A 72089-nucleotide genomic window follows, 5' to 3' on the forward strand; every position below is an offset into this window, starting at 1 on the left:
CAACGGGATGTCTAATAGATCACACACACACACACACACCGAAAATCACAAGCATTTCATTTTGAAACAAAGCTTGCCTTTACTGCTTATCTTCTCAAACATGTCCAGTAATGGATACTGGACATTCAGTTAATGGATATTGGAGTAGATTAATTCATTGAATTTCACACTATAATGCCCCACGCACCCCCCCCACAATTAATGACTGTGAAAGGACATAATGATGGAGGAAGGGGCTTCAAGCACCTACAGTGCTGCACATGCCTCTGATTAACAGGGCCATTTGCACCCCTCTTCAAATAAGCTAAATGTGCTCTATGGCGCTGACACACAGAAGTAGCAGGATTTTGCAAGCCAAAGACTGTGACTTAAATATGCACTTCACGTCAAACATTTGCTGCACTTTTGGACGTCTGAGCTTTAAATGTACGTTGAGTTCTTTGACTCTATGCGCTTTGGTATGCATGCGTTCTGTTTCTTCTGTCTTGATATTGACTTTCAGAAAGTGTCTAAAAAAGGGAAATGATACAAATGCATGTACAGAATGCAGTTCCATATCAACGTCCAGTAAACAGACCAAACCAAAGTAGGATCATTTGAAATAATACTTTATTAGTTTGCATTCTTTGTGCGTATCCCTATATCAAAGTATAAAAGTCACCTTTTGTGCAAGCTGCTTTTACCCTGTAAATCTCTTTGACAGTCTTTTCCAGTGCAACGTTTTCAAGACCACTATAGACATGAAAAAAGGCTAAATTTGGAATGGCTTTTCTAATGATAAAATGGCATGTTATTGTCTAATTAAAGGCTAATCTTTTATAATCCAAAAATTGTGAAGGGGGATTTTGAAAGAACTACACTTCATGACATTTGTTTGGTCTTTTGCACATTATGCTCTTAAATTTGCAAATGAAGTTAGATTTAAACTGGCAATGAGAAAAAAACATCCCATTAAGTTCCATTCAATAAAAGAGTCCTCTCTTGCTCTGAACCAAGATGAATTCCAGGACGGGACCTATGCAAAATGAAAAGAAAAAAAATGTTCTCAGCATATTGGGACACTACAAAGACAAAGAGGCAATATAAGCACACTTTTCTCATAATTGGGCATATTATTTTGCATAAACCAAAAAATAAATTGTATTACACTGTGGAAACTGGCTGTAAAAACAAATATATTTGTCTGATTCATGTGGGAAACCCAGAAAAGAGCACTGCTGTAGAGAAGGTGGCTATGTGGCAGCTTCAGAGGACTCTGGAAGAAGTGGATTATCTGGACCAGTGATGGGTTGCCCCCGGTTCGCACCTGTTCTATAGAACTGGTAGTAAAACTGGTGGGAGGGCCAGCCCACCAACCCCGATGTCATCAAAATGCTTCTGCGCATGCACAGAAGAGTGTGCGTGCAAGCAAAGCAAGTGCACATGCGCGGCCCCGGACTGAGTGGCTCTGGGTTTTTGGACCTCCTCCTTAGGACCCGTTCATATTTGGCTTTGTATGAGGTGGTACCTCAAACCTGTGCATAATCTGGAGGTCTTCCTGGATTTGCAGCTCTGCTCCAAGAGCAGGTGGCAGGTGTGGCTAGGAAAGACCTTTGCACAACTTCGGGTTGTGCATCAATTGCACCCGTTCATGGACTGAGGGGCCCTATTCACAGCCACTCATGTCTTTGTGATCTCCAGATTGACTATTGCAAATAGCTTTATATGGGACTGTCCTTGAAGAGTATTTGGAAACTTCAACTGGTGCAGAGAGAGGTGGCATGGGCAGTTATTGGTGCCAGTTAGTTAGCACATCTAACACCATTGCTTTGGGAGCTGCAATGGCTTCTGGTGTGCCAATTAATTCAGGAAAAACACAGAAGATCTAACAAAAATTAGCATTATTTTTTTTTGTTATCTAAGTGAGAATCAATAACGAAGCAGTCTCCTCCTTTCATCAAATTTTAAGAAAAAGTATAAAATTTCACTGTACCTCTTCCTTTGTATGGCTTCATAGGTATAATAAATTGCAGTTGCTAGTCCCTTCAGAGAAAGCAATTATTAGTATATTTGTGACATTTAGATGTAATAAAAGAATGAATAAACCATGTTAGTGTACATACACTTAACAATGTAAATCCTCCTTGTATGGCTGCAGACCATTCAAAACCCAGTTTCTCGTTTAAGAAGCCACCTAAAGTTGGACCTACAAAAGACCTGCAAACAAACAAACAAAGAAAACCATACATACCAAATTTATCATAGATCTAAAAATATGTAAGATCGGGAAATGTTGATTGAGGTAATCAACATCTACACAAACTGCCTTATGGGAATTCCACGCTCCCAATCATGGGTATGGCTATTCCACAGGTAAAACAAATCCATTGTCAAACCCAAAATTGACTTATGTGTAGCCATTTTAGTTAGCTTTATATTATACTCATTTATTTCTTCTCTCTCTCTCTGTTTTGTAAGGGAGTTTTTCAGGCTCGCCACATCCTTAAGATGGGAGGAGGGAATAGATGGACTTTGCCTATTTCTTTTTTTGAGTGGGTTTCATCACTTGGAAACCTGACATCCTTTTTGGCAGGTAGCTATTCTGCCATCATCTGTTCTGCTACCCTCTTCTGAAACCTAGACCTTTGAACCTTCCCCAGAAATAAGCTTTTAAATAAATGGCTCCAGTTTTGCCCTTTGAACCAAGGTTACCCGAATAGTTTCAGACTGCAGGTTGCTAAGGACAAACTTCATCCAAATTCCATTAGGTGCAGTGGTTAGAATGCAGTATTGCATGCTAAATCAGCTCACTGCCAGGAGTTCAACCCTGACTGGCTCAAGGTTGACTCAGCCTTCCATCCTTCCGAGGTCATTAAAATGAGGACCCAGATTGTTGGGGGCAATATGCTGACTCTGTAAATGGCTTAGCGAGGGCTATAAAGCGCTATGAAGTCTAAGTGCTGTTGCTAGTGCTATTGCTATCCTGGAATGAAAAAGAATAAATGCTTTTATCTTAAGAAAGATAGCAAAATACTTGAGATGCAACATTTATGTGAGGTTGATACAGTACGTAGCAAAGGTAACCATCATTAATCTGTAAACAGCCTGAACAGACTAAGAGATAGGCCAAGAATGCACATACAGTTAATCCAAATTAAGTAAACCACATTGAAAAGAAAAGAAAAAAAAAATCTGACCTGGCAACTTTAATTTGCTTGTTCCAAATCTCAGGGAATACCTGAATTCCTAGGCTCAATCAGATAAAATCTGTTCCTTTAAGGTTCTTGCTTCTCCCTAAGGCCATTAGCCAAGACTCTACAGAAATAGATTCCTAATTTTGTTTCCCTTGAGAATCCCATCCCCTGCCTCTTACTTGAGAAAGATAGTAGGTGTGTTTGTAGATTACTCAGGATTCCCAAGAGACCCCTCCTGGCCAGGTTCCTAGTTCCACTACAAAGTACAAAACAACTATACAAGATGTACCAAACGCCAGGCCCCACAGACTTTTTATTGTATACGTTACATTAAAAATCTGAATTAGTTGCCAGTTATTTCTAAACAATTCCTTGCTCAATTGATAGTTTGAATGTTTTAAATTACAATAACATTTTCTTTAAAGAAAAATAATGGAACATATTATAATTGATTTTTAGTACACTGTGTATATCAAGCTCAATATCCAAAATAAGTGCATGTAATTGGCATTAAGAAACATTGAAGCCAAATTTAACCACCCCAACCGACAGAAGCAACTGTCAAGCCACATGCTGTTTTTCTAGAGAAACATAACAAAAAGTACTTTCTTCTGTATCTATACATAAAGACTAGGCAACCTGTATCTGTTGGGTTATCATTTCATATATATTTCCTTACTTAACTCACCCCACTCACACACTTGCTGCACCTTCTCCATACCCTTCCAGACACACTTGAATCCTCCCCAACCTGCACAGCACCTCTTGTGCCCCCCACCCCGCCTGCATTCTCCACCAGGTGTCTCTTGTGCACCCATGTGCACCCTCATATCAATAGCACTTAAATTTATATACCACTTCACAGTGCTTTACAGCCCTAAGTGGTTTGCAGAGTCAGCGTATTTCCCCCAACAATCTGTGTCATCATTTTACCAACCTCAGAAAGATGGAAGGCTGAGTCAACCTTGAGCTGGTCAGGATCGAACAGTTGGCAGTCGGCAGAGTTAGCCTGCTGTACTGCATTCTAACCACTGTGCCACCAAGGCTTATGCTGTCTCCTGACCCTCATGGTGATTCTTGCACACCCGCTCACACCCCACTTACCCTCCTGACCCGTGTGTGGCCCTCTTGCACATTGTCATGCATCATCCCCAGCATAAATGGGGATGCACGCAAGGGCGTGCAGCAGTTTCATAGAAATGCGCAAGATGTGCAAGAGGTACTGTGCAGGTCAGGGTAGTGCGGGGTACACACGGGAATCAGGGAGGGCACATAGGGATGTGGCACCTATCAGGAAAGGGTGCGTGAGATGTGTGACTTCACAAGTGACAGTTTTTTAATAGTCCTGACTTACCACTTGTTTCAATGGGCCATTTTGCCCCATTTCACAAATAAGCAGTTGAGGTGTGCTTGATCCATCTGATCCTACTTGACTTTTCCCACCAATAGGAATAGCTTCAGGAATTCTTCAGGAAGAAAACTCTTAATTATTATTGATACCGATTATAGATGTGTTGCTCTCCAATAAAGCAGAAATAGACAACTCCAAACTATGGTTTCAGACTCCGATTTATTGGAAACAACAGACCAAAACTTCCAACTTTATGTACATGTAACTCTGAACCAGGGGTGTCAAACTCAAGGCCCGGGGGCCAGATCTAGCCCGCAGGGCTACCCTGAAAACAGTGAAGGACTGGCCTGCGGTCCCTCTGCCAGCAAAAATGGAGCTTGGGAGGATTGTAGATGACCGTCCCAAGCTCTGTTTTTATTGGCAGAGGGTTGCAGGATGCTGTTGCAGCCGAAAACAGACCTTGGGAGCCTGTTTTCTCTTGGTAGAGCACTCGGGCCACCATAGGCATCCCCGACACGAGTGATGTTGAGCTGGCCAACATCTGGCCCCCTGAAGTCAAACACAACCCTGATGCGGCCCTCAATGAAATTGAGTTTGACACTCCTGCTCTAAACCTTTTCCTCTGGTTTTCTTTTTTCCCTGATTCCTGAAGCTTCTCCAACTGGTAGAAAAACCAGTATGTATTTGTCAGTATATTGTTTCTGATTTGATAAACCATGATTCTGTAACATGTGCTAGCTTTATAAACTGTATATCCAAATGCACCTTTAACATTCTCTCTCTGGTTCTCTATTGGTGCCCTTCTTCTTTCTTTCCTTCTCATCTTTGGTTCTTTCTCAGTAACCATTGCTGGACATAGATTCTTTAATACACTGATTAGAAATGAATGAGGCATAAAGTACAATATTTATTAGAGCTATCTGAACTTCAGCAACGATTAACCATAATGGGAAATCCTATTATGTAGGACATGTCAGAATTCTATCGGTCTCTGTTGCCTAACAGTAAATAATTTAGGTACATTAAATTAAGGTAAGCTATTAAATTGCTGCATGCTTTAAAAATGGTTTGGAGGAAGTCCTTTGAACCTGCCTACGTAGAGTATTTCTCTTATTCATTATAGCGCATCTTTGTTGAGGCTTCCTGAAACAGAGATTGCTGCTGTTTTAATGAATCAAATAATTACATGCAACTTTTAAGGCTGCTAAACCTTTTCTCAGCATCATATAGAAACTTGGAAAAAGATATCTGTGCTTTAAGAAAAGACAGAGAGGGGCTGGATTTATGAACATACCCTTAAGAGCCATTATGTGTAGCTAGCTCTCCCATATATGCCAATTTGGCACAGGAGCTTAAAGTGCTAGCCTAAAAACCAGGAGACTGTAAATTTTAGTCCTGCCTCAAAGCTGAAAGTCGGCTGGGTGACTTTGGGTCCAGTCACTCACTGTCTCACAGACCAACCCACCTCACAAATAAGAGAATGAAAAAGTATTACGGACGTTTGCTGCCTTGAGTTACTTATAAAATAATAAAGGTGGGGTAAAAACCAAATAAACAAATAAATCCCAAATCTTCCAGGCAATTAAGAAATAGAAGCTTTGGACTAAAATTAGAATACAGTTAGAAGAGATAACCAGACAGCGTATAGAGATGAAGCCAGAAATATTTTTATTAGGAATACTTCCAGGGACTTATGATAAAAAAATACAGTATTTAATTATACATATTACAACAGCGGCAAGAATAATATATGCACAAAATTGGAAAAATAATAATATGCTAACAGAAGCAAATTTGATTAGAAAAGTTTTGGAGTGTGCAGAGATGGACAAACTTACAAAAGAAATACAACAAAAGGAGGAAACAGAATATTATATGGTGTGGGAGAAATGATATGAATGGTTAGAGGAGAGGGATAAAAGGCAAGGAAAGAGTAAATGAGGAAGATATAGGAGTTGAAATGCAGTAACATGCGTGTGGAAATGGAATGGACACAGAATGTATGATCGCTATTGAGTACACTGTTATCTTTATGTATATAAATCAATATAAGAACTATATGTATAAATGGCAAATTGAAGTAAGGGAGAAAAATGGATATGTAAGAAATGTTTACTGATGCGAAATTGTTGAAAAGAAGAAAATTGTAAAAATTTCTTTTTTGTTTTTTAAAAAAACTGTTTAATAATTTTTTTAAAAAAAGAAAGAAATAGAAGCTTTGAGATGTGCTCATGACTGAATGAATCATTCTCAATGTCCATTTCTAGGAGGAAGAAATTTTTGGCAGCTGTAAAATATGTTCAGTGCATATGACTTTCTAAACATTTTTTTTAAAAGCCTTCTTTATCTGTTCACATAACTTTATTATTCTTGTCTTTTTTTTCCATTGGGAATAAAAATGACATTAAACCATTAATCTTAATAATTGCAGCTAGCATTAATAATTACTGTATATTAGTTTGCTGCCTATTAGTTTGCTTTTAAATGTTATGTTTGTTTTCAAGAGGGAACAGCTAGTTTTATTTTTTGCGTTAGGACAACAAATCCCAAATCAATAATCAGAAAACTTTCAATTTGTATTACTTTTCTTCCCATCACATAGAAAATACTGGCTTCTGAAGGAAACACTGTGATTGATATCTGTTCTTTAGCAAAGCCTATAACCAGCTTTCAGTGCAAAAGTAGGGCCTGCTTAATAATACAATGAGATCCAAAAGAGAGCAAAATGACCACGATTGTGATCTATAGATCCAAGAAAATCAGCTGCCCCTTAGAACCAGTGTATAGTGCTTTGGCGTCTTTGTGCAGTTCAACCTTCTATACTTCTGGAAAAATCCTGCATGGATCACTCAACACTTATGGAGGATACAGATATTGGGAGACATCATATGTTGGAAAATTTAAGGCGCAATGTTTCAGAGTCATCTCTCGTTAATATCCATGATTGTTATGCCAAAGATTGCATACAATGTGCCTGAGCAAGCATCACAGGCTAGTAGCTAACAAAAGTAGTATCATTGCTTGAAGCAATAATAATTTTCTGTGCCATTTTGTAAACCTCAAGTATCATGTTTTAATAGATGAAGGCCGACTACACATTCTATTGCTCATAAAGCACCAATATAGCATCTTGATGATAGAATGATAGTAGCACTATCATGGTGCAGACAGATTATGGGTAGAGTTTGATTTGGGTGCTGCATTTATCAGTGTGAAATCCCCCCACCACCACTGATTGGCTCTTCTCCCCAGATGCTATTGTCCTATTTCCTGAAGCGTTATTGGCTTTTATGTATTTCTCCCCAACTCTTAAGAAGTTATTTTGTACTTGATAATGCTGTTCAAAAGTCTACATAATGTTTAGGCAACAGTTGTATTTCTGATCATGAATTGTATAGGTTTTTTATGAATGGTTACATACCCAAGTGCCCATAATGCACCGAAGAGTCCAGACACCAGTCCTAATAAGCTTAATCCTTCCTCAAATCCATTCTCACTGCAGAAGGAAAGGCAGAAACCCAGAATTATTTCCAGCGATGATATTTTCATTTACAACTACAAAACATTTTAAAAGGTAATCATCACAAAAATAATTATATAGTCCCAGAGCAGCAACATCTGTAACAGAATGGTTTGTCCTTAAATGTAGAAAAGAAGAATATCAAGGGTTATCTTTCTCTTCAGTATAATATATTCAGCATTTAAAATCTTTTCAGTGATTTGGCTCACACACTGAACTCTGCCATGGTTTGCTTAGAATAGAATAACAGAGTTGCAAGGGATGTTGGAGGTCTTCTAGTCCAATCCCCTGCTCATCAGGAAACTCTTTACCATTTCAGACAAACGGTTGTCCAATTTCTTCTTAAAAACTTCCAGTGGAGCATTCACAACTTCTGGAGGCAAATCGTTCCACTGATTAATTGTTCTAACTGTCAGGAAATTTCTTATTAGTTCTAGGCTGCTTCTCTCCTTGATTAGTTTCTTGTCCTGCCCTCAGGTGCTTCAGAGAATAGCTTAACTCCCTCTTCTTTTGGCAGCCCCTGAAATATTGGAACACTGCTATCATGTCACCCCTAGTCAGTGGTGGGATTCAAATAATTTAACAACCGGTTCTCTTTTCATTAAACTAGACATACCCAATTCCAGCAACCGTCCTTTATATGTTTTAGTCTCCAGTGCCCTAATCATCCTTGTTGCTCTTCTCTGCACTCTTTCTAGAATCTCAACATCTTTTTTACATCATGGTGACCAAAACTGGATGCAGTATTCCAAGTGTGACCTTACCAAGGCATTATAAAGTGGTATTAACACTTCACGTGATCTTGATTCTATCCCTCTGTTAATGCAGCCTAGGACTGTGTTGGCTTAATCATGATTATTTCTGGGTTTGGCCAAGGGCCACACTTAATCTTCTTAATGATAGTCAAGGATTGTTTCAGATATATGGGATGGCAGTTTGTGAAGATGGGGGATATACTTTGTTTAGATTGATGTGGCTTTTTTTACATTACTTTTTTTTAAAAATTTGACTTATATGCCGCCCGACTCCGAAGACTCAGGGCGGCTTACAATGCGTTAAGCAATAGCCTTCATACTTTTGTATATTTTATACAAAGTCAGCTTATTGCCCCCAGAATCTGGGCCCTCATGTTTTCATGTGTTTACCAATTCAAACATCATGAAACTGCCATTAGGTTTCAGCTATCATAAATGGGGTCACCAAGCGAGAAAGAGAGACAGAAACAGAGCACTCGGGGGCCACATGTGGCCATAGATTGGGATCAGTGATGGGTTGCTACCAGTTCACCCCGGATTGGGCGAACCGGTAGCGGCAGCAGCGGGAGGTTCTGCCCACCTGCCCAGACGTCTCTGCGCAGAAGCTTCTGTGCATCTGCAGAAGTGGCGCACACACAAGCGCGCTCACACCCACGAGCAAACCAGTAGCAATGGGATTTGAATACTGATTGGGATGTTTATTCCAGTTTATTGAATAAATGGGGATTAACCAAATATGTACAACACACTGGTCCACGGATCAATGGTATGCAGACATTTCCTTATATTATTGCTGAGCAGCATGATGTTGTCTTGTGCTAGTATGTTAAATGGAAGCCATGGATTTACCTTTAATAAGCAAGGCAGGTCATTATCCAGGGCAGGGGGAAAGAGAGAGAGAGAGAAAGAGAGAGAGAAGAAAAGGTTTTTCTAAACAGAGGCAGAAGCCAAACCATAATTTGGTTTAATAACTATCTCTGTCTTTAAAGAAATCCTAGCAATTTGATGTAGTTGTTAAGGCATCAGGTTTGAAACTGGGAGACTGGAGTTCTAATCCCAATCTGAGGCAAAAAGCCAGCTAGGTGATCTTGGGCTAGTCACTTTCTCTCAGCTTTTGTTGTGGTCCACAACAAAATCCTCTGTTGAGGAGCTGGCAGCAAAGTCAGACAGTGAGGAGGTTGGGGAGGAACATGGGCCAGTCCTGGAGTCTGGGGAAGGCTTGGACAAGGTCTCTACTTCAGAGGCAGAGAAGGGGCCAGGGCCATCTAGGAGTTATGGGCTGCCTCCGGAGCCTCTAGAGTTGGACATCAGCGAGGCAGAGGAACAGGGGGAGCCTGTTCCCAGTGCGTGCATGCGAAGGCAAGAACAGTTAAGACAAAAGAGACGACTCGGGAGTAGGGCTTGGAGATGATTGGCCCCTCCCATAAGATATAAAGGAGGAGCAAAGGCACGTGAGCCTTTGCAGGAAACAACTTTCTTCGTTTTGGTTGGTTTAAATTCTGAAGCTCCATTTTGACTCTGTGCTCTGTGTGGCCTTGCAAAGCTAATTGCCAATTAGGTCTTTGGCAGCGTGTCAATGGAGATAAAGGTGGGTGCTTATCAGCCTTATCCTGAAGGACTGTGGCAGAGTTCTGTCGGACTCTTTACAAACTAATTGTGACTCATTACGGGCTGTGAATGAACATAATTCACAGCCGTTGAAATTAAAAAAAGGGGTTTTGGGACTAATCATGTGCATAACCCTACATGACTCAGAGCAAGGTTATCTTCGAGACCGCCTCCTACCACATAGCTCCCAGCAACCGGTAAGATCCCACAGAGTTGGTCTCCTGCGGATCCCGTCAGCTAAATAATGCCGGCTGGCGGGCCCGCGGGGAAGGGCCTTCTCTGTGGCTGCCCCAGCTCTCTGGAACCAGTTACCTCCTGAGGTCCGGACCACCCCCACCCTATTGGCCTTCCAAAAAGCAGTGAAGACCTGGCTATTCCGACAGGCTTGGGACCATTGATCTCGCTGTTGTGATCGTGTGAGATCCGGCCATGAATGGTGTGAATGGGTTTTAATGTTTTAATGTTTTTATAATGGTTTTTTAAATGCACTGTAAGCCGCCCTGAGTCTTTGGAGAAAGGTGGCATATAAATTGAATTAATTAAATTAAATTAAATTTTTACTGCCTCAGCACAGCCTTAGGAAGGAAACAACAGCAAACCACTTTTGAAAAACCTTGCCAAGAAAACTGCAAGGACTCGTTCAAGCAGTCTCCAAGAGTCAGGCATGACTGAATGGAAAGTGGGGAGGGAGGGGAGGAAAGAGTGTATACAACTGTAGATAATTATTCTAGTCTTTGAGCATAAATATGAAGAGAAGATCACTTACTATGCACAATTGATTGCTTCAGGGTAGATTGGGATAGCAGTCATTGCAAGAGCAAAACCATTCAGGACCAACATCAGAATGAAAAGCCAAAGCTGACTGCAAAATCAAAAGCACAAACACAATGCTTCATTTCAGCTGTAATTCATGGTATCTCTCTGCCACCTGCCATTAAAAGGCCACCCAACTGACAGTGACCTTAGAGATTTAGAGTCCACCACTTCTTTATCTCTTAAGTGTCATTCTCACTGGCTGCAATAACACTACACATAGCTCCTTTCTGTTAGTCGGGGACTGCTATGTTAAACCATTCAGGTTTCATGATGGCGCTACCAGGATTTTAAGCCATTTTAAAAATATTCTGCCTAAACTCTGGGTCACTTCAGTGAAGATCTGCCAATTAAGGCTTCGATTAAGATTCCCAGCTACAGAACAGAAGCCCTCCATTGAGCAATTCCCTTACTGTTGGTCCCTCCCAATGTTTCATGCCTGGAAAATAATTGACAATTGTATGCACTCATAAGCATATATTTAATTAAAGTTAAGCTAAATACAGCATTAAAGTATCAAAATACACATGCATGCAGATACAACAACCAAGTTTTAAATAAATAAAATAATCCTTTCTTGCATTTTTTCCAGATTTGGATCAATAATGTCTGATGCAGATACTGATAAAAATAGCCTTTCAATAGCATAGTTCTGGCTGACATACAGAAATTCACTGATTCAAAACTTAGAGCAGGCATTTTCTTTTCAGTTATTTTTTTTCTTTTTCTGAGCTACATTTCTTAGTCTTGGGCTTTTTTTAAACAAAGTCACTGGTGCAACTTTTCATTATTTCCCATGTCATCCAAGATGAGAGTTTCATTCCAGTTCCCAAAATACCAGGAACAGAAGGGAAGGGAAGGGACAACTTGCCGCAGCCAACTTGCCATGGCCAATTTGCCCATGGCCAACTCGCTGCAGCTAACTTGCCATGTGATAATTCACCATGGCCAGCCCGCCATGGTACAACGTGCTGCAGGAGAATTCAATAATTCAATTTATTTATTTAACATAAATCATTATTTTAATGGTTATCATTTGATCCTTCCTTTGGCATGATGATGATTCTATTCCACTGTTTCTCTGATATTAGTGTAACTCTTCTCCTAAGGCAAGTTGTCCCATGATGAGTTGGCCATGGGGAGTTGGCCACAGTGAGTTTGCTGCACCAAATTGGACATGGGGAGTTGTTATAAACCAGGGAAGGAAAAGGAAGGGAAGGGTGATTTTGCTAAGTTTTAAGCCAGTGACCCTCTGCATGTCAGAAAAATGTCCTGACTCCTAACCAATATGCAACTGGAACATCAGCAATAACAGTAGCCGGAACAGAGCTTAGAGATTAGTGATCCAGATGAGAGGATGTTCTAGTCACTATGCGCTGTAGGGGTAAGGATGAGAAGCAGGAAATGTCTCTAAGCCTTCCCATTCACAGACAAGGAAAAATAGAATTGTACAGCTGTTATTCTATCCACAGGCTGAAGAAAACATTAAAAAGAATACTAAGCTAGGCAGCAGAGTTCATTTATTGGGGTACAAAAATTTGATATTATTAGTTAATACACAGCCGTTTCCTTATTGACTTAATGAAAAGTGGTGGGTTGCTACCGGTTCACCCCAAATCGGGCAAACTGGTAGTGGCAGTGGTGGGAGGCTCCACCCACCCACTTTTGCACATGGGGGCGCATGCCCACAAGAGAACCGTTAGCGACGGGTTTTGAAATCCTACCCCTGCTTCAGACCAGGAAAATTGTCAGTGTAGAAGTTAGTGAAGTATATCTTACCTTTCAATATGCAAGATGGGAGCTGGCCCTAAGAAAATATAGCATAATGTGGTCAGAAAAGCTCCAATGATTAGTAGCCACTTCCTTAACCTCTGTAAGAGATAGACAAAGAATTTGATTCTCATAAAAAAAAAACATATTTGAATCAATTGAATGCATTAATTCAACCAATAGGGAATAAAGTGAAATAACTGAGAAATTTCACATTAGATCATTTCATGTATTCAGTTCAACCAGAACCTAACATTCATCTTCACGTTCTTTTTAGAAGATGTAACCAATCCTATGAAAGAGGTTACTTTTTCAAGAGCAAAGGGTGACTAGGGAACACTTCTTCTCTTTCTCCCAATGAAAGTGTTGCACGAGCAAACTGGTTCTTCCAAAAATTAAGATTCAACTTGTCTGTTTTCAAATAGGAGTCCTCCTGCCTGCTAAAATGTAAAACGTACCACTATGAACATGGATCTACGTGCTATCATGGGCAATGGCTTTCCAAGTTACCGAGAGCCATGCTATTGGTGATCTTTTTGCTCACAAGTTGCTCACAAACACAAGTTTCATCACATCTATCAAATCAGAGATGGGACTCTTTGATTGGATGGCAGTGACAAACCAGCTCTACAGTTCTTCCACACATTATGAATATATTGTATTACTATTTCTTACCATTTCTTGGCTGAGGAAACTCATTAGGCAGAAACACGTCTTCATAGCTGATCTATGGGATTTGGTAAGATCCAATGTCAACACAAGGATTTCTATTATTTGGCTTCTGAAGCATGTCAAACCTAAACACCAATACTGGATAATCACAACTGGCAAATCTAAAGAAGTTTAAAAATTGAAATAAGGATGGGGTAAGATCTTGTACTCACCGGCTTTTTATCACTTAGAAAACCAAGAAGTGGTGAAGATAAGGAATAAGGGAGCGCTAGGGCCAGAAAAACCAATCCTACGTATCCTGCTGGCAATTTAAACTATAGAAAGAAAACCAATATTCTTGTTAGGACATAAAAATAGAATACAATATTAATTCAGTGCAGGTAGTCCTTAACTGACAACAGTTCATTGAGTGACCGTTCAAAGTTACAACGCATTGAAAAAAGTGACTTATGACTGGTTTTCATACTTGGGGGCCTGGGTGGGTGTGGCCAGCTCAGCATCGCTCATATCGGGGGCGCCTGGGATGGCCAGAGTGCTCTGCCAACGAAAACAGGCTCCTAAGCGCTATTTCGGCTGTGATAGACTCCTGCAACTCTCTGCCAGGGAAAATGGAGCTGGGGAATGCCGCCTACAGCCCTTGCAAGCTCTGTTTTCAGCTGTCATGGCCTCCTGCAACCCTCTGCCAGTGAAAAGAGATCTCGGGAGGGCTGCACACAGCTCTCCCGAGCTCCATTTTCGCTGGCAGAGGCACTGTGAGCCGGTACTTCATTGTTTCCAGGACAGCCCCGCGGGCCAGATCTAAACATCCCACAGGCCGGATCCGCCCCCCGGCCTTGACTTTGACACCCCTGCTTCAAAGTGTACACAAATGTAGCACCTGTCTGCAGTTCTTTAAAACAATCCCATCTTTTCCTGAGATCATGTGGCAGCAGGCAATCCTATTGGCAATTTAAACTATAGAAAGAAAACCAATATTCTTGTTAGGGCATAAAAACAGAATACAATATTAATTCAATACACGTAGATCTCAACTGACAACAGTTCATTGAGTGACCATTCAAAGTTACAACGGCATTGAAAAAAGTGACTTATGACTGGTTTTCACACTTACGACCATTTTTCACACTTACAATGATTGCGGCATCCCCACGATCACATGATCAGAATTTAGATGCTTGGCAACTGATTCATATTTAAGACGGTTGCAGTGACTCTGGGCCATCTGACAGCCTTTCGTTTCCTTCTCATAAGCAAAGTCAATGGAGAAACCAGATTCATTAAACAATCGTATTACTAACTTAACAGCTGCAGTGATTCACTTAACAACCATCAGAAGAAGTGTCGTAAAATTAGACTTGGGTCACTTAACAACTGCTTTGCTTAGTAATGGAAATTCTGGTCTCAATTGTGGTCTTAAGTCAAGGACTACCTGCTTTGACCACGTGGCTGAAGATGAATCACATCAGATATATTTCATGTTAGTAATGTTTTCCTTATGTTGTTTTAAAGCAGGGGTGTCAAACCTGATTTCATTAAGGGCCGCATCAAGGTTGTGTTTGACCTTGAGGGACCAGGGTGAGCATGCCAAGGTAGGTATGGTCAGTTCAACGTCACTCGTGTCGGGGTCCCTGTGGTGGCCCGAGTGCTTTGCCAGCAAAACGGGCGCCCAACAGTGGTGGGTTTCAAAAAATTTTACTACCGGTTCTGTGGGTGTGGCTTGGTGGGCGTGGCAGGGGACGGATACTGTAAAATCTCCATTCCCAACCCATTCCAGGGGAAGGTTACTGCAAAATCCCCATTTCCTCCCGATCAGCTGGGATTCGGGAGGCAGAGAATAGATGGGGGCAGGACCGTCAGAATTTTTACTACCGGTTCTCCGAACTACTCAAAATCTCCGCTACCGGTTCTCCAGAACTGGTCAAAACCTACTGAAACCCACCTCTGGCGCCCAAGCTCCATTTTTGGCTGCAACGACCTCCTGAAGCCCTCTGCCAGCGAAAACTACCATTTTTGCTAGCAGAGGCACATGGGTTGGTCTTTCGCTGTTTCTGGGGCAGCCCCGCGGGCCAGATCTAAACACCCCATAGGCCAAATCCAGCCCATGGGCCTTGAGTTTGACAGGTTATAATTTCTGAGGCATGAACTTATTTATATTTTGGAGCCCATATGACCCTTTGGCACTGCTAATTAGAATTACAATGTAGGAAGAGACACCTAGAAATGTAGCAACCATTTGAAAGGTTAAAACAAACAGCTAATATGTGTTATACACCCATGATTTATAAATCTTTGATCAAATCTATTAAGCTTGATGAGTTCTTTCAGAATGGATAGGATGTAGCTAAAAGATTTTTTTTCTTCCAAAATGTACCTACTTTTTCCAAGACAAATAAAGACATTGTAGGATCCAGAAAAGCTATACTTGAACTTAGTCCAAATATATTTAGACAAAGGATTGCAACTTTTGGTAGAACAATAAGCTTCAAGAACGAATCTTTCTTAGGAATTGAATCTGAAATTGGAAAAGCATAGAATATAAAATTAATTATTATAGTAGCTAATCTTTTACACATTAAATATTTTACACATTAAAAGATACTAGTCCTTGCCCTAAGTCTACAGTCCTGAATTCAGATAAAGAAGAAGAAATAGCCTTTCCCTGTTAATATCTAACCAGGCTGACATAGGCTGACACACAAATTGTATTTATCAAGCATTTTCCTTATAAACAAGAATATGAATCATTTAAAATATCAGTTATAAGCAGGATTAATAAGGCAGAAGGTAGCATCCTGTACACCATGTATAAAAAAGCAGCAGTAATGTCTAGCATATGAATGGATATGAATGATAATACAGTTAGAAGTTATCACGCCCAAATACAGTTCTTGCCCTGATATCACCTTCAACCCAGCCCATTTCTATGCATTTTAAATGCTAAAAGAACCTGCCGAACTTGTTCATCAGAAAGGCCAACAGCTTCCATTAGCAATAATGCCGCTACAATTAATTTTCTATAGAAAATTATATTTACTACACGTTCCTGCAGAATACACCCATGTAAAATACCACAATATTTTTTTTTTTATTGTGCTATCATCATCTCTCTTGTTTTTCATTACTTTCTAAGCTTTCCCTGAGGCATATGAGGAGAGATTGCCATTTAAGACAAAAAATATTTTGGCAAATATATACAGCCATTGCAGCAGAGCTCTGGCATGCTTCAGAGTAGATGTGTCAAACTCAATTTCATTGAGCGCTGCATCAAAGTTTGACTGTGGGGAGCCGGGGTGGGTGTGGCCAGCTCTACATCACTCATATCAGGGGCGCCTGTGATGGCCGGAGCACTCTGCCAACGAAAACAGGCTCCTAAGCACTATTTCGGCTGTGACAGACTCCTGCAACCCTCTGCCAGGGAAAATGCGGCTGGGGAGTGCCGCCTGCAGTCCTTGCAAGCTCTGTTTTCAGCTGCGATGGCCTCCTGCAACACTCTGCCAGCGAAAATGGATCTCGGGAGGGCCGTCTTTTCCTGAGTTCATATGGCAGCAGGCAATCCTAAGAGAAGTTGAAACTGCTTTCAAGATTTGCTGAATGACCACAAGATTCACTTAACAACTGCAGCGGTTTGCTTATCGAACGTGGCAAAAAGGTCATAAAATGGGGCAAAACTCACTTAACAACCATCTTGCTTAGTAACAAAAATATTGAGCTCAATTGTGGTAATAAATTGAGGATTACAGGTAGTCCTCGACTTACAACAGTTCACTTAGTGACAGTTCAAAGTTACAACAGCACTGAAAAAAGTGACTTACAACCGTTTTTCACACTTATGACCGTTGCAGCATCCTCACAGTCATGTGATCAAGAGTTGGATGCTTGGCAACTGGTTATGATGGTTGCAGTGTCCCGGGGCCATGTGATCCCCTTTTGTGATCATGTGACAAGCAAAGCCAATGGGGAAAGCAGATTCATTTAACCACCATGTTATTTAATAACTGCAGTGACTCACTTAAGAAATTGGGAAGAAAGGAAGAAAGAAAGGAAAACTGCAGAAAGGAACAAAACTCACTTAACAAATTTCTCACTTTACAACATAAATTTTGGGCTCAATTTCAAAGAAAGAAACTTCATTAATTGAGTTAAACAGCACAAATATTATGTTCCCTTTCCTTTTCCCAGTTGTAATAAGGAAGGCAATAAAACCTCCACCTACTATAATTTGGCAAGATGAACATATTCAGAGGCATCATGAGCAGCATTACACTTCCAAGTGCAATGAAAGGGATTTCATAGCCAAAACTCTGGTACAAAAAGCCACCAATTGGAGGACCCAACACTAATCCCAATCCGGTAAAAATTTCAAGAATGCCCTAAAAAGAAAGAAGAAACAGCAGTGCAGTCAGAAAGGATGGACTTTTGGCACCAGAAGAAACCCACGGGCTGGGTGAATAACTATCATTTATTAACAAGAGTGCTATAAGAGTGGACTGCATGTGGTTTCTTGTATGTAAGAGGTGCACAGAACCCCACTACAAATAATTGCTGGCACGTTTTTAAAAAGCCGGTCATTATTGTGACTGATTAAAATTCCGCAAAACAAAATGGCATCCTGATTCACTGACTTGCTGTGCCATTTTAAAACAACAGCTTCACCAGCCTTCTATGGCTTTTCAGGACACATCACTGAAAACCTTTCCAGTGAAGTAAAGTGAACTGCGTTTTAGTTTAGTCCTGCACCTTAATTAAGCCTGGGATATGCCACTTTGGTCTAGTGATTAAGGCACCAAGCTAGAATTCATGAGACTGTAAATTCTAGTCCCACTTTAAGCACAAAGCCAGCTGGATGACTTTGGGCCAGTCACACTCTCTCAGCCCCAGGAAAGAGTCAACGGCAAATCATTCTGAAACTTTGCCAAAAAAACTGCAGGAACTAGTCCACGCAGTCATTCATTCATTCATTTATTGGTTCAATTTATATGCCGCCCTTCTCCGGAGACTCAGGGCAGCTTACAATGTGTTAAGCAATAGCCTTCATACTTTTCTATATACCTGCTTAGTAGGGCTTTCGGGGGGGCCCTAAGCAGTGTTTTTTTTATATATATACAAAGTCAGCTTATTGCCCCCATAAACTGGGTCCTCATTTTATCTACCTCGAAAGGATGGAAGGCTGAGTCAACCTTGAGCCTGGTGAGATTTGAACTTGCAGTAATTGCAAGCAGCTGGTGCTATTTAACAGCACTTTAGTCTGCTGGGCCACCAAGGCTCTTGCTGACTTGCTGACTTGAAGGGGCAAGAAAGATTATTTAAAAAATTATAGTTCAGTTAACTTTTCTGGCCTCCTAGATTACTTACAGAGATTATTCTGAATTGTTACCTATTAAGGTCATCCAAGAAGCTGGCAAAAGTACAGGATCATTCACTTTAGAGAAATATACATATAATTTAAGGGTTTTTTTTAATCATTTTCAAATAGTGTATTCATTAACAAATCCCTATTTAATTAATAATGAGCTGATTTTTTTCTTCTTCTTCCTCTGCTTGTTGCTTTACATTATGTTACTGATTTTACTCTGAGTGGCTCTCTATTGTCATTTTAAGCTCTAAAATGTTTCTGTTTGTTTAGCACTTAATGCTTAAGTGCAAGTGTTTGATGTATTAAAACATTCTTTCCAGGATCCTTAAAGAGTACTTTTCTGAAGTGTGGAATAAAAATAGAATAAAATAGAAACAATCAGCAAGCAAAGGATCCTTTTGTTACTATTAGTATTACTACTGGTATTATTAAAATCATTATAGCTGCCCACTCTCATAGATTCTGGACTGCTTACAAACACAAAAACATTGCAAGCGTTTAAAAACATACAGCACCACAGGCAGCCTGGACCAAAATAATCATAATGATAACACACTAGACCAGGACTCCCAAAAACACATTAATCTCAGTCCTGACAGCAAAGCCAGGTCTCATGAGCTTTCTGGAACCCCAAGAGAGAAGGTGCTGTTTTATCTCTGAGGGGATGTTGTTCCAGAGCGTGGAGGCTGCCACAGAGAAGACACACTACCTCGAATCCATAAGGTATCAATGTTTAATAAAAGGGATCTGGAATATACATTCTTTGCTGGAACATGATAGGTGGGGAGAAACAGTTGGCAGTCCCACAGGTATCTAGGCTTGATGCCAGAAAGGTCTTTATAGATAACAACTAGCATCTTGAATTGCTCCTGGAAACTGACTAGCAGCCTATGCAGCTCAGTGATATATTGGCATACTACATTTTTTTAGTACTTGGAATACTATATACTGGTCACCACAATATAAAAAAGTTGCTGAAACCCTAGAAAGTGTGCAACAAGGATGATATAGGACCGTGATGGTGAACCTATGGCACATGTGCCACAGGTGGCATGCAGAGCCCTGTCTGCGGGCACGCCAGCCGTTGCCCCAGCCTAGCTCCACCGCGCATGCATGCGCGCCTCACACCAACCAGCTTGTCTTCAGGTCTCTGCCATGCGTGTGCGGGGGGCAGGGCCTTCCCCGATCTCCGCAGGTTCCCTTCCCAGCACACTCTACCTTTCTCCTCCATTTCTGCTGCCCTCACCAACCTGGAAACCAAAATGGGGTTCAGGGACACCACGTAAGGGCCCCCCGCGCCCCGTTTTGGGCCTGTAAAGCCATCTGCACCAACCTGGGAAGCCAAAACAGGGTGCGGGAGGTGCATGCGCAGGGCACATCCATGGGAGTTGCTCACATTGCATTTTGGGGGTTGGGGCACATGCACGTGCATTCGCACGTGCACGCTTGCGCATTGGGCACTCAGCACCAAAAAGGTTAACCATCACTGATATAGGATATGAAGACTAAATTGTATGATGAATGTTTGTGGGAACTAGATATGTCTAGCCTACCAAAGAGAAGAACTGGGAGGACATGATAACTGTCTTCCAATATTTGAGGGATTGTCAAAGAGAAGAGGGGATTGACTTATTCTCGGAAGCACAAGAGGGCAGGACAAGAAGTAATGGGTGGAAGCTTGTCACATCCAACCCAGAAGTAAGAAAAAACTTTCTGACACTGAAAACAATCAATGGAATATCTTGCTTCCTAGAATTGTGGGTGCTCCATCACTCAAGGTTTTCAAAAATAAACTGGACAACCACTTAACCAGGATGGTATAGAGCTCCTGCCTTGGGCAGGCATTGAATAGCCAAGATCCCTATGATTCTATATTCTAAATGCCCATTACTATTTAAGATTGCTGCATTTTGTATTAGCTGTAGGCTCTGGATGATAGGGTTCATTAAAACCATGAAAACAGAAGGAATTTCACCAGAAGCAAGGAAAAATCTATAAAATGAAACAACTACTTGTTATTAAACAAAAGTAAGAATAAGTAAATTTACTGAGGAGTCATCTTGATAACATCTTTTTCAACTAATTGATCGTATTAAAAGGCCTAAGCTTTTGTGAGCTTATCAGATGTCCAGAGAGGTTTCATTGTAGAGGGAGTTTAATTCTTTAGTCTCTTCACCAGCTCCTTGAAACTTGCAATACTCTTATTACTCTTCCTCCCTGTTATTTTGGTAACCAATTTCCTAAACCCTATTGTCTGCTGAATTTCTTGTTACTCCAAAAGTTCGCAATAGTGCATTATCTTAAACAAAAACATATTTTTCTTGGCATAAGTAGTGCTCTTTGTGCTCAAAAAGAATGCATATTATTTCATTCCTTTTGCTGTGATTGAAATTCATCCGCACTCAATTTAAAAGCTAGCTTATAAAAGAACAGAACTGCCCTTTGGTTTAATTAGGTTATCCATAGAAAATCAAAATTGCATAGGCTCATAAATTCATTTTTTCTGGATAAACTTTTTCTCAAGGGAGTTCAGCGTATTACAGCCTTTCTATGAATGCATGACAGAGGTATCAAGTCACAGTTAGATGGCTTCCAGTCTCTCCCCCTCTATATGAGCTTTTATGGCTATGTGAGGCATCTGATTTCTGGCAACCGATGTAGAAAGAGAAAATTCTTCACTGTTGAACCACAAAGCCTAATTTACCCTCTTTCTTAAATGTTTTGTGGGAGAAGCCACAAGTTAATTTCTTTTCAGCAAAGACCTCATACAGTATCTTAGATAGATGAAGGAGGAGAGAATCAATTTCTTTGCATCAAGCCAGAGGTGGGCTTCAAAAATTTTAGCAAGGAGTTCTCTGCCCGGTTGCTGGGTGAGCATGGCCATAGTGGGCATGGCCTAGTTGGCCTCCTGTACCACGGTGACAGGCGGGCGTTTTTGCCCTCCCCGGGCTCTGGAGGCTTTCCTTGAGCTTCCAGGAAGGTGAAAACGGCCTCCCCAGGCTCTGAAGGCCCTCTGGAGGGCTTCTTCCCAAACTTCCAGTAGGCCTGTTTTTTGCTCTCCCTGAGCCTCTGTACGTGCCCTGCACTTACCTGCATCCAAAACAGGCCATGTGGGGACTTCTGGGAGGGGCGGGGCAGGGTGGGCAGGGCCAGCCAGGAGTGGGATTTGGGGGTTCTCCAAACTGCACAGAATCTTAGCTAGAGGTTCTCCCGAACCCCCGCGAACCCTCAGCAGCCCACTCCTGCATCTAGCTATATTAGTCAACAGCCTATTATGACTGCAGGAAATAGGCAAGGGAAGACAGAGTCAATTACCTCAAAATATATGTGTAGATACTATGTTTTTCTTCTCACATTCTACTGGTTAAAGTACGTTACAAAGTTGGAATTAAGCATCCTCTATTTCTTGATTGGGGTGAAATTACAAAATAGGGGTCAGACTGAGGATTAAATAAAAGCACAGGAAAAGGAGAGACAAAAAAGTGAAAGAGTCAGGGTAGCTTTCAAGAAAAGGACTGTGTTCTTTTGTTGTATATTAAGATGGAAATACTATATTTGCTGGGGTGTGGAGCAAGGCTGTCAAACTTGCGGCCCGCAGGCCAGATGCGTCACGTGCTGGCCATGCTCACACCCAGTTTAGCGAAGGGGGAAAAAAGTCACGATACATCATGTGATGCCACCGCGATGACGCAAATTTGTCATCCCTGATGTGGAGCTTTTAGATTTTTTTAGAAAAGAGATGCTCATTCTTATAACAGTCATCCATAGATCCAATCAATCAATTAATCAATCAGATTAGACCTGGAAGGGACCTTGAAGATCTTCTAGTCCAATCCCTTGCTGAAGCAGGAGACCCTATATGATTTCAGATAGCTGGCTGTCCAGTCTTTTCTTAAAACCTCCAGTGATGAAACACCTACAACTTCTGAAGGCAGGCTGCTCCACTGGTTAATTGTCCTCACTGTTATGAAGTTTCTCCTTAATTCCAGGTTGCTTCTCTCCTTAATTAGTTTCCATCTATTGTTTTTTGTCTTGCCTTTTGGTGCTTTAGAAAATAAGTTGACCTCCTCTTCTTTGTGGCAGCCCCTCAAATATTGGAATATTGCTATCATGTTATCCCTAGTCCTTCTTTTCTCTACACTGGCCATACCCAATTCGTACAACCATACTTCATATATTTTTGTCTTCAGGCCCTTAATCATCTTAGTTGCTCTTCTTTGCCAAAGTATATAAGCAAATTATACATTATATTTTAAATGTTATTAGATATACACTACATGGACATTAGTCTTAAATAGCCATTCACCGGCTCTGTTCCCAAAAATGATCCCATGTTACATGGTTTTGATTGGCTTCATACATACCATAACTGTAGCTACATTTTGTGGGAAAGCATTTATGAGAATAGAAAATGAGGCTGTCGCTGCAGCAGCAAAACCAATGGCATCCATTGCTCGGACTAAAAAACACAGCCCTATGAATATTGGCCCATCAGGTGCTTTGTCCAAAAATCTAAAGAGAAAGATATAATGAATCACTCTGTCTCTTAAAGCAGAGAATCCTGCTTTAATAACAGATGTTATTTGGACAGATGTTAAAGTTGCAGTATATGGACTGGTTTAGCAGTATTCTACTGCAGAATAAAATAAAAGTAATTTGTATTTTCAGCAATGTTCCAGATCATAGAAGTATTAACAAACATTTCTTCCTGCTAAATTTATCAGGGTCAAGATAATTGCCTGGGGTTTACAGCCTAATATCAAAAGGAATGGAGAAAAAAAAAACCTAATTTTTTTCAAAGGAATTATAACAATGAACTCCAGAGATTACCCATCCTTTCAATCAGCGAGTCTGGTTAATAAAAGAAAAAAGAAAGTAGATACATATGCTAAAATAAAATACCCACAACAACAAAGTGAAACTTTTAGGAAAAAATGCTGCATAAAACAGATATCTATACTCACCCAAAGAGAATTGTGACACATCCCGAGACAAACATACCAGCAATAAACATGAATTTTGCTCCAATTTGTACAAGCTGTAAATTATTAAAAAATAAATGCTTGTTTTGGAAATTTTCTTATATTTCAAAAACAAATGATATATTGACATAGCTACATAGCTACATTTGTAACATTATACAAATCAACCTAGTTTTATACAGTGATGAAGTAAACTAGTGCAATAAACTGTTCTTTACTAACAGTTCATACATTAATGACATGGAGGAAACCGGAAGTTTCCTCCATGTCGCAGCCATTTCGCAGTGACACTGGCTGGGAAATAGTGAAGCTCTATTGAGCTTCACGAAAACCCAGGCAGACAAACCACTGTCGGGAAGTCTTCGGACCAGAACCGTCTTGTAGGGACGGGGAGAGAAAGAGGTGCCTCAGAAGACCAAAGAGGAACAGACAAGTTCCTCAAACAGTCAGACGCAGCTCTTTGACCCGGTGGTGGGGGAGGCGGCCATTATGGGGTAACCAGACTAAGAGATGTGCAGGAGTGGAGTTCTGAACAGAGCTTTGTTGCCGGGTGAGTAATTGGCCAACTCACAGGTAAAAAGGAAAAAAAACTTTTAATAGCTTAAAGAAATCCCAGCGATAAATTGGCGGCTAATTGGCACAGAGGAACTTAAGTAGAGGGGGGGAAAAAGAGGAACTTTAAAACCAAACCTAAAGCCCTAAAAGAAATCTTCCACCTGGACTTAAAATTGGATTTCGAAAGAAAAAAAATATAAGACAAGGAAAAAGGAGGCAGAAAAGCATTTTTTAAATAACAAAAGGATTTAATTTGGAAAAGAGAAAGTAAGCGTTTTTGTGGATTACAAAATGGATACATTGTTACTAGAAGATTTGTGAATCGGAGAAAGACATCTGCTGGCAGAAAGAGACGTGGGAGTACATATTCATGCAGCTGAACCAAGATTAAACAGACGTGAAGGATAAAGATTGAAATTGTGTTGGCTCAAGTGAATATTTGAATTGGACATTTTAAAAAAAAGGATATTATAGGGACTTTGAAACCTGAAGTATATGTAAATGAAAAGAACAAATTTAAAAATCCTAGCCTTTTAAATTGAAAATATGGACAACTGGGAGGATGAATATGAGATACTGAGGGAGATGTTTCAAAAAACAAGAGACGCATTTAAGGGAAATAAGGAAGCAGAGGATTGGTTAGAATGCAAAAAAAAGAAAGAAAGAGAAAAGATGAATGAGAAGCAAAAGAAACAAGGAGATAATATTGAAAAGGAAACAATTGAAAATAAAGATAAAGATGATTACACTGAGTTTAACAGTGACAGAATAAAAATAGATAAGGGAAACTACATCTCAAATATGAAAAGAAGAGAAATAAATGGGGAAAGATTGAGAAGGAAAATTAACAGAGTTAAAATTAAAGAAAAGAGGCTGAAGGGTAGAAATAAGAAAAGGAAAAAGAAGAAGGTAAGGGAATGGGAGAAAGGGAGGAAAGCATCAAGAAATGGGATTGTGGAGAGTCTAAGAGAAAATGATTAAGAGTCAGTGAAAATGTTAATTTGTTAATAAAGAGAAGGATGTTAGTTGTAGAAATTATATGTGAAAATGTTGTTAAATGGAAAATATACCAGTAGATGCAATGTGAAAGAAAAAATGATATTGGAGGAAGCACTAAGTGGAGAGAAACAAATAGTAACATAAGGATTAATTGAAACTAAAATGGAAAATTGAAATTGAATGTAAAATTGAATGAAATTGAAATGTTAAAAAATGATTTAAATGTCATACTTGTAAGGGAATGGGAGAAAGGGAGAAAAGCATCAAGAAGTGGGATTGTGGAGAGTTTAAAAGAAAATGGTTAAGAGTCAGTGAAAATATTAATATGTTAATGTTAGTTGTAGAAATTATATGTGAAAATACTGTTTAATGTAAAATAGATCAGTAGATGAAATGTGAAAAAAAATGAACTATGTTTTTGATGTTGAAAGAAGCACTAAGTGGAGAGAAATAAAAGCAACAAAAGAATTAATTGAAATCAAGACGGGAATTGAAATTGAAATGTAAAATTGAATGAAAATGAAATGTTAGTAAATGAATCTAATTCTAAATTCACAGCAAGATAAATTGGCCCTGATATTGCTGAAGCACCATCGAAAAATCTTGAAATTTCATAAATGCAGGTCATCTAGTCCAATCCACTGCCAAGCAGGAGACTACACCATTTCTGACAGATGGCAGTCCAGTCTCTTCTTGAAACTTCCAATGATGAAGATCCCACAACTTCTGAAGGCAAGCTATTCCATTGGTTGATTGCTCTCACTGTCAGAAAATTTCTCCTTATTTCTAGGTTGAATCTCTCCTTGATCAGTTTCTATCCATTATTCCTTGTCTGGCCTTCAGGTGCTTTGGAAAATAGCTTGACCCCCCTGAAGGGACAGCCTCTCAAATATTGGAACACTGCTATCATGTCACCCCAGGTTCTTCTCTTCACTAGACTAGCCATGCCTAGTTCCTGCAACCGTTCATTGTATGTTTTAGCCTCCAGTCCCCTAATCATCTTGTTTGTTCCTCTCTGCACTCTTTCTAGCGTCTCAACATCTTTTTTATAGTGGTGACTGAAACTGGATGCAGTATTCTAGGTGTGGTCTTACTAAGGCTTTATAGCTGAAATCAATCTTCAATAAAAATTGATTAGCCCTTGGGCCGTATCAAAGTACAGAATTCCAGAAACAAATTATTACTAAAATTTGATAAATGCAATATAAAATGGAATTGGATAAAATACAATTTTGAAAGAAATTGGAATAAAATACGATTTAAAATGAAATTGGAATAAAATACAATAATTTAAGATATAGATAAAATATGATAAAATTATATTTCAGTGTTACCACTGCAATCTACCCCAATCAGTCCCATATATGCAGATCTCAACTGAACCATTTTGCTTAAGTACTTAAGTGACCAAAACTTGATGCAATATTCCAGATGTGGTCCAAAGGCTTTATAGAGTGATATTAGTACCTCACTTGATCTTGATTGTATCCCTCTGTTAATGCAATTTAGGATTGCATTGGCTTTTTTGGCTGCCACTGGACACTGTTGGCTCATATTTAATTGGTTGTCCACTAAAACTCCAATATCCCTCTCACAGTTATTGCTATTAAGCCTGGTTTCACCCAGTCTATATGTGTACTTTTGGTTTTTCTAGCCTAAGTGTAAGACTTTACTTTTCTTTACACTGAATTTCATTTTGTTAGATAGGGCCCAGTGTTCAAGTCTGTCAAGATCAGTGGTGGGATTCAGCCAGTTCGCACCACTTCGGGAGAACTGGTTGGTAACTTTCTGAGCAGTTTGGCAAACTGGTTGTTGGAAGAAATCATTAGGGCAGAGAACCAGTTGTTAAATTACTTGAATCCCACCACTGATCAAGATCCATTTGGATCTTGAGCCTATCATCTAGGCTGTTGGCTATTCCTGCCAGTTTAGTATCATCTGCAAACAATTGTGAGACTTTGATGATCAAAAAAAGGTATGGTCAATATCATAACATTACTGGGTAGCAGGGCCAAAATTTTCAAAACTTAAAAATTCAGATGTGGGAATATTTTTGTTTTTCTCATGCAAATGAGATAGGTTGGTGCCTAAGGTTGCTTAATTGCTTAACGCATTGTAAGCTGCCCTGAGTCTCCGGAGAAGGGCGGCATATAAATCAAAATTTAAAATTTTTTTTTTAAAAAAAAAAAGGTTATTTCTTGTTTTATATGCCAATTTTATTATATTTCCTTGGTTTCCTCTGTTTTGTAAACTGCCAGAGTTGTATATTGCATTTGTAAACCCAAATATTGCCATAATATGGCAGAAATATAACTTTCAATTAATAGATTTAATTGTTCTTCAGAACTAGCTATGATTTCCAAATAATCTTATAGGTCCATAAATGGGGTCTCTATGATTTCTGGTGGGATCAGGATGGGGTAGTGCAACTCTCTGGATTCTGTTTGACCTCTCACTGGCTTTGATACCATCAATTATACTATCTCACTGAGCTGTCTCTAAAGTTTAAGAGTGAAAAGCCTAGTACTTTTCTTCCTTCCTGAAGGGATGGTCCAAGTCAGTGGTGAAATGTAAAATTTGCTACTACCAGTTCTGTGGGTGTGGCTTGGTGGTGGTGGTGGGTAATATCACTGGGTTGGGCGTGGCCAACTTTTTTTTTTTTACTTTTCAAACCATTTTTTCTACAACCTCTTCAGCTGAAGAGGTTGTAGAAAAAAATGCTTTTAAAAGTCTCTGATGATCCCAGCTGAGTTGCCTGATCAGCAGAGGCTTTTTTTCTTTTAAAAACAGTTTTTCTACAACCTCTTTATCCAAAAAAATGCTTTTAAAAGCCTCTGAGGATCCCAGCTGAACTGCACAATCATCAGAGGCTTTTTTTTTAACTTTTAAAAGCATTTTTTCGGCTGAAGAGGTTATAGAAAAAATGCTTTAAAAAAAAAGCCTCTGATGATTGCGTGGTTCAGCTGGGCAGGGGGGCAGGGGGCTTGCTACCGGTTCTCCGAGCCACCCGCCATCATTGCTACTGGATCGGGCGATCCGGTCCGAACCGGGAGCATTTCACCCCACCATTTCCAAGCCAGTGGAAATGGTGGGGGTCAGTGGAGATTGACACACACACATCCAGGTACCTCCAGTGTGGGGGTTGCTACAAGGCTCATTTTTTTTTTTTAATTTGATTTATATGCCGCCCTTCTCTGGAGACTCAGGGCAGCTTACAATGCACTAAGCAATAGCCTTCATCCTTTTGTATATTTATACAAAGTCAGCTTATTGCCCCCACAACTGGGTCCTCAATTTACCTACCTTAGAAAGGATGGAAGGCTGAGTGAACCTTGAGCCTAGCGAGATTCGAACCTGCAGTAATTGCAGGCAGCTGGTCTTAATAACAGGGTGCTTTAGACCACTGTACTACCAAGGCTTTTGCTTACTCTGATTCAACATCTATATGAAATCATTGGATGAGGTCTATTGACATATAACCACATTTCAACAATAAACTGATGATATCCAATTGTACATCTCAACCTCCAGTTAAAATAAATAATACTGTCAAAGTCCTATGCAGCTGAACAACTGCAGTGAGGTCTACATTAGGTTGCCTTTGAAGAGCATTTGGAAGCTAAACTAATCCAGAAGCTTGAGTAACTAAGGATGCATTTTAAGGCACTCATATAAGATTTCTACTACGGGACCTCTAGCAGATGTTAGTTAACTTCCAGGTACAATTCAGGATTCTGGTTGTCATCTTCAAAGCCCTTCTTAATTTTGGGCTTGGGTAACTTAAACTTCTCTCATTAACATCTGCCTGCCAATAGCAATAACACTTAGACCTATATACTGCTTCACAGTGCTTTACAGCTCTCTCTAACCGGTATACAGAGTCAGCATATTGCCCCCAACAATCTGGGTCCTCATTTTACCTCAGAAGGATGGAAGGCTAAGTCAATCTTGAGTCTGGTGAGATTTGAACTGCCAAATTTCAAGCAGCCAGCATGCAGCTGAAGTAGCCTGCAGTACTGCATTCTAACCACTGCACCACCGCAGCTCATATAAGATCTAACAGGATGGAATCACTAAGTGTCCTACTGATTAGAATTGTCATCTTAAAGTACGTGTTCAGTCACTACCACCATCCTCTGGAATAATATTTCCTCTGATCAATCTCTTCCTTCTAGGATTTTTTTTTTTTTTTAAAGTGTATACTCGGCTATGCTAAGCCTAAGGAATGGGAGCTAGGCTGTTGTGACTGCCCTTCAAATAAATGGATTGGTCTTTATTCTTACCATAAATGTTTTAGTCATAACTCCTGATTGTATAAGAATATAAAATATTGTTTTCAATTTTAATTTTTGGTTGTAATCTGTAATATATATTGTGGAGCTATATTCTACACAAAGATGGTAGATTGGAGCGGTGTAGAAACTGGACAGATGAGATAGATATACAGAGAGAGAGGGAGGGAGGGAGAGAGAGAGATTGAGAGAGAGAGAGAGATTGAGAGAGAGAATTGAAAATTTTGCTTGCTACAGATTTGCATTTGTTTATCTGCTGGGAGAGATTGAACAGTATGCCATTGATATTAATTCATTCTGTTGCCCTTGGTCCATGAATTAAGATTCTCATATAGTCCTAAATTCATTTTTTACTACATAACTTAAATGGTTTTGGATTTCGGAGAAATTGAGAGAATCAATTTTTGCAGAAATCTAAGGGTACATGTTCAATTGACAATGTTTTAGTTAATATGCGCTACCATTTAAAAAGCTGACTTTTCCCAGAAACAGTGATTACAGAGTTTAGAACATTATGATCTATTTCACTGGTGCAATGAATGTTTTATTTATCAGGCAATATGTTATTTTTGCTTAGTCATCATGGTATTTTTGAAGATACTTACATATTTGCCCATTATCAACGATGTCAGGAAGTTGAATAATGCAAAACATCCAAAAATAAATCCAACAATTGTACTACTAACTCCTTTCTTTTCTGCCTTAAAAAAATAAAATACAAAAACTTACAAAACAAAAGCCTGTAGAATGCACAAAATAATTACATAGCTCAAATTTTACCACAATACCATAGGAAAAGAAGTTCTGACTATTATATAATATACATGTCTTTTGCCCGATTTATTTTCTATAATTAGCATTTTTGTGATATGGTTACGTTTACACACTCCCTCTTGGCTGTAAGTCTTACAGTATTGTGAAAAATGATTGCAGCATTTCTCAAGTATAAAATAAGAACAGGAAAAAGTGGTATGTTGGCCTAGTGGTAAAGATGCTCGCCTTCTACTAAGAAGGTTAAGAATTCAGTCCTAGATAGCAGATTTTTTCTCTTAGAGCGGAAGGAAAAAATATCTGCTGCAAACTCCATGTGGTATCAGGAAAGGCCTCTGGCCTGTAAATGCTCAACTCCACTCCATCAGCCCAGCTCTACGGGACTAGAGCAGGGGTTTCAAACTTGCGGCCTGCAGGCTGGATGCATCACGCGGTGGCCACCCCACCCCCATTTTAGCAAAGGGGGAAAAAGTTACGATATGTCACATGACAACGTGTCATTGCAACTTTGACACCCCTGGACTACAGGATTGTAAAAAGCACACACACACACAAAAAAAACCCAAAAACACCAACCCCAAGCAAAAAGAGGAAAAACAAATTTAAATGCATGAATGCCTATGGCATTGGAATGGTGGCAGATATTGAAAAGTGGTATGAATTAAGTCTATTTTTTTGCTGCTTTTGGTACCCATCTCTCTGGGTTCAGTCATTTGTATAATTATTTTTGTCAGCTTAGGTGAATGTTTAGCAAGTGGTAACAATTTGAGAAAAACTGCACATATATACAAATGTATGAGTGATTATATATTGCACACCAAAAAGAACATTGTTACAGTAAATTGAGGTGATGCAATCATTTGTAATGCATATCCACAATTATGCAAGCAGTTTCTGAGTGTGAATGTGAAGTGAATGTTCTGAATTCCCTTTTAAAAACCAAGCAGCACAATGGTGCTCAGTCCTCAAATAATGCAAGTATACAACTTTGTAGAAAACTGCTTTTAAAAGGCTGCTTAAACTCAGTGGAAATCTAATCCAACCGAGAGGCAAGACATCGGAAAAATGGTACATATTTATTTGGTTTTAAAAAATAGCAAATAGACAAAGAAAAAAAGCTAATGATATAATTATTTTAAACTAAGTCGAAACTACTACAACTTTTTAAAATGTTGTAGCTATTATATTGCTCCTACATATGTACTAGATTTGAGGAGGGAGACAAAACACTTTTTGTAGCAGCAAAAGTTTACAAAATGTTAGTTTTTGTATTTCGTGAACTAAAAATTGATACAACAGCAAATGAGTCTTTGTTGAATGCGCTGCTATGTCACAGAGGCCATCATTAAAGAACCTTATTGTAGACTTTTGTTTTAAACATATACATCCATTTACCTCTCTTGGAAAAAATGGTCCCAGAATCGAGTAGCAAACCATTGAACTGAAGTTGAGGGATGCTGTTGAGACCATGATAAACATCTGCTCTCTGCTCAGCCGCTTCGGTTCCTCATTAGCAACCTGCAATCTGTCATTATCTGAGTAGGAAAAATCTCTCTTAGAGTAGAAAAAGGAATGCAGCCTTCAAAACTAATAGAAACAAGTACCTGTTTCTGACACAGATCAGTTAGCAAAAATAAAAATAAAAATGCAGAACCTTATATTTCAATAGGAGCATGCTTTGTTTCATAACTTGTCCCAAATCTATTCACATGACTACAGTTCTGATACAAAGCTGGAGTGAAAACAAGAAAAACATATTTCTAAAACACACTCATTAGATAGTGCATTCTTGAAAGTTTTAGAAATACAGAGATTAATATTCAAAATATGTCTTTCAGTAGGGTTAGGAATATGAGAATTCAGATATACTTTAGCCTCCCCTAATCCAGAGCCCTCCAAATGTGTTGGGTTGCAGTTTCTAGAATTCATATGCTAGCTGAAAACTTGAGAAGATTCAGTCCAAACAGTTGAAGAGCATCAGATTGAGAAAGACTGATTGTGCTGGTATCAGATTTTTGAAACCAAAATATTTGTGTCTTGAAATGCTCCAGACTAAATACTAGATGTGAACTAAGCAATTAGAGAAGAAAAATACCACCAAGATGTTTATCTTTAATTTAATCCTTCTAAGAAATTATTATTTTACATATTTACAATGCAAGTCAGTGCTTCTTTATTCAAATCAAGTATAATGTAATATTGATCTTATCCCTCTTGACTCCTGGCGAATTAATAGACAGGTCCCTGCAGGGTTCTCAACAACATTTTTCAGAAGTGGTTTGCATTTGCCTCTTTCCTACCACTGAGAGAAAGTGACTAACCCAAAGTAACTTAACTGGTTTCAGCCTAAAACAGGACTAATCACTTAATGGTTTTCATTATGATAGAATAGAATAGAATAGAATAGAATAGAATAGAATAGAATAGAATAGAATAGAATAGAATAGAATAGAATAGAATAGAATAGATTTCTTTATTGGCCAAGTGTGATTGGGCACACAAGGAATTTATCTTGGTGCATATGCTCTCAGTGTACATAAAAGAAAACATCCATCCATCAAGAATCGTAAGGTACAACAATGATATTTTCATACTCATCTTTCTTTACTTTCTCTGTATGTATGTATGTATATATATGTATGTGTGTGTGTGTGTGTGTGTGGTTTTTTTTTCTATTGAGACACCTGGTCTACCCCAACATGTGGGAGGAGGCATTCTGCTCCCTTTTGCTTTTCAGCTCCAATCCATCATGACAAACCATTTTATACCAAATTTATACTTTGCTGATAAAGGCAAAAGGCAGACTAGTATAGATCTATTTCAAGCTTTTTAGCTTTCATCAGCTAGGCATACTCTTACTCGGATTCGAACTTGGGCTTCCTGCATGTTAGGCAGTTGAATTAATCTTCTGAGCCATAAATTCTCCTCCTTTCATCAGCTTGAGCCAGGGGAAAGATTAACTGTTTTTCTATCGAGACACAGTCATATTCACAACAAACCAATATACACTTCCAATTTTACGTGGGAGAAGACCCGAATAACCAAAGACCTACATACAAACACCCGCAAAAACTTGAGAAAACAAATATATATATATATATATATTTATATATATATATATATATACACACACACACACACACACACAAATAATATAATATAATATAATATAATATAATATAATATAATATAATATAATATAATATAATATAATATAATATAATATAATATAATATAATATAATATAATATAATATAATCTATATATAATTTTATGAGAGAGGGTGGGAGGAGAGGCCGAGGGAATCTAAATTCCTTCCTGGAAGTGTCCCAGATTCTAACTCAGTTCCTTTAACTCCTAGCTGCCATATACAATTTTTTTTAAAAAAAATATCTTCAGGTTAGTCTCAACACCTGGCAACTGCCTGGACTACTGTAGTGCCTGTAGGCTTTCTTTTTAAAAAAAACAAACAAACAACATTTGGAGGAAATCTTTGGAAGTGGTTAGCCCTTGCTTTCCTCCTAAGATTTTGTGTCTCAGGCAAGAGACACAAAACTAACCATCTCCCAATTTGTTAAAAAAAAAAAAAACCTCAAGCACCCATAGGTAGTAGATATGACCTTCGAAACTGCAGTTTCCAAGGCTAATTTTTGCAAGGATGCCATCTAGAGAGCCAGTTTGATTTAATGGTTAAGGCACTAACCTAGAAAACCAGGCAACGGTGAATACTAGGCACAAAGCCAGCCGGTTGACCTTGGTCCAGTCACTTTGTCAGTCCTGGGAAGGAGGCAATGAAACCTGGTCTTGCCAAGAAAACTGTTAAGTCTTGCCAAGAAAAGTAGAGGACTTGGCAAAAGAAAACTTAGGCGCTCACCAGGAATCAATACGATTGCATAATAATAAGGATAGAGCAGTTAAGATCCACTAGCCTTACATGTGATCGAAGATGTGGAGAGCGCAGGGCTGCTTGTAATTCCTGACTGACCCCAGGAATGCCGACCATAGCTCTGGCCCCTCTCACCTGGACTCTCGCCATCCGGGGGACCCACCGCTTGGTAGCTTTCCATAGCCGCGGAGCTCCTGCTGTAAAGCGGCTTGGAAAGGAGCGGAGGCTGAGCCTCCCTGCCTGTCTTCTCGAGGTCCACCCTCACAGAGGCGATAAAGTTCAGCCGCTGCGGTCAGGAACTTCCTAAACGCCACAAGAGGTCAGGAGCAAGCAATCCCGATTCAGCCGGAAGCCGAAATCTATCCAAGGCTGGGATCCCTCCTTTTAGTTAGCCGCTGCGTTCGGAAATTATCTCATACTTACTCACCTGTCAGCAAGCCAGGTTTATTACTATGACGATGTCCAGGCCACGCTTCAGCGCCCTTTTGAAATAAAAGATGAAAGGGTTCTTTCGAGTTATGCTCTACTCCTGCTGTTTTATTTACAACAGCCGGTATTGCCTTCTTCCGGATTTTAATTCTCCCCCTCCTCCATTTTTTCTTTACTTCCCAGTTTACCTTTAAAATCCCTTGATCTCCCGTTCAAGTATTAAGAGGTCCTGCTTAGCTTTTTGATATCAACCAAAAGTTAAGTAAATGAGAAAGAAACATATGGGATATCCCAACCTTAATTGTATTCTAGAGGTCATTTGGAAAAGCACTTAGTTTTATATATTTACACTATACTGTAATATGGCTTAAGTTAATGTATTGAACTCAAGCCAATGTGGTTAGTAAACCATGATTTATGGCATATTTAAAGTTGTCTAAATTCTTCCATATGCCTTTTAGAGTAAATGATGATTGATTAAGGTGTTTTGGTGGGGGCCTTGTACTTAATGGACACTTTCTGCCATTCATTTTCATAGATGGATTCATGTGTGTCAATTTACGGCTTATTTACCTACAATGCAGGGGTGAAATCCAGCAGGTTCTGACATGTTCTGGAGAACCGGTAGCAGAAATTTTGAGTTGTTCGGAGAACAGGCGAATACCACCTCTGGCTGGCCCCAGATTTTGGTGGGAATGGAGATTTTGCAATATCCTTCCCCCTGGAGTGGGGAGGGAATGGAGATTTTGCAGTATCCTTCCTCTGCCATGCCCACCAAGCCATGCCCACAGAACCGATAGTAAAAAAATTTGGATTTCACCACTGCTACAATGTAGTTAATAAATTACAACTGATTAAAGTCATAATGCCTGATTTACAAGCTACAATGTGCTCATTTAATATTTTAAGTCAGAAACTAAACTAGCCACATTAAGTTCAATGTACCAGCCCAAATGCTGGCTGTTTGCCAGACAGGCTTATGGATAGTTAACAATTATGACTTATTGAAAATAACTAATCTTCTTGGTTCCTATAGTAAACTGCACCATATTAACTGACCACATGGGTTTGCATAATAGATTAAATGTGATTTGCAAGTTTGTGTTTCAGAGAATCATGTAAATTCAGCAAATATGTTGATTTATTAGATTCAAATCCCGATTTTCCTGCAGGAGCACAAGTTGTCCTAGATTGGGGTGTCAAATTCTGACACAGCGGTGTCACATCATGTATTGTGACTTCCCCCCCCTCCTTCACTAAACCGGGTATGGGCATGGCCAGCGTGTGACGCATCCAGCCCGCAGGCCGCAAGTTGGACAGCCATGTTCTAGATAGTGTTGCTTCCTCCATTTTTCCGCAAATGATCCTGTAGGATAGATAAGAGCTGAGAGAATCACCCAGTATCAGTTCTGTATTTTAAACAATGTACCATTGGGACATTTCATGTTATCCCTATATGGAAAATAAGGTGCATAAAATAATCATAATGTTCTCCCAAATCATAAACCTGAGAAGAGTCTAAATATGTTTTAAACTAAATTTGTTCTGTGAAAAAATATATATTTCTGTCTTCAAATCAACAATACTTACCAGTAATAATTATTGGTCTCTAACCTCCCATTTTGGGAGTGAGAAGACATCTTCAAAGTGCCTAACAGAAGCGAATTGTCTAGATTCTTTTCAGTCAGGGTTCAGGCCTGGTCATGGAATGAAAATGGTATTGCTTGTTCTGGATGAAAAATTGTGTGTCAGGACTTAGAAGATAGTAGTGTTCCACTTGTAGTCCTGTTACATTGGTATTTTAATACCATGATACTTTAAGATAATATCCTCCTGAACAATTTAAGAGAGTTACAGAATTTGAGGCACTGTTTTGCAGTGATTCCATTCATTCCATGATAGATGGCTCCAGTTTCTTCCATGGTGCAGTACTTCTTGGTAGGTCACAGCAGGTTGACAAGAAACAAACAAACAAAAAATACAACTTCTTACCAAAGCTGCTAAGTTCCAGACAAAGTCAAAGATACTACTACTACTTCTTTTTTATTTCCTCTTTTATCACTTCCAATGTTGAGGGAGAAATTCTGGTTCTTTCTAGCCAAAGGTATACCCAACCAAAATCTCTCTCCATGTGGTATCCAACCTACCTTTGTCTACCTTCATTGCACTCTGCAAAACTGAAGCTAAAGTTGGACAAAACTTATTAAAATATTTAGAATGATTGTATCTTTAACTTGTGAATATTTATCTCTCTGCTGTTAAAGTCTGTCAGTCTTCTGTAATTGAGTACCCTCTGGATGAAGAAATATATGTATTATTTTGAAATTCAGGCAATCAATGTAAGTAAAAATGCCCTCAAATTCAGAAATGATGCTAAAATTTTTGACTCCTTTACTTTTATAATGTCACACATTTGAGCTTTTTCCAAAACTGCATTGTAGGTTTCCTGCTTTAATGTTGTGTGATCCTATGTGTGATGCTCAGAAATAAACCAAATGCATTTTTCTTGGCCAATATTTTATATAAATTCCACTAAACACAATGAAAAGTCCACAGTGCTAATTTACACAATTGCTATAGAAATCTATCTAAAGTTTTCTTTATAAATTTATAAATCTATATAAATTTTACCCAAGTGGATTTGCACAGGAATAGCCTTAGAAAATAATAGTAACAGTGCTTTGGTAGGGCAACTTTTGAAATAGGATGCATAGGTCTCTACTACTTCTATTAGCATATTAAATTGAAGCCATCACTTTCTACTGAAATGAGTTCTTCATTGAGTTCCAAATTATTACTTCCTCATAAGTCCATAAACACATGGACTTCAAAACTCAACCAGGGTATGTAATTTATATAGACTTCTGTAAAGCCTTCGATTCAGTGGTACATAACAAGCTACTTCTAAAACTAAAATCTTATGGCATTTCCGGATTCCTGCATAAATGGATAGCTGTGTTCCTATCAAAAAGGCAGCAAATAGTCAAAATAAGGAACCCTGCACCTGTTAACAGCTGTGTTCCCCAAGGCAGCATTTTAGGACCCACGCTCTTTATGCTTGATATAAATGACCTTTGCAATCATATTATAAGTAACTGTGTTCTCTTTGCGGATGATGTAAAACTATTCAACACCACTGACAATGCTGCTACTCTACAAAAAGACCTCAACTATGAGTCAGAATGGTCAAACAATTGGCAACTCCAAATCTCAACCAACAAATGCTCTGTCTTACACATTGGCAAAAAAAATCAGAACACAAAATACAAGCTGGACGGATACGACCTAACGGACGACCCTCACTCTGTCAAAGACCTTGGAGTGTTCATCTCAAATGATCTAAGTGCCAGAGCTCACTGTAACAGCATTGCTAAAAAAGCATGAAGAGTTGTTAACCTAATCTTGCATAGTTTCTTCTCTGGTAATATTGAACTGCAAACTAGGGCATACAAAACTTTTGCCAGACCAATTCTTGAATACAGCTCATCTGTTTGGAACCCACAGTGCATATCGGACATTAATACAATCGAACAAGTCCAGAGATATTTCACAAGAAGAGTCCTCCACTCCTCTGCTCGCAACAAACTACCTTATGCCACCAGGCTCTAAATGTTGGGCTTAGACAACTTAGAACTTCACCGTCTTTGGTCTGACCGAAGCATAGTACATAAAATCATCTGCTACAATATCCTACCAGCCAATGAATACTTCAGCTTCAACCAAACATTACAAGAACACACAATAGATACAAACTCATGGTAAACCGATCCAAACTAGAATGCAGAAAATACGACTTCAGTAACAGAGTTGTCAACGCCTGGAATGCACTACCTGACTCTGTGGTTTCTTCCCCAAACCCCCAAAACTTTAACCTTAGACTGTCTACTGTAGACCTCACCCCATTCCTAAGAGGTCTGTAAGGGGCGTGCATAAGAGTACCAGTGTGCCTACCGTCCCTGTCCCAATGTTTTCTTTTATTTGTATAAATAAAATAAAATATAAATAAGTGAGACTTTTAGGGTTAGGGTTAGGGTTAGCCTTTTATTGGAACCTTACATGTTTATGTTTACAAATTCAGTCCTGCCTCCTAGCAAAAGTTGAAACATAATCCCAAATTCAGGCTCCAACTGGCGCAGAGTGCGGCCACGCGGGTGGTAATGGGAGCGACTTGGCGTTCCCATGTAACACCCCCTCCTGCGCGAGCTGCACTGACTCCCAGTGGTCTTTCGGGTGCGCTTCAAGGTTTTGGTTACCACCTTTAAAGCGCTCCATGGCTCAGGACCTGGGTACTTGCGGGACCGCCTACTACCACCAATAGCCTCCCACCAGCCGGTACGCTCCCATAGAGAGGGCTCCTCTGGGTGCCGTTGGCCAAACAATGCCAACTGGCGGCCCCCAGGGGGAGAGCCTTCTCTGTGGGGGCACCTACTATCTGGAATGAGCTCCCCCGGAGATACGGAGGATCCCGGATCTGCGCACCTTCCGCCACGCTCTAAAGACCTTTTTATTTCACCAGGCGGGCCTGGCCTAATTTTCTCTCTCTTTTATAAAAGAATTTTTAATTTTTAATATTTTTTAGTATTTTATATATTCAAACTTTAAAATTGGTTTTAAATTGATTGGGGTTTTAATTTGTCTGGGCCAAAACTATTTAATTTGATTTTAATTCTGCTTTTTAAATTTTGTATGTATGGATTTTATTGTTGGCTGTTCACCGCCCTGAGTCCTTCGGGAGTAGGGCGGTATATAAATCAAATAAAAGTAAAGTAAAGTAAAGTAAATTCACATAAAGTTTCACAATTTGCTGCAACTGGTTCAGGTTGCTACCATGCTAAGAGCGCCTCCTAGTGTCAGGAATCAAAAAGCATTGTCTTTCCGCTTGAGAGGTATTTTTCCTGGGAAGGAAAGACAGAAGAATCAGCGAGAAAAACCGAAGATTTTAAATCCAAGACATCGTGTGGAGTTCCAACAACATTCTGTGAACGTGGATCATATACCAATCACTTTGCTTATTTCAATTTATTCTAAAATTTAGTTAGAAGTGTGTGTCCTATGGCGCACACAGCAGTAACTCAAGTACAGCAGCATTTACTAATTTTAAAAACTAGTTTAGAATTAGGAATGGTGGGTTCGAGCAATCAACAAAATGTATCTATTGCCGAGTAACGTGATTTTTTAAAAAATCGAAGGTCTTTTTTTTTTTTTAAAAAAAGAAGAATTATATTAAAATAAAATTTGACAACTGTTAGATGTTGACCTGCGTGACGACTTGGTTTTATTTACCTCCAAGCACCATGCACCTATTTGCTAGTCCCCGCATTAAGCGAAAGGGGGTAAAGATGAACGCGTTAGAAAGGCACTTCAGTTGCGTGCACGTGTTTTTACGGCAAGTCAAGCAAAAAGTTCATTTCCTCCCACCCAAAAAAAAATAAAAAACCCAAACCCCGATCAGGTGCATTTGGTAAAACAGTAAAGTAACAGAAATGTAACTTGTCCTTGATCATTTATACATTAAACCAGGGGTGGGCAACTATGGCCCTTTTATGACTTGTGGACTTCAACTCCCAGAATTCCTGAGCCAGCCATGTTAGCTCAGGAATTCTGGGAATTGAAGTCCACAAGTCATAAAAGGGCCATAATTGCCCACTTCTGCGTTAAACCATTCCCTTTATTACTCAGCAATCGCTTCTATCGTCCAATCAAAACTCCTGAACAGAAGCCTCCCTCGCGCCTTTGTGGTGTGCTGTGCTAGCCGAAGGAATATCCCTCCGGCAGTTAGCATGGACACCTATTGGCAAAACTCTCAGTGCTTCAAAGATTCCCGCCGCCCGAATAGGCGACCTTCGACTTCGATTATAGGATGGAGTCTAATTCTGTTTAACCTTTGAAATTCCTACAAGTTGTCCACCCCCCCCCCAGAGACCTCCTCTCCCGCTCCCGCCAAAACAGGCAATAGAGTCAGTCACCTATTTTCAGAAGCGGGGCTTGGGTCCTCGTGGGGGTTTAAATAAGAGCCCGGAGGCTCCACCTCTTCCTTTTCATCGGCGACTCGTGGAATTTGTAAGGTGAGCGCGCGCCTTGGTAGGCCTGTAGTACTTTAGATTTAGTTTTTTTTTAAAAAAAAAACGTTATTCGTTTCTTTTCTCTCTTCGGGGCGGGGGGGGGAGAGTGCTGAGAAGGAAAAAGGCGGGAGGAGAAACCACGTGGGGTGCGGGGGGGTTGTGTGCGTGGTCCCGAAGGTTTAACGGGGATTTGTCTTGTTTCCCCCCCCCCCAGGAACTCCGGGTGGGAGCGTTTACCACCAACCATGACCGAGGAAGGGTAAGTGTGCGCGAGACGGAGATACTTAGAACGGTGTCCACGAGGCCACTGGAGGCCGGCCAGCGCGTGCTGCCTTGTCCTCGGCTGGCCTGGTTCTGTGTGCATGGAGCGCTGGGTACTGTCCGCTCGCTTGCATGCATGTTTGCACCACGTGGTGGGACCTAGTTTTGTTCTTAATTTTTTTATTCCCCCCCCCCACAAAAAATAAAATACCCCTCTCTGATTACGGCCAATATTATTAAATATTAAAATAATCGTCTCTTCTGATTTTTGCTCGCCATCGAGTTCTGTAAATCACACGATACACGGTACAGGATAATAAAAACAAGGAAAAATAGGATTTTTTTTTTATTGGCCAAGTGTGATTGGATACACAAGGGATTTTTGTCTTTGGTGCATAGGCTCTCTCTGTACATAAAAGCCTGGACTGAGGGGTTTTTTGATTATTTTAATGGGTTTTAATATATGTTTAAACTACATATTTATACATTTATGTATTTTATGTATGTATACTTATGTATTTTATGTCTTTTATTGGCTTTGTTTTTACTTGTGAGCCGCCCTGAGTCCTATGGAGATAGGGCAGCATACAAATTATATTTAATAAATAAATAAATAAAAGAAATGTTCATCAAGAATCATAAGGTACAACACTTAATGATAGTCATAGGGTACAAATAAGCAATCAGGAAACATCAATATAAATCAGGCTGAATTTATCAATATAAATTCAGATTTATCAATATAAATCAGGCTGTTTTTCAGCCTACAAATAGGCTGAAAAAACAGCTTTGATCCCAGGGCAATAATATGATATAGTGCAATATCGGAATTTCAATTATATAGAACGTAAAGGATGTATGTTTGTGTTTTTATTTTTATAGTTCTAATGTACACTGAAGATGGCATTTAATTTCGTTGTACCATGACAATAAAGTAAACTAAACGATATGTTTATGTATATTCTCAGAATATACACATATTCAGGCAAATCACGTTTTAATGTATGCCAGTGTGTTCACGGAAGAGAGTGATAATAAAGGTTATCTTGTACCTCTCTATAAATTTGTATTTATATAAATGGTACAAACTTGTTTATAAATTTATCATGTAAATATATTTTAAATATATTTACATGATCCATCTGTGCAATGTTCCCGTAACTATTAATTGTCGCAGAATGTGAATTTTTATCTGCTGTGACGTTTAAAAACTGGATGTGAGATTTTATCACTAGTGGGCAAAATAAAATAAAGTGGCTTTGGCTGGTTTTTACATACAGAGAGGATGTGAGTTATTTCAATTCTGCCCTGAACATCTTAAAATCTTGAGGCATTGATGGAAAAGTTGTTATCACTTTTCTGTAGAATTGGGGGTGGCGGAGAGATTCTGCATCATTTAAGGTGGAATAAGGACTGGATAGGAAAGTTTTTCAATACAATTTGTATGGATAGTAGAAGGCTATAATAAAAGAAATAGCCACAGCCAAATTCAGAGCAGTGTTGAGAAAAAAAATAGCATTATAATGTTGGAGTTTCAAGTAATTATAATCAGTTTCTTCTACTTTGCTTTGAAATGCCAAGTCTGTTTTTGGTTTTTTGGTTTTTTTTTTAGGATTTTATCCTACCATTTTTTTTACATATACAGCTCAGAGTGATGAACATACCAATGCTCTATTTTCCCCACAACAACCCTATGAGATGAGTTGGGCTAAGAACAGTTTTTGGCCCAAGTCACCTAGCTGGTTGTTCATGCCCAAGGAACACAACAGATTTTTTTTTACTTTTGTGCCTTTTACTTTAGCACCCTCAGATGATGGTTTTTACATATTTTACAGACTTTGTTTTGTGTTCTGATGGCTAGAAGTGGTATAGACCTGTGTTTTGTGTCCAGCTGCTTGTCTAAATCATTAATGTTTCTCCAAAGTATGGAATTACTTGTTTTCCTAATTTCAAACTTGTTAAGGAGTTCCTTAACAAGTTAGAAATTAAACAAACTTGTTCCTCTGTACTCATAATTCAAATCTGTTTTGAACTTGTACATCCTTTTCATTGTTCAGACCTTTTGCATCCTTGTGCTTCAGGTTACCATTAGAATGGCGATCAAAATTTTAAGGAATTTCTATGTTGCATTCATTAGCTTGCTTATTTTCATATTTTGTTATATAGCATAACTGCTGGAGGCATTATGGATGTCAACACTGCCCTTCAAGAAGTGCTGAAAACAGCACTTATCCACGATGGATTAGCTCGTGGAATTCGTGAAGCTGCCAAAGCCTTGGACAAGTAAGTGGTTAGATTTGCTCCAAATCAAAGTGGGATTGTACAGCCTATTGCTTTAATTTTGTATGCGATTCATGTTTGCATACTGCTTGTCAGAAGAATCGTAAGTTACTTAAGGACATACATATTCTAAATATTAAAGTCTATTCTGCCAAATAGTTCTGTTATCAGCGTGAGGTGAAATTAAATGTGGGACTTAAATTGCAAATTTCCCTCTTCACACTGCAAGGTAATTGCTGGCATGATTGACCCAAATGTGTTGTTAAAGATTAGTGTAAAGTATGTTATGATAGATCAATTCCATGTTTAATACAGTTTCATTTGGGTTCAGTCTTGTGTTCCTGGTATGGAATGAATTGGTGAAGGTCTTACCTTCCTTTTATTTGCTATGTTTTCGTTAGGGTTTATGTCTTTCAAAATATCCCGAAAGATGCTCCAGAATGAAATTTAGGGATCTTTGGCAGTTATTTTGGAAAAGAGAACAAAACATGCTGCTATTACTGCTTCTTCCAGCAGTACAAGTAGTCCTTGACTTAAAACCACAATTTAGCCCAACATTTCTGTTAAATGAAAAATTCATTGATTTTTGTCCCAATTTATAACATTTCTTGCCACAGTTAAGTGAATCACTGAAGTTGTTAAGTTAGTAACATGGTTGTTAAGTGAATCTGGCTTCCCCATTGAATTTGCTTGTCAGAAGGTGATCACGTGACCCTAGAACACTGCAAGCATCTTAAGTATGAATCTGTTTCCAAACATCTGAATCTTGATCACATGATCATGGGGATGCTGCAATGGTCATAAGTGTGAAAAATGAACATAAGTTACTTTTTTCAATCCCATTGTAACTTTGGTCACTAAGTGAACTATTGTAAGTCGAGGACTACCTGTATTCTTCTGTACCTACTAGATTCTAAAAATGTGTAATTGTTTTGAGTCCAGTTTGGAGAGTGCTTGAAGAGGGTGTGTAATATAGAGTAGAGAAGCTATATCTTCCAGGCTTTAGTCACTTCTCCGAAAAATACTGTGTTCAGTAACAAGATGCAATGATAACATCCCATCAGCATCTTCCTTAACACGAAATACATTTTTCTGGGACCAGATACCCTATATTTTAAGGCTCTACTTATATGAAAGCATATGTGTGCCAGTAGATTTGATCCAGAGAGGGATAAAGGGGAAAGGCGAACTAGTAGTATGTGATGATGGTGAAGTAAAGTAGGTCCATTGGATGGATATGTGGAAGTGATAGCAGAAAGATAAAACTGGTCCATCAGGTATAAATTGATTAAATGTAATTGGGAAGATGGGAAAATAGCTAGGTAGGCTGAGCTGGTATAGTTTAATAGTGAGATGCATTTCAGATTTCAGCCAGAGGGCAAAGATGATGTAATGTCATACTAAATTTTTTTAGAAAGTGGCTAAGTGAGCAGCAAATGGTATATTAGATTTGAAGATAAGAGCTACAGTGTTTGAATGATGACTTCATGAAAGTCGGATACCCCTTCACTCTTTTTATGAGTGATAATGATAGTCTGACAAACCTGTAAGAGAAGAGTTTATTTTGTGAGTAAACAAGCCAGTAACAGCATAAACTTTAAAGGTCATTCTTTGAATGACTAAATGGTTATGCTAGTTTTACCGACTTCTAAGTGGTAAACAAGGATTTTGTTAAAAAATGACTTAAAATGCAACAGTTGAATAATAACTCGTTTCAATTTTAGAATTGTATGAAAACTTCCTTTCATTAAGATATTTCTAGTCAGTTACTTAGTATTAAAAATGTCTCTGTGAATTAAACATATAAAGTGTCACAGAAACATTTTAGCTCTACCCTATTCTTTTTCATCTTTTTATACCACATTCCCAAAATATTTCTGTAGGTAAAGCACAACTAGGAAATGATTGAAAATTATGACTAGGGATTTGTGAGTGTAATCTTCTCTGTCTTCATATTTTACAAATAACAATCCAAACAGCTATGCTAAGGAAACAAACAGATTGTCTTACCAATTTTATTTGATAACTTTTCCATTTTAGACGTCAAGCCCATCTTTGCGTTCTTGCATCCAATTGCGATGAACCTATGTATGTAAAGCTGGTTGAAGCTCTTTGTGCTGAACATCAAATCAATCTGATAAAGGTAACAGCTATTTTACTTAGAATTGGTGAGAATTAGAATGTGAGACAATCAAGTAAAATCATGCAACTGTTCGGGAAATCTTGGTTAAAACAAGTTTGTAATGCTGTACGGTGATGATAACTTGGCTCCCTCTACTGAGAATTGTGAGGAAAGCAACCACAAATTGTTACCCTTTTAGTCTGAGTGTACAGCTGCCTTTGATTCTGTCCTTATTGCCTTGTATTGTTAGCACTTCTAACAAAATGCAAATTGCTCTTGACAGGTTGATGATAACAAGAAGCTTGGTGAGTGGGTAGGTCTCTGCAAGATCGACAGAGAAGGAAAACCTCGTAAAGTTGTGGGTTGCAGTTGTGTGGTTGTTAAAGTAAGATAACTTTCTTTTTATTTTAGATTATTTGCATTTGCTCAATTGTATACTTGTACAGGCTGCTTAAAACTGCAAATACTACTACATCATATCCTTTGAGCATTACATTTAAAGTAATGCTTACAATCTTTTTGGACTGTTGCCTTCTGGCAGAAGATACAGAACAATTAAAACTCAGACCACACGTTTTCTGAATAGTTTTTATCCCAGAGCTATAATTGCACTCAACAATGAACTAAAGGGCCACCATCAGTGAGCTGTTGGACAGTATTACTTGGTCTGTTGTGTGGATGTTTGGTTTAGGGGTGGGGAATTGTGGGTGGGTCTGTGGGTTTGGGATTGTTATGTGTGTTGGACCTGATCTTTGGGTGTTAAGTGAATTTCGTTGTACGTGTATACACGTACAATGACAATAAAGTTATTATTTAAAGCCAGTTTCTTTTTGCCAGTTTCTGGCAAAAAAGTAACCATTGAACAGGTTCATTTAAGAGCCATGACAAAACGAAGTATAAAATCAGGCAGTCACAGGGTGACCCAATTAATGACTGCTAGGTTTTAAGACTTAATTTCTAACTTTACGGTCATAAGTTGAGGAGTACTTTTATTTCTGCCATATAGAAGTTGCTGTGTTGCTTATAAATAGTAGAAAAAGGTGGAAAAATCCTTTTTGGGGGATGTTGGTTTGTATAGACAAAACAATAAGAGTGACAGAGATAAGGAAAAGTTTTCTTTTGTAATGTTCTATTGCCATTGCAGTCTTCTATTTATCACAGTTGTTTAGTACACCAAGGGGCTGCCAGTAAGACAAAATCTGCTTAACTTACAAATGTTCTGCAGAAGATCGTTGCTGGCAATAATAATGCCAGGGTACGAGCCTTGAAGACTTTGTAGTCATTGAGGTCCCAATAAAGGCCACATTGATATTCTATGGAAGGCTTTTTCTTTAAACTAAAGGATATGGTTAGCAACTGTTAACTTTATCTAAATTGCCTTTTTTCTTGATTCTGCAATTATAATAGATCACTAAATATTTACTAGTCTGGACATTAATTGTTTAAATCAATAATTTACTGGAATATTAATACATTGTTTTGTTGTAGGACTATGGCAAAGAATCTCAGGCCAAAGATGTCATCGAAGAATACTTCAAGTGCAAGAAATGAACAAATAAAATACATTTGAGCTGACAGTACATTTGTATTTTGCTTGTTTATGATGAGTCTTTCAGTTATTTATATAAGTTTATGATAGGCCTACAAAGTGATTGATGAACAATGAAGAAAAACACAAGAAGTATAAAATTGATCAGTGATACAACTATATAGTCACATGGCGATCTACAAGTGCCTTACAAGTCAAAAGTTTTTTAAAATACAGGTAGCTCTTGCTTACCAACCACTTGCAGTGACTGAAGCTGCAACAGCGTGAACGAATATTTAAAAGGCTGGTCCTTGAACTTCTGGCCGTTGCAGTGTCGTCATAGCCTGCCATGGTTTACTTACAAGCAAACTTAATTTTCCAGAGGTCACAAATGAATACAAAGTTTAAGAATATTTCAAATGGACTGAGCTACAGAGAAGTCCCATGATAATCACTGATGAGTGATTCTCAGTTGCTCAGCCAAAATAGCAATTTTTTTGTGCTGAATTGGAGTAACTTGAATTTGAACTACTCCATATTTTGTTAATATTTTATTTAAAATTGGAAATTTGGAAGTTGTGCAAACCACAATGAACTATAGAACTTTATGTTTGTGTTTTTGCATCTTTCCTGTATTTATTTCTTGGCATGAATTCTGTATAGAAGATTCAGTTCCATAAAAAGAAAATCCTGTTGATTAAAGAGATTTTTGTACAGAAACTAAGCTTGAAAAACATTTTTGGCACTAGAGAGTAGGCACTCAATATCTTAAAATACTATGAATGGAAATTTAATTTGTAAATGAAATAAGGGTGATGCTGCCGTTATGGGTGTTGGGCCTTCTGCCGAAGAATTTTTAAGAGGGAAATAGTATTAAGTTGGAAAAGTAATGTGGAATGGATCATTTGTAAACAATCAAGTTTGTGATATGTGCAATAAGAAATGAGCATAAAGAAGGGTAACATGAGATTTGAGCTAGTCAAAAGATAGGAAACAGACTGCCATTTCCCCCATTCTATTAAGGATAGTTGCTTCAGGGATTCCCCATGCTCCTGCATGCACAATATATTTATAAATTTAATATTAAATTTATGTAGACACCCAATTCAGGTGATTGGATGGATTGCATTATAGACAGACAAATCCTTGTTTTGTAAATTTCTCTGGCAAATCTTTCCACAGCCTTAAAAATTACAAGCTGTTGATTAATGGTAACATTTGCATTAACCTTAAGAACTTAAATTTTATTTTAAGTTCTTAAAATAAAGTTTAAATTGTTTAAGTTTAAATTGTTCAGAAAGGGTACATGGCTGGTGTGATGGTGTAATTAGTTGTTAGATTTTTTTACTGGTAATACGGGAAGCAGTTACGCAGATTCATAACATCCACAACTTTCTGAACTATAAGGAGCAAGGACCCTCTGTAAACTTCAAATCATCATAATAATAAATAATATAATTCAATATCAGGAAATAATATAATTCAATATCCGCTCTAGACAGTATTTAGCTTCGGATTACCTAAGGATTCATTGATGCATGCTACTTGACCAAGTTCATTTAAGATTAAGCCCTGACACAGGACAAAGCAGTCACTTTGACTCAAGCTTTTACAATTTATTTTTAAACTCTTAAAACGTATTCCTCAATTTTAAACAGGTTGAAAAAAAATGTTTATTCACTAAGCATGTTTACAATTTAGCGAAATGGGTTACAAGAATTTATTGAGCAGAATAGCTGGCAAGTTGACGAGATTGCTTGATACTGGGGTAAATAAGACTCCCTCTGTTTTATGGTTGCCTTGAAAATGGGCTGATTCTGGCAATGAAGTACTGTAACAATGTGTTACTACGCTAGCCTACTATAACCTCATGGCTAAGTTTATGAGTCTTTAAAATTGATTGTAGGAATTAAATGGGCTAAATTGTGAGGAATCTGAAAAAGAAATTAGAGGCACTTCAGACAACAGATATGAAAGATTAGTAACTTCATAAGGGGCATTATAGTCTGAACTGGAAAAAGTTGAGAATCGAAACCATAGAGAATCTACCTTCAGGAACTAATAAAAAGTGAAAGTGTATTAATATTTTCCAGGATTCCGTATCTTACCTAATATTTGGTTTAGGTTTAGGTTTATTTGATTTGTATACCGCCCTACTCCCGAAGGACTCAGGGCGGTGAACAGCCAACAATAAAATACATAAATACACAAAATTTAAAAACCCGATAAAATCAAATTAAATTATTTGGCCCAGACAAATTAAAATGCCCCAATAATTTAAAAACAGATTAAAATTTACGTATTTAAAAAGGGAAGAGATCAGGCCAAACCCGCTTGATGGAATAAAAAGGTCTTCACAGCACGGCGGAAGGAGTGCAGATCCGGGATCCTCCGTATCTCCAGGGGGAGCTCATTCCAGATGGTAGGTGCCCCCACAGAGAAGGCTCTCCCCCTAGGGGCCGCCAGTCGACACTGTTTGGCTGACGGCACCCGGAGGAGTCCCTCTATGAGAGCGTACTGGCCGGTGGGAGGCTATTGGTGGTAGTAGGCGGTCCCGTAAATAACCAGGCCCTAAGCCATGGAGCGCTTTAAAGGTGGTAACCAAAACCTTGAAGCGCACCCAGAAGACCACCGGGAGCCAGTGCAGCTCGCGCAGGAGAGGTGTTACATGGGAGCGCCATGTCGCTCCCATTACCACCCGCGCGGCCGCACTCTGCGCCAGTTGGAGCCTCCGGGTGCTCCTCAAGGGAAGCCCTATGTAGAGAGCATTACAATAGTCCGGGCGGGAGGTGACGAGGGCATGAGTGACCGTGCGTAACGAGTCCCAATCCAGAAAGGGACGCAACTGGCGAATCAGGCGGACCTGATAAAAAATCCTCCCGGTCACGGCCGTCAAGTGCTCTTCTAAAGACAGCCGTGAATCCAGGAGGACGCCCAAGTTGCGAGCCCTCTCCGTGGGGGCCAGTGATTCGCCCCCAATAGTCAGTGATGGCGTCAACTGGCTATATCGGGACGTCGGAAACCACAGCCACTTGGTCTTGGATGGGTTGAGCCTGAGCCTGTTCCTCCCCATCCAGATCCGTATGGCCTCCAGGCACCGGGACATCACTTCAAGGGCATCGTTGGGGTGATCCGGGGTGGAGATGTACAGCTGGGTGTCGTCAGCGTACTGATGGTACTCCACCCCGAAACCACGGATGATCTCGCCCAGCGGCTTCACATAAATGTTGAACAGGAGAGGTGAGAGGACCGACCCTTGCGGCATCCCACATATGAGGGGCCTCGGGGTCGACCTCTGTCCCTCTGTCAACACAGACTGCGACCGGTCAGAGAGAAAGGAGGAGAATCACCGCAACACAGTGCCTCCCACCCCTAACTCTTCAAACCGGTGCAGCATGATACCATGGTCGATGGTATCAAAAGCCGCTGAGAGATCTAACAGGACCAGGACAGAGGAGCACCCCCTGTCCCGAGCCCTCCAGAGATCATCAACCAACGCGACCGATGCCGTTTCCGTACTGTACCCGGGCCTGAAGCCCGACTGGAACGGATCCAGATACGTCGTTTCATCCAGGTGCTGGGGGAGCTGTTGCGCAACCACACTCTCAACAACCTTCGCCACAAAACGAAGGTTGGAGACCGGACGATAATTTATCAACATTGCCGGGTCCAGGGAAGGCTTCTTGAGGAGAGGCCTCACCACCGCCTCTTTCAAGGCGGCAGGAAAGACACCCTCACCCAGCGAAGCATTTATAATCCCCTGGAACCAGCCTCGTGTCACCTCCCGAGAAGCCAGCACTAACCAGGAGGGACACGGGTCCAATAAACAAGTGGTCGCGTTCAGTCTACCCAGAATCCTGTCCACGTCCTCAGGGGTCACAGGATCAAACTCATCCCAGATAACATTCTCAAGACCTGCCCCAGTCCCTCCCTAATTTGAATTAAAACTGTGAGATTTCTGGTTCAATAATCATGTAGTATGGGGCTTGACATCAGTGACATTTTTTTTGCTTCGTTCCCTCTGCTGTTAAAATTATACATTGTTCCAGAGTACCAAGAAATGTTGAACTAAAACTAACCAGCATAGTGGTTGATGCATGTATTTGCAAGAGAAACCTAAACCTACAGTGTAAAACAGTTCAATGCCTTTTCTGTAGACCTCCCTACAGCAATACAATAATCTTGAATCATTAGTAATATTCTTAAAATGAATATGCTTTAATACGTTGGGGATTGCATCTGACCATGAAATACATGCATGAGCAAAGTTTATTGAGAGACCACCTTTCCTAATTGCATCAGTCTGTCACTTAGATCTAGCAGAGAAGGTAGTTCCCATTTGCCAGGGACTTAAATTTGATGGTGGTGGGCAATCTTAGCAGTGGCCAGCTGCCTTGTGGGACATTCTCCTGCTGCCCTCCTCCCTATGTTAGGTTGACTCCACCCCTATTGATGTTCAGTAAGTCCCTCAAGACTTGTGATTTTAATATTTAACTTTAACACTGACTTCATGTAGTTATGATTGTTTTTGTATACAGTTTTTGTTGGATTGTTTTTTTATTGGGCTCCCAGGATCATCTTCAATGCAATGGGTGGCCATATAAATTTCATTTAATAATTTCCGCCGTGCTCTTAAGACCCTCCTATTCCAGCAAGCCGGCCTGGCCTAATTTTCTTCCCTGTTTTAGAATTCTTTTAAATCGAAATTTTAATCTGTTTTAAATTATTGGGATTTTTAATTGTCTCGGGCTAAATTATTTAATCTGGTTTTAATTATGTTTCTAACTTTTGTATCTATGTATTTTATTTTGTGCCTATTCACCGCCCTGAGTCCTTCGGGAGTAGGGCGGTATATAAATTTAATAAAAACAAAAACAAAAAACAAAATAAAAATCAATACAATATTGTTATTTTGAGCTGTTTGTGAAACTCAACAGCTCAAAACCTTTAATTTAGAATTTAAATAAAGGCTACATGCTATCTATTGGATAAGATGACAGCACTCCTGTCTAAACAGGATGTTGAACTATTTTGAGGATTTCCTTAGCTCCCTGTTGTGTTACCAGACACACTCCCATTTGTGCTTGGAATGCAATACAGAACTGTAATGAGATGGTGTGCCTAAAGCAGGGGTTTCCAACCTTGGCAACTTTACGACTTGTGGACTTCCAACACCCAGAATTCTGGGAGTTGAAGTCCACAAGTCGTAAAGTTGCCATGGTTGGAGACCCCTGGCCTAAAGCACATAGGATTGTGTTGTTGAAGGGATGGGGATGTTAGATACAACCAAGTCTATTAGGCTCTATGATAAAACTATACACAAGGGGACTTTGTAGATCCTTCAGGTGTTCCTCTATTTTACAATTTTTGTACACCATGAAAAGAAATAGCATTGCTTTTTCCTGTAAATGTCCAGGCAGCCTTTTTAATGTATTCTGTTTTATTTACATACTTCTGTAATAGATGGCATGAAAAGAAATCACCAAAGGCACTTGAGAAAGGATGATTTGAAGGGGGGGGGGAGAGAGAGAGATGAAAGGGTGAAACAGCAGGTGGCAGCATTGATATAGGTCTGCAATAGTTAGTGCCTATGCAGGGTAGAGGAGATGAAATGGGTTGTCTTGAATAGGAGCCCAGCAGGCACTCCAGTGTTCCTTTTAACTGCTTTCTTAGGAAATAAATTAGAATATTGAAGAATTATGTCATGCATTCCTCTAATACATGGTCCATAACCTTGTATTATGTGCTTTACATGAGCATTAAAAATAATGGCATTTTACAAATATACCTTTGAAACATAAAGTTACAGTTTTGATTTTCCTGCGAGCCTGCTTCATCTTTTCCACAACTATAAGGATATGGTGCTAGTGAAGAGGAAGGAAAGCCCCCGTAGCTTTCTCTATATCTGCAGAAAGACACGGAATCTATTTCTAGTCTGGTCATGTTCTAACAGGTATTTGTTACCTCCTTGGACTGGCCGAAGAAGAGAAAAAGATTGGACCAAGGACACTACTCAGTCTTTCAGACCTCCTTCACAGCACTTGGCCTTAAGCTGAACTGGCAGAAGAGTATTGACGTTGGCCACCCAGAAAGTGATGAGTTCATCTGGCAACAAGGGTGGCATGTAGAAGATTATGGCTTGGAATGTAAAAGGAGCAAATGACGAAGAGCATGTTTAATCTTTCATAAGGGTCATCCACTCTTGTGTTCCATCCACATTCTTTCGTGATCTCTCTCTTCTAGACATTCTGCTCACATTGAAAACTTGAGGTTGCTGCTACTGTTTGGAAGAGTGCTGGCTGAGACTTTGCTGCCATTTCAGCAAAAGTGGACCCTCATCTGCCTTTGTCACACACTACCCAGATAGTACTGATTACACAGCCTTCCATGTCAGATATATATTGATGGTCATGCTCATTTGGTTCTATGAGGAAGTTATTTGGTCAATACAGCTTCAGGTTCAAAAAGTTGTTTTATTATTTACAAAATATATACATGCATACAATAATGAACAGGGTGTCCTGTTGCACCTTTTACCCTAACGGTATGACTCAGATGTTGAGAGGAGAGAGAAGTTCACTTGTCTTGCTGAGGGAAATGAGAGAGAAAAAAACGGAAGATGTCCAAGTGGTTTCTGGGTAAGAGTCCAATAAAATAGTTCGTTGGCTGATATAGTCACATGTGATGTCTGTAAAGACTTAACCCCTTCTAGTCTCTGGTACATCATATGTAGGCAATATTCTGACATTCCACTGCTACAAGATGTTGCTTCCATGTGCCTTTGCATTCAGGTAAAGTTTGCACATTCCAGCTGCCACTGAATAATGGCTCCTGTAATCAGCCACCTGTTCACAAGGGTACCCGTAAAGCCAGTAAGATTTTCTAGCCAAGAAACACTAGAAATGAGGGGGAGTTTTCATCCTTTCTTCAGGTAACTTCACAAAGAGAAATTCCAGGATGAAGAGCACTGCTAGCCCACATGAGATGCTCCCCAAGAATAGATTTGAGAACCAACATGAGCTGAGACGAAGTTCCACCATCTGCCAGCCAAGCAGCCCATTTAACATCAAGCTCCAACATCTCATAGACTGATGCTTCTGCTTGACTGAGCAATTGGGATGTAGAGATTTGTTGAATTGCCACATGCTGAAAGATATGGTGATGCAGGAAGACCAATCGCTGCCTGCTTCTCACAGATGAAGATGTGTTTCACATTAAGGTGGTCTGTGATACACCTGTCCAAAACCCACAATACAATCTTTTTATCTGCTGAAGGGGATTCTATGCAATGCAGTGGTGAAATGTAAAATTTGTTACTACCGGTTCTGTGGGCATGGCTTGGTGGGGGGGGGGTGTGTGTAATATGACTGAGTGGGCGTGGCCAACTTTTTTTTTTTTACTTTTAAAACCATTTTAAAACCATTTTTTCTACCATTTCTACCATCTAACCATTTTTCTTTAAAATGCTTTCAAAGCCTCTGACGATCCCAGCTGACTTGCCTGATCGGCAGAGGCTTTTTTTTTCTTTTAAAAACATTTTTTCTATAACCTCTTCGGCCGAAGAGGTTGTAGAAAAAATGCTTTTAAAAACTCTGATGATTCCAGCTGAGCTGCACAATCATCAGAGGCATTTTTTTTTACTTTTAAAAGCATTTTTTCGGACAAAGAGGTTGTAGAAAAAAATGCTTTTAAAAATATAAAAAAGCCTCTGATGATTGCGTGGTTCAGCTGGGCTATGGGGTGGGGGGGCAGGGATTTTTGCTACCGGTTCTCCAAACCACCCGCCTCCATCGCTACCGGATTGGGTGATCTGGTACGAACCGGGAGCATTTCACCCCTGATCCAATGCCTATTTGGGGGACATAAACATGCAGATCCTGCCTCTCTTTCCCTACTATCATTGGCATTATAAGTTGCAGGCTCGGCAGAGGAAGTTCTGCCTCATCTTACCCAGACAGGAATTTCAGTTTGGAGCACAACTTGATTAAACTGCCTTTGAATCAAATCAAATTTGGAAGCGTCACTCAGCCATTGTAAAGAGATCTTCCTGTATTAACCTGCCTGGATACATTATGTCAGTTCAATAAAATTGCAGCACACTTGCAGAGTGCCATGTAGTTGACATTCCTATACTAAATGCTTGTGGTTAAACCCATAATGTACTGCTCGCTGGAGTTTTGCTATATGTAATATAATCTCTACATGCGCATAGGGCATGAAGTATTTTATTTTTTTGCTTAAGCCAGAGAATGTGAAATTAAATTTATCAGTTGAGGAATTTGCACAAGAACTCATAAATAGTTCTCGACTTGCTTCTTGTGCCACAAGGAGAAATGGGGAGAGGGGGCTAAGAATTTATGAGGGAGAAGGATTTTTTAAAAACTTAGTCCACAAATTAGTCCAATCTCATGGCCTTCTACAAACTGACCTTGAAGCAAGTAAAAAGAGACAGATTTTTACAATTCTTTAGGCAAAAATAAAATAAAAAGCTTTTAAGCAGCCAGTACTTATTTCTTTGAAGAAAGCCTTCTAATTCCTTTTTCTGATTGTATCCCCCTGTCAAGCCAACTTGCCTTCATAGCTTTCTAGAATGGCAGATACACCTCAGGCAAAATGCAGCAATTCTGAATCCACATCATTCAGAAGGACAGAATCCTGGTAGCTCAGATACATAGTCAGTTCTCAACATCCCTTCCCTTTCTGATGAGAGAAAAGCAATCTTAAAATCAGATTAGAAATCTGGTTGAAATGCTGGAGATCAACGGGCTTTATCATCTCCCCTTAGCCTCAGATTTAACTTGGGATTTGCAGAAACAGGATTTCCAAGTAACGGAATGTGGCACTAAAGTAATGTCTTCTCTAAGGGTTGTCCATTTTCCAGAGGAATTTCTTTTTCTACAGAGGATTTCAAATATTTTTCTTTTATTTAGGATTTGTAGAATGGAGTGTAGTTATGGACTTGTCTCTAGCTGTGTGCCTAGATGCTTTCTCATAGTTCATGTTCAGTAAACCATGTTTACTATTTTATGCAGTTTGGAATCTCTTTACAGCAATGGCCTTCTAAATTAGGGATAAAACTATAACTTCTCTCTACCCAGAACCTTTAAACACGGTGTGATCCAAAATGCATTAGCATGGATTATAGCAAAAGCAATAGCACTTAGCAATAGCATGTAGACTTATTTACTGCTTCACAGTGCTTTACATCCCTCTCAAAGTGGTTTACAGAGTCAGCACATTGCCCTCCAACAATCTGAGTTCTCATTTTACCAACCTCAGAAGGATGGAAGGCTGAGTCAACCTTGAGCCGGTGAGAATCAAACAGCTGAACTGCAGGCAGCCGGCAGGCAGCAGAAATAGCCTGCAGTACTGCATTCTAACCACTGTGCCACCATGATTCATAAACTTAAACTTATATACTGCTTCATAGTGCTTTTTCTAAGAAGTTTACAGAGTCACATATTGCCCCCAACAATCTGGATCCTCATTTTACTGATCTCTGAAGCATGGAAGGCTGAGTCAACCTTGAGCCGGTAAGTCTTGAATTGCAGGCAGTTGGCAGAATTAGCCTGCAATACTGCATTCTAGCCACAGTGCTACCATGGCTCATTGTAAATAGTGTGCTTTGATGCCTTCAACACTACACCAAACCATCTGTATATCATATAGAACCATTGTCATACTTAAGGTGTTGAAGTAGCACAAGTCAAACTCCTTCTTCAACCATGTTAATTACTTTAGGGCAGTCATTCTATTTTATTCCCACATATTTCATAAGGCTGATATTGAAACAATTGGAGGAAAAAGTGCTATGCATGTTGCCTTGGACCCCAAAAGATAAAGCAAAGTATAAATGTGACATATTATATATATAGAAAGAGTTGTAATCAATGCTAAGGTTTATTAAAATACAGTTTCTGATGTTCCAAATTAGTTCCATTGTTATTTAGATCCTGCCTTTTGCATGTTACAACTGAAAATATAATTTCCCCCTCTTCTATATTGGCAATTCCAAGCTTTTCTCTCTTTCATGCATCTTTTAGCAGGCTGGAAAGAGATAGCTTAAAAAATACAGACAATTCCATGTTGAGATAAATTGGTCAGAAATCCTCATAAAGTTTCATGTAATGCCTGTCAAATGCATGATAAAATCCTCATCTGTTATCACTGAAGGGAAAAGAACATATTTAGTTTGGAATATATTTCTCCTATGTATAATTTGCATTTGGAAGCCACTCAGCACAGCATAATAATGTATATATATTCAGTCCAGCACATGTAGAAAAGCTGGAACAAGAAAAGAATCTCCTCATCAATATTTCATACTATATTTCAACACAAACTAAATAGCTACATCAGGTGGATAATTAAATTGCAGTCTGCCAAGAATCCTGAATTTAAAACAATAGTCTAGTTGAGTGGAAAGTTTAGACTTTGAAGCAGACACTTAGTCTATAATAATGGATGTGAATAAATGGGCAAGAACAGCTGGAAGCTATGGAACAAAAACTGTGGGATTTTCCTGCCAGTATTCACCTTATAAGAGCGAAGTAAAATACGACAGAGTCATGGCTGTCTTTCTACACCACTGAACATGTGTGGCCTAAATAACTTATTAAGCAATTTCTTTATTTAAAATCTTATTCGATCCAAACCTAAAAACTGGGAAGTAATACTTTGGAAGTTGCAGATTAATATTGCGGTACATTATATGGCTCAGTAACTACCTGCAGTATTCTTTTCCTGGATATTTGGGAGCATCATGGGCTGTAGTGCGAAACATTTCAATCTCAAATGTGTCTGACCTCAAAGGAACTATCTCAAGTATTCTGAACCCAAAGCAAATCATGGATAAATAAAACGTTGGAGTAATGTTGTTTCAGGTATTCCAACTGCAGCAATTGGGCTGTTGCTTTGTATCTTGTGTGATTGGGCTGCTTTTTTTTTTTTTTAAACACAAGAGGAGCCAGGTTAGTTCAGGCCAAAGTCCATCTTGACCCAGTTGTGGGTTTCTTACAAAGATCAACCAGATGCCTCTGGGATGCTAACATCAGAGGATGGACACTTATCCTTTTCAGAGGATAGGACCTTTGGACCGGTTCGCCCGAACTGATAGCAGAAATCGCAGGTGGGCCTGAGGTGGACTTGCCCTGGCTCTATGCCATCCTATTTAGGAACTTTTTTTAGGCCAGGCGCATGCATGGAAGGCAGGTGCGTGCGCGAACTGGGTGCGCACTGTGAACCAGTATTAACATAATGTGAAACCCACCGCAAAAAAAATAATTGCTATCAATCTGCCTTCCATTGAGGACCTGTATACTGCTTGAGTCAAAAAGAGGGCTGAAAATATTTAGAGACCCCTCACATCCTGGACGTAAACTGTTTCAACTCCTACCCTCAAAATGACGCTATAGAGCACTGCACACCAGAACAACTAGACACAAGAACAGCTTTTTCCTGAACGCCATCACTCTGCTAAACAAAGAATTCCCTCAACACTGTCAAACTATTTACTAAATTGTTGTGGCCCGTCAGCAGCCTGTGCAGTTAGTAGCTGATTCCGACAGGGAGGAGGCTGGTGTGGTACTGCGCCAGCAGCCTGTGCAGCTGACGCTCGAGTCAGACAATGAGGAGGCTGGAGAAGATGTGGTGTCAGGGGATTCAGCCAGGCCCTTCAGAACCTCCAGAAGCTCCCATAAGTGAAGAGGAAGAAGAAGAGGAGGAGCCTCTTCTCGATGCACGAGCGCACAGAGCTGTTAAAAGGCAGGAGTGGCTCCTCAGGAGGAGCTCTCCTCAAGAGTAAGGCTTGGGGCTAATTGGCTACTCCCATAGCTTATTTAAGGAAGGATGATGACTGATGCAATTTGCAGGAAACAACTTTGTTCATATTCCTACGCGTATTGATTCCAGAAACGTTTGATTCGGCTCTTGTTTATCTCGTCAGTTTTTCTGCAAATTGCTTCTGGGCATTCTGCCAACTACAGTAAGATTACGGTTATCTGAAATACTGTGGCTCAGAATTGAGTTATTATTCTTTGGATTCTTGTCGGTTGTTAATGAAGTTAAATTAATAGCCCTTGTTCAGAAAAGACTAATTTAAACTGTACTTGTGTTCGAACAACTACTAAGAAAGCTCATTAGTAGTCCTTAATTAGTAAACTAAGGTTTGTACGGACTTTGTGTGTGCTGCGTTCTTTGGGGTCCATAGCTGGGGCAGAACATAAGTCTGCACTACTATTAATCTTCTCATTGTTCCTACCACCCATCTTTTTCCACTTATGACTGTATGACTGTACTGGTATCCTTACGATTTATATTGATATTGTTTCCCGATTGCTTATTTGTACCCTATGACTATCATTAAGTGTTGTTCCTTATGATTCTTGATGAATGTATATTTTATGTACACTGAGAACATATGCACCAAGACAAATTCCTTGTATATCCAATCACTCTTGGCCAATAAAAAATTCTATTCTATTCTATTCTATTCTATTCTATTCTATTCTATTCTATTCTATTCTATTCTATTCTATTCTATTCTATTCTATTCTATTCCTTTTCCTTTCATTGTTCCTGTGCAGACCTCCATCTAACCTTGTTTAAATACACCCAAGCCACCCCATTTTGTGCTAATGAATTTCATAGGTTACCTTTACAACTCCCTTTGTCATCATAAAATTGCCTACTCCTAGTATTTTAAGAAAGATGGAAAAACTTCTTCCTGATAATTTTTTTCCAGACCATGCTCAATCATATCCCACTTCAGTTACCTCATGTCAAAGCTAGAGTCCTTGAATTTCTCCTAAAACAGGCTTTGACTTGCAATCACTTTGGTTGCACATTTCTTCCCTTTTTGCCAGCTCAACTACATTCATTTTTGAAAGTGGTGACTGGAACTGTACCCAGTATTCCGGATGCCAATGTCCAACAGATTTGTATAAAAGCATTATCATATTGGCAATTTTAATTTCATTCCTTTCCTACAGAACCCTAATATGGAATGTGCCTTTCTCACAGCTACTACCCAATGTGTCAATACCTTTTTTGAATTATCCACCCTGAGCCCAAATCTTTTTTTTGGCTAATTGTAGACAATCCAGCTCCCATCACTATATATGTAAAATACTGTGCTAAGTTTTGCTGCCCTGCTCAGATAGCAGTAATCATTTATCACTGTCTTCATTGTCTATTTAAAGCAAGATTGCTTCACCCTGTTGCATGGTTGAAGTAGCTGGGTATATCCTGACCTTGTATTTGAATGTCCAGCATGCAAAGTCTCATACTCTTAAATCATCGTCGTTATACTGAAAGAATTAAACACATACAGTACTCACTTCTCTCTCCTACTTACAGCAGGTAAGACTTCAGAGAGTTTTAATTTCAGATGGATTGTGTCTTATGAAAATACATCTGACTTGTATATTTTCATTGTCAAAGCTAAAAGAAAAGTGTATTAAAATTGCATGCATAGTGAAAGAATATAAGCCTTAGTTTAAACTCTTAAAATATTGGCTCGAATTATGTTACAAAACTCAATTCAGTGCCCAAAACCACATGAGGTACCAGGCTTGTATATATCCAAATGCAGACTGAAATCTAAAATTTTCTGAGCACCACTTTAATGATGCCTTGAATGGCTAGGGAAACCTGAGTGGGCTATCAATGTCAACAAACCCCCAGATGGAGTTACAGCTCTTAATGCACTGTTTGGTTATACCTTATTTGCTATAATACACAACAAAGATAATGTTCTATTAAAAATATACAGAAGAAAGCATTTGTTAACCAGAATAGTTTAAAAAGTAGACTGGATTTGACAATGAATTGTAAAGTGCAGAGTCAGCTTTATGGAAGAAGGTTGATGGATGGAAGCATTGAAGAAAAAAAATAACAGCAATTTTTAAAATCTAGCTTTGGAGTCTTAGAGTTGTGTATTGTAACTAGTGAGAGTCCAGTTGAATTAAAATGAATCATTGCTTACAACCTGCAATGTTTCATATTGTAGGATTTTTTAAAGGAATAAAAGGTGGCCAATGAGTTTACAATATTTATGTAGCTAACACACGCTGGAATAACATGGACCTGAAAGGGCAAACATAATTTGGAAAACATTAAAGCTTCAATTGATACACAATCCTAGGAAAACATGCCTTGAATTTAAGGTTTTCCTGATGGTGTCTAGGATGAGTAAAGGGTCTGGACCTCTCCTCTCCCCAACCATTTTCCAAATTCTTAATTCCTGTCCTGGGTAAGTATGTACTCATCATGACAGAAATCATTGCTGATCTTGTAAAATGGAAAAGTTTTGTATCCCAATTTGACAGAAAGATAGTTGACTAGAAAGAGTTAAGCAAGTGTTAGTACAAAAGGCAAAATAACAACAGACCAAAACAAAACTACAGGTAGTCTTATAAATGTAACTGAATGTTGCTGCAATCACTATGACTTAAAATAACTATGAATAAAATAAAATAAATGAACAAAATAAACATGAAAAAGTGTTTTGTCTGTGGCAGGCTAGATTTAGCCCTATAGGCCACAAATTAAACACTACTATTATAAACATTTTCTCAAAGAGAAGAAAAGCTCATTCTTTAATCTACTAGATTAGTTTGCTTGCCCATTTGTCAAGAAAGTAGATCAGATCTACCAGAGAGAAACTAGCTTGTTATCAGTTAACCACCATAATTGACAGGTCAGTCCATATCACAACACAACACAACTTTAAAAAATATTTACCAGTTTCTTAAATTTTCCTGAAAACAAAATTGTTGTCTTTGAGAACTTGGTAAATTGAAATTTATTTTGAGAGCAAAGTTTTAGTTGTAATATTTCAACTTTGCAAATAGCCATTGTGTCTGGCAATAATATCCTCATAGCAGAAACAGAAGTCCTGAAAAGTACATTAAAATGTTTATAACTTATTAGTTGAAATGCACACTTGCTAGGGAAACATAAGATGCAGAAGAATTCAGCTTCTATTCAACTCCTTCTAACACCGACCATCCCAAAGAGTTAATGTCAAAACTGATTAGAGTAAGCAGGTGTTTTGGGAGGCATATATGCTCCACATTTACATGAAATTATGCATATATCTCAGACTCTTTCACACGATTATACATTCTAATGTATAAATATACATTATGTGTATATTTTGCCCATTTCTATCATTGATTTTGGAGGGTCCAAATAGGACAAAATAAATTTCATAATGCAAGTTTAAATTTCAAATGTAAGTTTAAAATGGACTGATTATTGTTTGGCCATTTAAAACTTCAAATTATTATTTCCAATTGACAGTTTTACTCCACAAGGAGTTATTTCATCTACTACTTCTAATTATGCCGTTATGATTAATACAAGTTTATTACACTTCTGCTGTTTCCATTTCATCTTGCTTTCATTGCACTTCTAGTGCACTGTTTCCATAGGTTCTCTGAACTGTAGGGGAAAAGATTAAAAGGTTTTCTGATCGATCATTATCTGTATATTATTAAAGCTCTCCTGTGCGTCTGTTTGTAACCTTCAATTAGCCTAAACGGTCCATGATACTGCAAAGATTTGAGTCAAGGTACCTCAAATGGGGGGCTGCCACAAAAAAGAGGGAGTCAACCTATTCTCCAAAGCACCTGAAGGCAGGACAAGAAGCAATGGATAGAAAATAAGGAGAAGAGATCCAACTTAGAACTAAGGAGAAATTTCCTGACAGTTAGAACAATTAATCAGTGGAACGACTTGTCTCCAAAAATTGTGGGTGGTCCAACACTGGAGATTTTCAAGAAGAGATTGGACAACCACTTGTCTAAAATGGTATAGGGTTTCTTGCCTGAGTAAGGAGTTGGACTAGAAGACCTCCGAGGTCCCTTCCAACTCTATTATTCTGTTAAATCTTTTAGCTTAAAGAATGCATACAAAATCCAGGATCCATTACTCTCATGTAATTGAAATTTCAGTGATCTTCACACAAGCTGTATTTGCAAATGTATGTCCAGCGCAGCATCGCTTGAGTTAGCCACAGTCACATCATTCCTGATGCTCCAGGCCAGTTTCCCACAAGCAAAGTCAATGAGGAAGTCAGACGTTGCTCCCACTGCTTTTTTGCCCACCCATGGTCATTCCGTTTCTCTGTTTAGGTAAGGAAATATCTCTGAAAGGATGACCCAGTGGGTCATGGGTTGCCTAATTGCATCTTAAAATTCTGGGAATATTTAAGCTCCTGGATGATTGATTTAATTGTCAAGGCATTTTTTTTTTTTTTTAGCTTACAATGCCAACTGCTTTTAATAGCAGAACATGTTCCAGCTGATCACAAGGCTCATTCTTAATATTTCATTGTAATTGCTAGCAAAATATAATTTCACTCTAACATATGCTGAAGTGGTAACAAAGTACCCTTTTTCCTCCAGCAGGAATAAGAATGTGAACCAAAATGTGCCTGGATGGTTCCAATTAGTTGGAGGAATGCTTAATGTAAAGCTTCACTTGATGAATATAACTAAAGTCCCTGACAAGCTAATAAAGTGGAATTAAGAATACAGTTACGTTGTATTATACAGAGAAGTAATGCCAAGTTTGAACCATCAATTTTAGTCATGCTTTCCTATTCTTTTTATATTAAAATAATAATGGACTAGTAATGTGATTTTCTTCCATCCGTAAACATGGAATGAGACTCGGAAGGGATCGCATCCAGATGAAATGAAATAGTCTGGTTACCAGTATTTCATTTGCCAACCAGAATTTGAAATAACCTTAAACTAAAAAGCAGAGAGCTCATTTAAAGCATACAAAATCAGAAATCAGCAAAGGGATACCGATTTTTAATACATTAATCAATGTTTTATTTGCTGCAGCAGTACCACAATAGATTGTATTATAAATTCTGGGCTGATACCACGGGTAGAAGATGATCCTGGGAGACATCTGACTGGATTATGTTTGCCCTCATTTGGCGACTTTCTTAACTGCTCTGTAGGACGTATCTTTGTAAGAGATTACCTGTTGGTGTTGCACTTTGTTTTTACTACTGTGTATATAATTTGACCGCCAGTTTGATGTAGTGGTTAATACACCAGGCTAGAAACTGGGAGACTGTGAGTTCTAGTCCCACCTTAGGTACGATCCAAGCTGGATGATGTTGGGCTAGTAATTCAACCCTAGGAAGACGGCAAGGGCAAGCCATTCTGAAAATATCACCAAGAAACTGCAAGGACTAGTCCTGGCAGTTTCCAGGAATCAATACTGACTCAAAGGCACCTATATATGAGTGGAAAACATGGGATAAAAGCCAACAAAGCCAACAAAACCAAAAACTAATCTAACCCCAATCCACAGAACCATAATAATGAAAAATCACATTATATTAAAAATATTTTGGTGTTTTGTATTTTAATCTTTCTTGAAGAAACTAAAATTTTTGAAGAAAAAAAAAATCACATTGATGGTCTTAACCAGCCTCCAGATTCCATGCCTGAGGAAACATCCAACATTCTTAACATTAACATTTGTATTGAGTTATACAGTATTGTAAAATACAAAATGCAAAGTAAATAGGAAAGCAATGGGGAGGAAAAGGGGAAGGAGAGGTGAGGAAAGGTAAGAAAAAAAAAAGAAAAAGAAGCATTGACTTTCGACTCTCTGTGTTACAGTAAAATAAGGCATTAACATCAAATCACAACTTTTTGCTTTTTCTTCCCCATTGCTTTCCTATTTACTTTGTATTTTGTATTTTACATTACTTTATAATGCAATAAAAATGTTAAGTTAAAAAGGAACATTCAACATTCTTCAATGACTTATAAAATGCCGGCATCATTGAGGCCAAATGAATCCCAGAGAGTATAATGTGACAGAGAAGGCACGATGAGATACTCTAAATCACAGGTGTCAAACTCACGGTGTCATGTTGCCATCACGTGACGTTTTGCGATGATTTTCCCCTTCGAGGAGCAGGGGTGGATGTGACGTGCATATGATGCATCCGGCCTACGGCTCCCAGTTTGACACCCTTGATCTAGATAGATACAATCATTACAGTGCTGTAGTACTTAAGAGTAACTTTGACATAATGGAACCAAACCATGCCTGAGATTTTCTCAGAGGGATATACTGTATGTATGTGTACATATATATATATATATATATATATATATATATATATATATATATATATATATATATATATATATATATATATATATATATATATTTTCTCTCAGGTTTTCGCGGCTGTTTGTATGTAGGTCTTTGGTTATTCGGGTCTTCTCCCACGTAAAATTGGAAGTGTCTTGGCGACGTTTCGACAAAGTCTCATTCGTCATCTTCAGGCTGGTGTTCTCGGCTTCGTGCCTGAAGATGACGAATGAGACTTCGTCGAAACGTCGCCAAGACACTTCCAATTTTACGCGGGAGAAAACCCAAATAACCAAAGACCTACATGTGTGTATGTGTATATATACATACACATACACATACACACACACACACACACACATACACATATATGCAAGTTTTGGTGTATTCGGGTCTTTTCCCGTGTAAGATTGATAGAATCTTGGCGACGTTTCGACGAGGTCCCACTCGTCATGTTCAGGCTGGTGTCTTCGGCTTCATGCTTGTGCGAGGAAAGCTGACTAATCTGCAAACATCAACTCCATCAACCAATCAAGATGTAACAACACAGGCAACCAATCCGCTCACAGCAACAAAGCCAGTACCCCACACCTCCCCACCAGTATTTATAGAGAGACGGCAGCTCCGATCATGCTTTCCTCTCACAAGCACGAAGCCAAAGACACCAGCCTGAAGATGACGAGTGGGACCTCGTCAAAACGTCGCCAAGATACTACCAATCTTACATGGGAAAAGACCCGAATACACCAAAACTTGCATACCTCTACCAGTGAAAATCTAGGAAAACGTATATATATATATACATATATATATATATATATTCACTCATGTTTCTTTCTTAACTGCCTTCCTGCGACCCAAGGAGAAAGTTAATTTAAATGGAAAAAATGACCGTAATAGGAATAAAAAGATTACTTACCATTGGTTTTATGAATTAAGAGGTTATTATTGCCTGATGGCATTTTAACTGTTACTGGGCCTGATTTGAATGCTATTGTGCATGCAGAATGTTTAGCTGTTGTTTAATACCCTTAACTCTTTTGATTAGAACATAAGAACATAAAGGTTTACAAGTAGGGTTGCCAAGTCTGCTTCCAAAAAATAGCGGATAAGCGGGGGGGGGGGGGAGGATTAAGTAATAAAAAATAAAAAAAATTACAATTAAATTATATATTTTCTTACAAATATTTTAACACGTATTAAAATAATTACTTCAAAACTTTACTTAAAATTCAAAACATCAAATATATTATAATAATATGTAAAATATTAAATTACATTTTAATTTCATCATAAAGCTTTTGAATAAAAAAATGTCCACTATTTTGTGGAAAAAAAAATAGTGAACATAATGTGAAAAAAGCGGACTGTCCACTCAAATAGTGGACACCTGGCAACATTATTTACAAGGCAGCCTACACAATTCCCCACCCACAATATTAGCAATTCCAGTTGTGATACTTGGGGATCTAAATTTATCCAGTCCTAGATGATGTTGCTTGAGTTATTTGTTAGCTTCCTGATAACAATAGCAAAAGCAAGGACAATAGATTAAATTTATATGCTGTTCAATTTTCAGCAGGTCTAGGTGGTTTAATGCCCTTTACAAGTACAATTGCCTTATCCCATCTCTCTTCATTAGATTATCTCTCAGCAACAGACATTTTTCACCTACAACTTAAACACAATTTCTTCTCACTTTTTCTTCTTTTGTTGGCTTCTTCTTTTGTTGACTGCTTTTTTCAGGGATTAATACTAATAACCTGCTCAAAGAAGTGATTTCAGACCATGCTTTCCTTCCTCCACCACCCAGGGCCGTAATAAATTCACAATCTGAATCTGAGAATACTGAAATCTATCAAGCCTCTTTTTGATTCTTGTCAGCAGAATTTTGTCAAGGGCATTTTGTGTCACACTCCAATCATGTCTGCTACATTTGATGTGCTTGGCTTTCTCTACCAGCATGCTAGGCATATTTACGCTCTGCACAAGGGCAGTGCAACAACAGGTTACTGATGTTGGAAAGGAAACCAGACCGGCATTGTTTCCTTCCTTCCTTTTCTCATCCCTCTTGTACAATTCTTCAATCCGCCATTTTACTTTTCTGTCTGATGTTTCCCATCTCATGCTGCAACTGTCCTCTTTGCTTTTTTCACTTCATAGCAGCAGACTAGCTCATTCTTTTAAAGGGCTTAAACTACATTTTCTTTGTAACGTCCATTTTAGTTTATATCTTGCTGCCAGAAACTATTTATATGACCTTCACCTCTGGAGAAAATATTGAAGAATTTCTGGTTGGAAGCCCCAATTCATGAAGTAGTGGGAACACAAATGTGGACAAAAACCAGACCCATTAAATGTATACAGATAGTCCTCAACTTACAACTATTCACTTAGTGACTGTTCGAAGTTACAACTGGGTCTTATGACCCAGTTTCGAAGTTCCAACACTGCCCCTCCACAGTCAAGTGACTGCATTTTGGGTGCTTGGCACATGTCTTCCATTTATGACATTTTTTTCATTTTCATTTCTCTATTTTTATTGTTGTAGCTGCCTATAGTAGTCCCATGGTGAGATAGGCAGCAAATAAATTTAATAAGTAATAAATAAATTCGCTCCTGGAATCTGAGAAAAGGAACTAGTTCTACCCACCCCTTCCATATCTAAACAGTTTGCCAAATTCTGACTCATATATTTGATTACTGTCAATCACCAGGAAAATCAGGAGATACCAGACAGTTCAAATGAGTATAAAGATTTATTGTAAGCTAGAGCTTTCTATAAGAATCTGAACTACTAGCGGCCAAGGGAAATTAGCGGGAGATAACAGTAAAAGAAATTCAAGGTGGGCTGGATCTGGATCTCTTGTGGGTGCGAAGGGCCTCATGACAGATGAGGCATTTGACACCTCCCTTAGGCTCGGCCTAGTCATTCCTATAGTTTCTGGACTTCAGCGAGGGCTGAGCTCCTCAGGTTTATCACCAATAGGAGGAAAATCCACTATTGTTGTGACCTAAGCTCAATTAGGCATTACCAGACACAATTAACCTTAAACAAACCTATTTTATTATAACAGCTGGGAATTACTTCATTCCCAGCTTAGTCCAAATTAATTTCAAAACAAGTCCTTCAGAAAAAGTCCTTCGGCTTATCACAAACCTTTATCTTCTTTGGCCTTTCTTGGCAAAGCCACACGAAGTTCAGAAACAAGAGACGCTGACTGGAAACAGATTTAGCAATGTTGCTTTCCTACAAAGAGCCCAAGAGCCTTTGCTGCTCTTTTAAGCCTTATGAGAGGGGCCAATCATCTCCTGGCCTTACTCCTGAGTCGTCCTTTTTGCTTTATCTGCTCTTGCCTTCTGGCAGCTCTGAACATGCGTGCACTAGGAACAGGCTCCTCTTGTTCTCTGCTGTCCGACTCTGGAGGCTCCGGAGTCTGCACATCACTCCCAGATGGCCCTGGCCCCATCTCTGCCTCCGACGCAGATCCCTTGTCTGGGCCTTCCCCAGACTTCAGGACTGGCCCATGGTCCTCCCCAGCCTCCTCACTGTCTGACTCCACTGCTAGGTCTGTGGGCTGCTGGCGGACCTTAAGAACTATGGAGTTCTCCAGACACCATAATCAGCCATCACTGAAGTCCAGAAACTGGGGTTCTGCTGCAACAAAGGCAAGTAGCATCTAAGGAAAATTGCCTTTATTACCAGTCACAGCCAATTTTTCCTCTAAGATAATAGATGACAAAGATAAATAGATTTTAGAGATGTTGAGAATTCTCTTAGGGAGTGCTAGAATGAGATGGAAAAATGTTATTTTAACCTCAGTACATCTAAAGATGACTTAAACGTGTCTCACTCATGGGGTAGGTCTTGGTTTCTCTTAGGGCCATCTGGAGATTTCATTGCAGCCATATGTAAGAATTGCAATAAATGTTGCTGTCAGTGTCATTTTTCCCCGGCAAAATCCTATACCAGTTTCACAACCTCAGTGACTTTAACAAATATGGACTTCAAGTCCCAGAATTCCCCAACTGGTAGAAATCCACAGATTAAAATTGTCCAGGTTGAGAAACATTATCCTAAACTATTGGTTTTTCCAGTGCAGAACTCCTGTACGCTAATGTAAACCCTTATAAAATACTTCTGAGTAATTCTGGACGGCAGAATCAACTCTGCTGGATATGTAAGGTTTCTACAATCTTGTTCCAAAAAATACTTTTTCAAATATATGTTTTCAGCATAGCTGCCGAACTGTTTTCGAGGCAGGAAGGAATTTTGAAACTGGAGAATAATAAGAATAGAATTGTTTTGAAAGGACTTGCCCTGCAGTATTCAGGGCCAAAAGTTTTTATTAAAATTATATGAAAATCTTTCCTGCTTTTTGCATTCCAGTTCAGTCTATCCGCTTTTACAGACTTTGATTATAAGCAGGTACAAGTACTTTTTACATTAAATACAGAATTAGCAATGAAAATTGACAAGCAAAGGTTTCCGTAGGTGGGGGTTATTCTAAAACCTTTTTTCCCCAGAATGGAACATTAATTTTAAATTTAGTTTTATTATTATTTTGCCTTGGCTTTAAACTTATCTGTTACCTTTTTAATAATTTGCTAAATGTTGTCTTTACCATCCAATGGAATTTTATGAATGTAAGAAATGCCTGTTTAAAAAAAAAAACACAAGTGATTTCAGTCCAGTCCTGTGGACAAAAAGGAGCATTTGCTCTTCTACCGAGTGTAACAAAATTGTCTCTGCCGCTTGCGACTTTGAATTTAAACATCTTGCAGAATTTTAGCAAACATTTTGCTTCTTCAGCCATGATATGTGTTTCTGAAAGAATGGCTTAAGTCATCATGGCTGGAAGTCTACATATGCAGCGGCCAGCATGGTTTTGTGCAGACCCCGGCACATGTGCACATGTATCACCGTGGGAGCTGCATTGGCTGCCAATTTGTAGGTAGGTGGAATGAGGACACAGATTGTGGGGGCAATAAACTGACTTTGTATAAATATACAAAAGTATGAAGGCTATTGCTTAACGCATTGTAAGCCGCCCTGAGTCTCCGGAGAAGGATGGCATATAAATTAAAAAACAAAAACAAAAAATTGCTTCCGGGTGCAATTCAAGGTGCTAGTTGTCACCTTTAAAGCCCTTCATGGCTTGGGACCAGGATATCTGAGGGACCGTCTCTTGCCGGTCACATCTACCTGACCCATCAGAATGGGGAGGCAGGGAATGCTGCGGATCCTATCCCTTAGGGAGATACACCTGGTGGGGCCCAGAAGAAAGGCCTTCTCCGTGGTGGCTCCCTCCCTCTGGAACATCATCCCCCCCAGAAATTAGAACGGCTCCCACTCTAATACTCTTCCGGAAGGCGCTGAAGACCTGGTTCTGCCAGCACGCCTGGGGAACCCAGAGTGGGATGGAGCCCATTAAATGGCTCATGTGATCTGCTGTCACTGGGGCGGGCAATGGGGGGTGATTTTATTATACCCTGCTCAAAAAAATAAAGGGAACACAAGCAGAAGACATCCGAGATCTGAATGAATGAAATAGCCTTATTAAATACTTCGTTCGTTACATACAGTAGTTTTGTGTTCCCTTTAGTTGTTTGAGCAGTGTATAAACTACTGTATTTAAAGAACAAAGTATTTAATAAGGCTATTTCATTCATTCAGATCTCGGATGTCTTCTGCTTGTGTTCCCTTTATTTTTTTTGAGCAATATATTATACTATATTAATTTTTTTGATTCTTTTTATTAGTTTTATTGTTTTAAATGTGGTTTTATATTCTGTAAGCCGCCTTGAGTCACCATGGGCGAATAGGCAGCAGTATAAATTCAATAAATAAATAAATAATAATATAAAATAAATAAAAATATCCTCAGACACAGAGATTTTGCCAGAGATTCAGCTGCTTTTCTCATCCTTTCCGGCTGGAAGTTAATAATGAGCAATTATTTCTAGTTTTATCACACCAGGAATCTAATATTGCCATCTGCCAAACAAGTCCAAACTTTGAAGTTCTTTGAAGCTGATGTAAGGATTTGAAGTTGCTTTTGTAACCATAGTCCCTTGCCTGAGATGAAATGGGAAATTATTATTAATTAGAATGTTCTGCATGGCAGTGTAATCTTTAGGCTGTCAGCCAAGATCTGGTTCAGCACTGCAGGTCTTCTCGTTTTACAGTTAACATTTCTGTTTCAACCAGGAAAAAAAAAAGAGAGAGATCCCAGTTTTAACCTCTGGAGAGCAGTCTTTATTTATATATACACAAAAACATATAAATTATCAAATAATTATCTTTAGACAGATTAATAGTCAACATAAGAAGAAAACCCTAGTTTTTAAAAAATACTTCAGTTTTTCCAATCTCTTTTCAAGGTCTAGAATGTACCAGAAAGAAACTACCTCCATTAGCTGTACTGTAACTCCGAAGATGCAATTCATTAGAGTCTATTACACTTCAACCAAAAAAATTGTAAACCATTTACTCTTCCAGCAGGTGGCAGCAGCCAACAAAGCTCCAATAGTTCTTCCAAGTTTTTTTTCCCTCAGTGTTGCAAAACTAGGCACAACAGTTATTGCTTAGTTGATTAATAGGAACTGCAGGTAATGTATCTCAAGTGGTACTCAAGATTCTTATATTCTAGTCACTATTTCTAGCCAGTAGGATCAGCTGGCCAATGTAGGTGATTTTTAAGACTGTATCAGACACAGCACAAGAAATGCCTATTTAAGGGAACAATTAATTCCATTCAGATCGTAATAA

At 39.1% G+C, this 72089-nt stretch overlaps 2 protein-coding genes and 3 non-coding genes across 8 annotated transcripts; 4 read left to right on the forward strand and 1 right to left on the reverse strand.

The window, feature by feature from the left end:
- Positions 1 to 592: 592 nt before the first annotated feature.
- SLC18B1 (solute carrier family 18 member B1) lies at positions 593 to 34861 on the reverse strand. Of its 4 annotated transcripts, none has more exons than XM_034418832.3 (14): positions 34549 to 34861; positions 32010 to 32149; positions 30449 to 30544; positions 23980 to 24053; positions 23380 to 23527; positions 17876 to 18032; positions 16038 to 16174; positions 13875 to 13976; positions 13000 to 13091; positions 11174 to 11269; positions 7946 to 8020; positions 2103 to 2196; positions 1973 to 2022; positions 593 to 1015 (listed from the first exon to the last, which is right to left on the reverse strand). In XM_034418832.3, the coding sequence occupies exons 1-14, from the start codon at positions 34679 to 34681 to the stop codon at positions 952 to 954; spliced, it is 1458 nt and encodes a 485-aa protein (XP_034274723.1). In that variant the 5' UTR covers positions 34682 to 34861; the 3' UTR covers positions 593 to 951. The 4 variants fall into 4 exon arrangements, with proteins under 4 accessions (XP_034274723.1, XP_034274725.1, XP_087743266.1 ...); XM_034418834.3 differs by having other exon boundaries at positions 34636 to 34860; XM_087887140.1 differs by lacking the exons at positions 23380 to 23527; positions 23980 to 24053.
- A 5692-nt stretch (positions 34862 to 40553) lies between these two features.
- RPS12 (ribosomal protein S12) lies at positions 40554 to 47234 on the forward strand. Its single transcript, XM_034418837.3, has 6 exons — positions 40554 to 40994; positions 41206 to 41250; positions 43419 to 43535; positions 45573 to 45675; positions 45938 to 46039; positions 47143 to 47234. Exons 2-6 carry the CDS (start codon positions 41237 to 41239, stop codon positions 47203 to 47205), a joined length of 399 nt encoding a protein of 132 aa, XP_034274728.1. The 5' UTR covers positions 40554 to 40994; positions 41206 to 41236; the 3' UTR covers positions 47206 to 47234.
- Positions 45003 to 45076, forward strand: LOC117666421 (small nucleolar RNA SNORD101). The gene has a single exon (XR_004591776.1). It is a non-coding gene; the product is annotated as a small nucleolar RNA SNORD101 (small nucleolar RNA).
- On the forward strand, positions 45778 to 45867 carry LOC117666423 (small nucleolar RNA SNORD100). Its single transcript, XR_004591778.1, has one exon. It is a non-coding gene; the product is annotated as a small nucleolar RNA SNORD100 (small nucleolar RNA).
- On the forward strand, positions 46836 to 46962 carry LOC117666422 (small nucleolar RNA SNORA33). Its single transcript, XR_004591777.1, has one exon. It is a non-coding gene; the product is annotated as a small nucleolar RNA SNORA33 (small nucleolar RNA).
- Positions 47235 to 72089: the final 24855 nt, after the last annotated feature.

Source organism: Pantherophis guttatus, chromosome 1 (assembly GCF_059756535.1).
Source record: "Pantherophis guttatus breed Tessera chromosome 1, ASM5975653v1, whole genome shotgun sequence".
In the NCBI taxonomy this organism is placed as follows: domain Eukaryota; kingdom Metazoa; phylum Chordata; class Lepidosauria; order Squamata; family Colubridae; genus Pantherophis; species Pantherophis guttatus.

What these genes read in the sequence shown, in the direction of transcription:
- SLC18B1 (XM_034418832.3), bottom strand. Translation starts at nt 34,681, where the DNA reads ATGGAAAGCTACCAAGCGGTGGGTCCCCCGGATGGCGAGAGTCCAGGT. An exon ending in CGTTGATAATGGGCAAATAT is followed by an intron (nt 24,054 to 30,448) that starts GTAAGTATCTTC and finishes AATAATTTACAG; the next exon opens with CTTGTACAAATTGGAGCAAA. An exon ending in GAAGCCATACAAAGGAAGAG is followed by an intron (nt 1,016 to 1,972) that starts GTACAGTGAAAT and finishes CATTTTGCATAG; the next exon opens with GTCCCGTCCTGGAATTCATC.
- RPS12 (XM_034418837.3), top strand. An exon ending in ATCAAATCAATCTGATAAAG is followed by an intron (nt 45,676 to 45,937) that starts GTAACAGCTATT and finishes TGCTCTTGACAG; the next exon opens with GTTGATGATAACAAGAAGCT. An exon ending in GCAGTTGTGTGGTTGTTAAA is followed by an intron (nt 46,040 to 47,142) that starts GTAAGATAACTT and finishes GTTTTGTTGTAG; the next exon opens with GACTATGGCAAAGAATCTCA.